The sequence below is a fragment of the Lycorma delicatula genome, chromosome 4 (assembly GCF_047948215.1).
Source record: "Lycorma delicatula isolate Av1 chromosome 4, ASM4794821v1, whole genome shotgun sequence".
Taxonomy (NCBI): Eukaryota; Metazoa; Arthropoda; class Insecta; order Hemiptera; family Fulgoridae; genus Lycorma; species Lycorma delicatula.
The window spans coordinates 190,698,087-190,770,175 of NC_134458.1; the positions used below are offsets into that span (position 1 = coordinate 190,698,087).

Here is a 72,089-nt window from a genome sequence, read left to right on the forward strand (position 1 = left end):
TCAAAATCAAAATTTATTTAGGGGTCTGACGACTGCATACACATTTTTTACCAATTCGATTTCAATGAAAAGGGGGAGGTGCACTACTAGATGTTGCCATAGTCCTAAATTCCAACATTCTACGGCTAATCGTGAAATGTATAGAAATAACAAAGATGGACCACTGAATGTGAAAATAGGAGGAGAAAAGATTATGGAGGTAGAAGAATTTTGTTATTTGGGAAGTAGAATTATTAAAGATGGACGAAGCAGGAGGGATATAAAATGCCGAATAGCAAAAGCTAAACGAGCCTTCAGTAAGAAATATAATTTGTTTACATCAAAAATTAATTTAAATGTCAGGAAAATATTTTTGAAAGTATATGTTTGGAGTGTCGCTTTAACAGGAAGGGAAACTTGGACGATCGGAGTATCTGAGAAGAAAAGATTAGAAGCTTTTGAAATGCGGTGCTATAGGAGAATGTTAAAGTGACAAATGAAGAGGTATTGCGGCAAATAAATGAAGAAAGAAGCATTTGAAAAATATAGTTAAAAGAAGAGACCAGACTTATAGGCCACATATTAAGGCATCCTGGAATAGTCGCTTTAATATTGGAAGGACAGGTAGAAGGAAAAAATTTTGTAGGCAGGCCACATTTAGAATATGTAAAACAAATTGTTAGGGATGTAGGATGTAGAGGGTATACTGAAATGAAACGACTAGCACTAGATAGGGAATCTTGGAGAGCTGCATCAAACCAGTCAGTCAAATGACTGAAGACAAAAAAAAAAAAAAATCATTTTTGATGAAATGCTAATTTTTAGAATAACTGTAGTAAAGTATTATAGAACTAACTGGTGGTAGTAAAAGTATTAATAAAATTGCAAAATTTGTTTACTAGGCATTAGGCAAAAAATATTTTATTAAAATTTAGAAATCTTTTTATGTTTTCATGATATATCATTCAACTGAATTCTTTTACATATATTACTGTTAATATCTGATTTTTAGCTGGTTGATGAGCTTTCCATTTAGCTGCAAGAGAAGTTGGGTCTAACATCTATTCCTTTGTAAGTATTTTAAGAAATACAAAGACATTACTTTTTCAAACTATAGAATACAGTATAATAAAATAAAAAGGTACATTATATCATTAAATAAAGAAAATTGACCTTCAAGAAGACAGGTAGCAGAAATATTTTGATAATAACTGTTCAACAAATTATATCTATTCTAAACAAAATTCAGTTGTTAATTATTTTAAATTCTGTCTTAAAATAATTTCATTGACAGGGTGTGCTGAATGTTAGCAATAAAATTAAGGCATAAATTTGCTTTTATATAGTAACTGTGCATACAGTCGATGGCTAGAAACATTTTTTATACAATACATTCCGTACTGTAAGATTAATTAAATGTTCATACAATATTAAGTATATGTGATACATTTCATTTTCTGTTAAATGGTAATATAATATATATATATATATTATATTTATTTCCAAATATTTTACATTATACTAAGAAATCACTTAATAGCAAGAAATCCATAGTTTACACTTTCAAAAACACAATGCAACAGAAATTTTTATGCCCTTTTTTGAATAAAAAATGTTTGAGCAATACAACAGAATCAATCTGTAAATATGTAGTTAATAATATGTATTTTTATTCTATTCTCATTAAAGTTTGGTTAAGGTGCATCATAAAAATAGTTGATACTCAATCTTTAGTTATTAAACATTAGAAATATTTTACTTTTTATGTATTCATCAGAAAATGTAAATGTATTGTTTACATAATGATAAAATTGGATGTTTTTAAAAGAATTAAACAATTTAAACAATTAAAACTTTGATGTATTGCTCAATTTGCCAGACTACAACATGCGACTGGTTAAAAAATCTAAAATTTAAGAATTTTATCAAAATATTTTTAAAATGGTACCTAATAGAGGTTAAAAGATACTTTAACATTAATCACTTGAAATGAATTATGTAAAAGACTATGGTGAAAATTACTTAACCAAAAAAACAACATACAAGTATGAAGTAAAGAGGTTATTTGTTGTAGGCTAAAGTATGACTACAGAAAGCATCAAGAAATATTCTTATAAAATCACGAAAATAATTACTCACTTGTTTCTTAAAGAGATCCATACAAATCAGTCATAAGAAGAATCTGTCTATTCTGTCATTCAGACAAAAGTAGTAGAAGAATAGGGATTGATAAAAAAAAAATGTAATCGCATATAAAAAAAGAGGTGTTCAAACCTGGACAGGCACAACAAATTATTCAGTAGGCTTAACAGATAAAGCTTTAATAATGCATCACAGTCAACAGATGAAAGTAGATTAAAAAAATTGTGCGAATAACACAGCATTATATTGAGGGTTCAAATACAGAGATAGAAGAACAATTGCTAAAATTTACAGGAACCGAACAGCAACAGTAATAATTGTGATTGAACAGTAATGATCTAAGAACATAAGAAAGAAGCTGTAATAAAAAAGGGAGTTTGGCAAATCCCTATCCCTGTTACTTTGTAATCGTTACATGGAACCAGCACTTAATGATGTAAAAAAAGAATTTAGTTTCAAAGTCACAGTACAAGGTGAAAAGATAAACATATGATTTGCTGATGATATAGTAATTCTAGCCCAGAGTAAAAGGGATTTAGAAGAAACAATGAACGGCGTGGATGTTGTCCTACGCATGAAAATAAACAAGAACAAAACGAAAGTAATGAAATGTAATAGAAATAACAAAGATGGACCACTGAATGTGAAACTAGCAAGAGAAAAGATTATGGAGTTAGAAGAATTTTGTTATTTGGGAAAGTGGAATTACTAATGATGGATGAAACAGGAGCGATATACTATGCCGAATAGCACAGACAAATCAAAAATATAATTTGTTTTCATGAAAAAATTAATTTAAATGTCAGGAAAAGATTTTTGATAGTATATGTTTGGAATGTTGCTTTATATGATGTAAGTGAAACTTGGACTACCAGATTATCTGAGAAGAAAAGATTAGAAGCTTTTGAAATGCGGTGCTATAGGAGAATGTTAAAAATCAGATAGATGGATAAAGTGACAGATGAAGAGGTGTTGTGGCAAATAGATGAAGAAACAAACATTTGGAAAAATATAGCTAAAAGAAGAGACTGACTTATAGGCCACATACTAAGGCATCCTGGAATAGTCGCTTTAATATTGGAAGGTCAGGTAGAAGGAAAAAATTGTGTAGGCAGGCCAGGTTTGGAATATGTAAATCAAATTGTTAGGGATGTAGTATGTTGGGGTTATACCGAAATTAAACGACTAGCACTAAAAACGGAATCTTGGAGAGCTGCATCAAGACAAAAAAAAATATCATGAGTGATTAACTTAAATCAAATTACATATTAACGAATAATATAAGGAAAGCAGTCCTTACGCCCGTGGCTAGACTAGAGCAACACTATCGAAAAGCAAAATAACCTCCAAACCAATGGTTTTCCACAATTGGATAACAATAATAATTTAACATTTGCTAAAATGTTAAAGGATACATCACTTTACAAACATAAAATCATTATGAAATTGACTAATATGGTCGTTTAAACATAAAACAAAATGTTGTTGTTACACTCGCCGCGTGGCTACAGCCATGCGTGAAGAACAGAACCCCACAATAAAAAAAAACTTCTAAAAACTGAATGTAAAGAGAGAAATTAACTTTTATCACAATTAATGAATAAACTACAACAACCAGGTCAAAAATGTTTAAAAATTACTTACCACCAGATTTCTCAGTAGGTTTTGGCTTCGGACCCATGTTGAAGCACACCGGATACGTAGAAAATCACTCTAAGAGAAAGGCTGTGAGGTGTTGACTAAAGAGTAATACAAAAAATTTATATTCAATTATGATATACTACCAAAAATAATTCTTAATATTAGTAAAAAAATCTTAAAAATTATTTACGTACGAAAGTCTGCATTATCTGAACATTATATATATATATATCCGAGTAAATATATTCTCAAAGTTAGACCATGTATATAAATACATATTTACAACAAAATAATTTACTCTCAATATATATTTTCATTTATAGAAATATCTCGATCTAAATTTTTCATTTGAAACATAATTCTTTTGGTATTTATTAAAAAAAAAAGTTTTATAACATTAATCTTTAAGTGGGATATTTATTTAATAAAAAAATGTTATTTTAAAAAGTTACGGCAAACCTTAATGATAAATAAATGTTACTATAAAATTTATTGTCATAAAAAAAAGTTTAATAATTAACATCTCATTAGTTGATTGAAGTTATTATTTCAACGAGCGTGATGTTTAGTTCAATGGCACCACTGTCAAACACCAGTCAAGCGTGAATTTAAAACTAGCGTCAGTTGTAATAAACTAATTTTTTTACTGTTACTCATAATAAAATAGTGAAAATCAATAAATTACGAAATATTAGAAACATTTTAATTATATTATCACTATTACCAAAATTTATTGTTTTACAAAAATAATATACCAGATATATATATATTTTTTTTTATAAAAAATTATATATACTTTTACCTGATTTAAAATTAAATGAATAGGCAATCAAGATATGCAAGTTTAAAAATGTTGAAAAATGAGGCTCCAATTGACCGGCAGATTTTTAATTTTCCAGTACCATTTAAGAGAGATGCAACTCCTTACCAAACATATGATTTCAATAAAATTGTAAAGGAATCATGTTCTTCACATAGTACAATTAGTGGATTGAAGATATCTAAAGTAATATTTATGGGCGATGTTTCAGTTGGTAAAACATCTCTGATAAACAGGTGTGTATTTTTTAATTTTTTTAAATTATTAATTTTATTATCATAAATGTTATTCTTTAATCTTTCTATGATTTCATGATAAGTTTTAAACAAAATTTATCATTTTCTTGATGTATAAACTGAAAATGTCACAACACTTCAATCAAATAAATAGTAGTGTTCAAATTAATCTGAACACAGATCAAGAAATATCATACCTGTATAATTTTTGAATATCTGGTAATTAATATATTCTCTTTTAATCACGTGAATGATTAAGAAATTAAGCGATTTGGCATAGATTCAAAAAGTGTACTACAATTTTTTTTTATTTTCTTCATCATGAAACCTTTAATGATCTGAATTTGTATAGAATAATTCATTTTTGAGAGTGTTTTTGAATTATTGCCCAAAGATTTTTCATGGAGGTGGGGAAGTTTAAGTCTGGGGAGTTGCCTGCCCACGTAAGCGCTAAAGTTTTATTCTTCTAAAAACATTTCCATTTTTTTGGCAGTATAGCAAGGTGTCAAATCTTGTTGTAAACTATGTTACCTAGTGGGAATTAGTGATACAGTTTTGAAACTGTATCACAACCCACTGTGTACTGTAAGTAATGAACGAGGGTCTTCAAATGGAACAAAACACAAGAATGACAGGAGTTTCAATATTTCTCCCTACAGATCGCAGAGCCTGGACAATGTCCCTTACTGCTGTATCATTCTATTATTGGGCAGATTTCATTGGTTATTTAGTGGCGGTTATAAATTTAAAGTATTTATTTATGGATGGATTTGGTAATTTGTGTTCCTATCCGTATGGATTATTATTTTTTTGTCTGACTGGTTTGATGCAGCTCTCCAAGATTCCCTATCTAGTGCTAGTTCTTTCATTTCAGTATACCCTCTACATTCTACATCCCTAACAATTTGTTTTACATATTCCAAACGTGGCCTGCCTACACAATTTTTCCCTTCTACCTGTCCTTCCAATATTAAAGCGACTATTCCAGGATGCCTTAGTATGTGGCCTATAAGTCTGTCTCTTCTTTTAACTATATTTTTCCAAATGCTTCCTTCTTCATCGATTTGCCGCAATACCTCTTCATCTGTCACTTTATCCATCTATCTGATTTTGATCATTCTCCTATAGCACCGCATTTCAAAAGCAAATCTTTTCTTCTCAGATAATCTGATAGTCCAAGTTTCACTTGCATCATATAAAGCAACACTCCAAACATATACTTTCAAAAATGTTTTCTTGACATTTAAATTTTAAAAGTTTCGATGTAAACAAATTATATTTCTTACTGAAGGCTCGTTTAGCTTGTGCTATTCGGCATTTTATATCGCTCCTGCTTCGTCCATCTTTAGTAATTTTACTTCCCAAATAACAAAATTCTTCTACCTCTATAATCTTTTCTCCTCCTATTTTCACATTCAGTGGTCCATCTTTGTTATTTCTGCTACATTTCATTACTTTTGTTTTGTTCTTGTTTATTTTCATGCGATAGTTCTTGCATAGGACTTCATCTATTCCGTTCATTGTTTCTTCTAAATCCTTTTTACTCTCGGCTAGAATTACTATATCATCAGCAAATCGTAGCATTCTTATCTTTTCATCTTGTACTGTTACTCCGAATCTAAATTGTTCTTTAACTAGTTCCATGTAAAGATTAAAAAGTAACGGAGATAGGGAACATCCTTGTTGGACTCCCTTTCTTATTACGGCTTCTTTCTTGTGTTCTTCAATTGTTACTTTGCTGTTTGGTTCCTGTACATGTTAGCAATTGTTCTTCTATCTCTGTATTTGAACCGTAATTTTTTTAAAATGCTGAACATTTTATTCCAGTCTACGTTATCGAATGCCTTCTCTAGGTCTATAAATGCCAAGTATGTTGGTTTGTTTTTCTTTAATCTTCCTTCTACTATTAGTCTGACGCCTAAAATTGCTTACCTTGTCACTATACTTTTCCTGAAACCAAATCGGTCTTCTCCTAACACTTCCTCCAATCTCCTCTCAATTCTTCTGTATAGAATTCTAGTTAAGATTTTTGATGCATGACTAGTTAAACTAATTGTTCTGTATTCTTCACATTTATCTGCCCCTGCTTTCTTTGGTATCATAACTATAACACTTTTTTTCAAGTCTGACTGAAATTCCCCCTTTTCAGAAATATTACACACCAGTTTGTATAATCTACCAATTGCTTCCTCACCTGCACTGCGCAGTAATTCTACAGGTATTCCGGCTATTCCAGGAGCCTTTCTGCCATTCAGATCTTTTAATACTCTCTTAAATTCAGATATCAGTATTGTTTCTCCCATTTTATCCTCTTCAACTTCCTCTATAACATCATTTTCTAATTCATTTGCTTCGTATAACTCTTCAATATATTCCACCCACCCATCGACTTTACCTGTCGTATTATATATTGTGTACCATCTTTGTTTAACAAATTATTAGATTTTAATTTGTGCCCCAAAATTTTCCTCAATTTACCTTTATGCTCCGTCTATTTTATCAATGTTCATTTCTCTTTCCACTTCTGAACACTTTTCTTTAATCCACTCTTCTTTTGCCAGTTTGCACTTCCTGTTTATAGCATTTCTTAATTGCCAATAGTTCCTTTTACTTTCTTCATCAGTAGCATTCTTATATTTTCTTCTACGTTCATCCATCAGCTGCAATATATCGTCTGAAACCCAAGGTTTTCTACCAGTTCTCTTTATTCCGCCTAAGTTTGCTTCTGCTGATTTAAGAATTTCCTTTTTAACATTCTCCCAATCTTCTTCTACATTTTCTACCTTATCTTTTGTACTCAGACCTCTTGCGATGTCCTCCTCAAAAATCTTCTTTACCTCCTCTTCCTCAAGCTTCTCTAAATTCCACCGATTCACATGATACGTTTTCCTCAGGTTTTTAAACCCCAATCTACATTTCATTATCACCAAATTATGGTCGCTATCAATGTCTGCTCCAGGGTAAGTTTTGCAGTCAACGAGTTGATTTCTAAATCTTTGCTTAACCATGATATAATCTATCTGATACCTTGCAGTATCGCGTAGCTTTTCCCAAGTGTTTATTATACTTCGTGCCAAAACTCTATAAGTCGGTCCCCTCTTTCATTCCTTTTGCCCAGCTCGTATTCACCCACTATATTTCCTTCCTTGCCTTTTCCAATGCTTGCATTCCAATCTCCAACTATTATTAAATTTTCATCTCCTTTTACGTGTTTAATTGCTTCATCAATCTAGTGAATATGAGATCATATTACAAGCATACTGGGGTTGTGTAGTGGTGTGAACTCGTCATCACAAATCAGCTGATTTTCAAAGTCGAGAGTTCTAAGGTTCAAATCCTAGTACAGGCAAACAGATTTGAATACTAGATCATGGATACTGGTTTTCTTTGGTGGTTGGGTTTCTGTTTTTTCTGATTGCAACATCTTTCTTAGATAAAAAATATTTACAAAATAAAATACTTGTAATTTTTTTATTTTTTTTTTTAGATTCTGTCACAATGTGTTCGATAGAAATTATAAAGCAACAATTGGGGTTGATTTTGAAGTTGAAAGATTTGACATACTTCATATACCATTTAATATGCAAATGTAAGTTATTATTTATTCATATGGAATTATTTTATAAAAATTTCACAAGTTTATAAACCAGATCGTACTAAAGTAAATTATAATCTCATTATTTTATTTATTATGTATTGTGCAATGAAAAAATTGTTAATTACAATTAGAGAAGATACCAAAATTGCTCTTATTTGTTAACACATGATTATGGGAACTCATTTAGTACATTTACTTCGATGCCTCTTACATTGTCAGTTTTTAAATGTCAGTCTTACATTGTTTTTTCATAAATCAATTAGAATTCCGGAATTATTAAGATAAATCATCTCTTTAAGTATACCCACATAGAGAAATCTAAGAAATATAGATCCAGTTAGAATGAAGATCAAAGATTTTACCGGTTGTCAATCGGTGAAAAATTCACACAGGAATTCTGATAATTTTATTAGAATTATGATGCTTGATGCATCTTGTTGGAATTATCAGATAACATTGATTATTTTAAAGCACGGTTGCAAAATGATTTATTATTTTTACATTCATAACTAAGGTACTGATAGATTAAGGTATTGATAGATTATACAAACTGGTGTGTAATATTTATGAAAAAGGGGAATTTCCGTTAGACTTCAAAAAAAGTGTTATAGTCATGATACCAAAGAAAGCAGGGGCAGATAAATGTGAAGAATACGGAACAATTAGTTTAAGTAGTCATGCATCAAAAATCTTAACTAGAATTCTATACAAAAGAATTGAGAGGAGAGTGGAGGAAGTGTTAGGAGAAGATCAATTTGGTTTCAGGAAAAGTATAGGGACAAGGGAAGCAATTTTAGGCCTCAGATTAATAGTAGAAGGAAGATTAAAGAAAAACAAACTAACATACTTGGCATTTATACCCCTAGAAAAGGCCTAGAAAAGACAAAAAAAAGTAAGAAGTTATATACACTGAAAAGTCTAGTTTAATCTGAACTCGGATCAAAATTACTTATTAGGGCAATTAATTATAATGTAAACTATTAACAAACTAATTAAAACTAAGTTATTTATTTTTTTTTTTGTCTTCAGTCATTTGACTGGTTTGATGCAGCTCTCCAAGATTCCCTATCTAGTGCTAGTCGTTTCATTTCAGTATACCCTCTACATCCTACATCCCCAACAATTTCTTTTACATACTCCAAACGTGGCCGGCCTACACAATTTTTCCCTTCTACCTGTCCTTCCAATATTAAAGCGACTATTCCAGGATGCCTTAGTATGTGGCCTATAAGTCTGTCTCTTCTTTTAACTATATTTTTCCAAATGCTACTTTCTTCATCTATTTGCAGCAATACCTCTTCATTTGTCACTTTATCCACCCATCTGATTTTTAACATTCTCCTATAGCACCCCATTCCAAAAGCTTCTAATCTTTTCTTCTCAGATACTCCGATTGTCCAAGTTTCACTTCCATATAAAACGACACTCCAAACATACACTTTCAAAAATCTTTTCCTGACATTTAAATTCATTTTTGATGTAAACAAATTATATTTCTTACTGAAGGCTCGTTTAGCTTGTGCTATTCGGCATTTTATATCGCTCCTGCTTCGTCCATCTTTAGTAATTTTACTTCCCAAATAACAAAATTCTTCTACCTCCATAATCTTTTCTCCTCCTATTTTCACATTCAGTGGTCCATCTTTGTTATTTCTACTACATTTCATTACTTTTGTTTTGTTCTTGTTTATTTTCATGCGATAGTTTTTGCGTAGGACTTCATCTATGCCGTTCATTGTTTCTTCTAAATCCTTTTTACTCTCGGCTAGAATTACTATATCATCAGCAAATCGTAGCATCTTTATCTTTTCACCTTGTACTGTTACTCCGAATCTAAATTGTTCTTTAACATCATTAACTGCTAGTTCCATGTAAAGATTAAAAAGTAACGGCGATAGGGAACATCCTTGTCGGACTCCCTTTCTTATTAGGGCTTCTTTCTTATGTTCTTCAATTTTTATTGTTGCTGTTTGGTTCCTGTACATGTTATCAATTGTTCTTCTATCTCTGTATTTGAACCCTAATTTTTTTAAAATGCTGAACATTTTATTCCAGTCTACGTTATCGAAAGCCTTTTCTAGGTCTATAAACGCCAAGTATGTTGGTTTGTTTTTCTTTAATCTTCCTTCTACTATTAATCTGAGGCCTAAAATTGCTTCCCTTGTCCCTATACTTTTCCTGAAACCAAATTGGTCTTCTCCTAACACTTCTTCCACTCTCCTCTCAATTCTTCTGTATAAAATTCTAGTTAAGATTTTTGATGCATGACTAGTTAAACTAATTGTTCTGTATTCTTCACATTTATCTGCCCCTGCTTTCTTTGGTATCATAACTATAACACTTTTTTTGAAGTCTGATGGAAATTCCCCATTTTCATAAATATTTCACACCAGTTTGTATAATCTATCAATCGCTTCCTCACCTGCACTGCGCAGTAATTCTACAGGTATTCCGTCTTATTCCAGGAGCCTTTCTGCCATTTAAATCTTTTAATGCTCTCTTAAATTCAGATCTCAGTATTGTTTCTCCCATTTCATCCTCCTCAACTTCCTCTATAATACCATTTTCTAATTCATTTCCTCCGTATAACTCTTCAATATATTCCACCCATCTATCGACTTTACCTTTCGTATTATATATTGGTGTACCATCTTTGTTTAACACATTATTAGATTTTAATTTATGTACCCCAAAATTTTCCTTAACTTTCCTGTATGCTCCGTCTATTTTACCAATGTTCATTTCTCTTTCCACTTGGTTATTATATAATCTAAGTTATTATAGACTAAGACTAAGTTATTATATAATCTTAATTAGATTTGAACCTGGGTTGTGCAGCAACACAGACATTTTTTAATTATTATATGTAGCTAGGTATATTTACAAACCCACCGGGTTGGTCTTGTGATGAACTCGTTTTTTCAATCAACTGATGTCGAAGTCAAAAGTTCTAAGATTCCTGTTAAACGGGGTTATTTTTATAGGATTTGAATACTAGAACGTGTATACCGATGTTCTTTGGTGGTTAGGTTTCAATTAACTACATATTTCCGGAAAGTCGACCTGAGACTGTAGAAGACTTAAATTTCATTTACATTCATACGTATCATCTTCTAAAGTAATATTTTATGGTGGTTCCGGATAATAAACAGAAAAATGATGTATGTACGAGATTAGGTTAGAAATACACTCTATACAATTCCCATGTTAGTTTACATTCGATGATAACACCAACATAACAATTGTAAATTTTAAAAAAATTAGGAAAATCTATTGAATTGTTCAAAAGGTTTTTGATTTTGTAAAACGATAATTTTTTTTTAGATAAATATTACGAAACAAAAGAAGAATATTAAAAAATAAAAACACGACTGCCGACAAAAACCACTCTTTATTAATTGGACGGAGATATATATTATAATGGCGCCACTAGGTTAAAAAATAGATCTAAAATTAGAATATAAGCAAACTAAACCAAACTTGGTTAGATATTTATAATTTTATTGGTACTCATTTCATTAACCTAGGCACATTCAGAAAACTTATGTTTCTGCCTTTTATCAAATTACCTGTCCGCACACCTATTATACTGAAATAAAATACAAAGTTATATCATGTTCTTTTGCACATTTTCGTCTCTTCGTTACAATATATTTTTCCTGTAAAACTCTTAACAACTTGACCGTTAACTTGTCTTACTCATAAGTACAATGTAGTTATTTAACTCGCCACCAGTCGCGTTGGTAATAACTTACCAACGAAGGTGGCACAATTATAATATACAAAATAGTATAATTAAAGAGCGCGCGAGTTACAATTTTGTATATAGTATAATTTTTTTTCAAATTTTTAAATTTATATATATACAGTATATATATATATATATATATATATATATATATATATATATATATATACACTGTAATTATAATTTTAAAAAATAAATAAATAAATAAAACTCACATAATCAGATTAATAAAATTTACTAGCGTAACTCATTAATTCCACTGGAATTCTTCATTCCTCTGGAATCGGTGAAAAAAGATTTTATTGATTGAGTTTTAACAGCATAAAAACACCTATACACTGTCAATATATTTTAATTATCTGCTTAATTAAATGTGTAAAATTTCAAATTTAATTTATTTCACTGCATCTGACTTACAAAAATATCACAATTCTTGATATATCTGAACCATCAGGTTTAACACCTTACTTATTGGTGAAATTTTATAAGAACTGAATAATATAAGTTCGAGATAATATTATCCAGATATGAAAGAGGGGACCGACTTATAGAGTTTTGCACGAAGTATAATTTAGTAATTGCCAACACCCAGTTTAAAAATCATAATAGAAGAATATACACTTGGAAAAAGCCAGGTGATACTGCAAGGAATCAAATAAATTATATCATGGTTAAGTAAAGATTTAGAAATCAACTCGTTAACTGCAAAACATACCCTGGAGCAGACATTGATAGCGACTATAATTTAGTGATAATGAAATATAGATTGGGGTTTAAAAAGATGAAGAAAAGGTGTCAGATGAATCTGTGGAATTTAGAGAAGCTTGAGGAAGAGGAGGTAAAGAAGATTTTTGAGGAGGACATTGCAAGAGGTCTGAGTACAAAAGATAAGGTAGAAAATGTAGAAGAAGATTGGGAGAATGTTAAAAAGGAAATTCTTAAATCAGCAGAAGCAAACTTAGGCGGAATAAAGAGAACTGGTAGAAAACCTTGGGTTTCAGACGATATATTGCAGCTGATGGATGAACGTAGAAGAAAATATAAGAATGCTACTGATGAAGAAAGTAAAAGGAATTATTGGCAATTAAGAAATGCTATAAACAGGAAGTGCAAACTGTCAAAAGAAGAGTGGATTAAAGAAAAGTGTTCAGAAGTGGAAAGAGAAATGAACATTGATAAAATAGACGGAGCATAAAGGTAAATGAGGAAAATTTTAGGGGTACATAAATTATAATCTAATAATTTGTTAAACAAAGATGGTACACAATATATAATACGACAGGTAAAGTCGATGGGTGGGTGGAGAATATATTGAAGAGTTATACGAAGCAAATGAATTAGAAAATGATGTTATAGAGGAAGTTGAAGAGGGTAAAATGGGAGAAACAATACTGAGATCTGAATTTAAGAGAGTATTAAAAGATCTGAATGGCAGAAAGGCTCCTGGAATAGCCGGAATACCTGTAGAATTACTGCGCAGTGCAGGTGAGGAAGCGATTGATAGATTATAATTAAGTAGAATTACTAAAGATGGACGAAGCAGGAGGGATATAAAATGCCAAATAGCACAAGCGAAACGAGCCTTCAGTAAGAAATATAATTTGTTTACATCAAAAATTAATTTAAATGTCAGGAAAAGATTTTTGAAAGTATATGTTTGTAGTGTCGCTCTATATGGAAGTGAAACTTGGATGATCGGAATACCTGAGAAGAAAAGATTAGAAGCTTTTGAAATGTGGTGCTATAGGAGAATGTTAAAAATCAGACGGGTGGATAAAGTGACAAATGATGAGGTGTTGCGGCAAATCGATGAAGAAAGAAGCATTTGGAAAAATATAGCTAAACGAAGAGACTGACTTATAAGGCCACATACTAAGACATCCTGGAATAGTCGCTTTAATATTGGAAGGACAGGTAGAAGGGAAAAATTGTGTAGGCAGGCCACGTTTGGAATATGTAAAAGAAATTGTTAGGGATGTAAGATGTAGGGGGTATACCGAAATGAAACGACTAGCACTAGATAGGGAATCTTGGAGAGTTGCATTAAACCAGTCAAGTGACTGAAGACAAAAAAAAAATTAAATATTAAAATATGCGATTCAGTCAGTTGAAATTAAAAGTAACTAACTATAATAAACCAGATTTAAAATAAATAAAAAAGATTTTAACATTATTTTTCAAGAAAAATCATATGATATTCGAATGCATTGTTATATATTTGTGTATTCCTTTTTTTCAATTATTATTTTAATTTTGGTTTTAGTTAAATTTATAATTAATTTTAATTATTGCATGGTTAATGCTTTTTAATTTTACATGAAATAATAACAGCATTTTTATGATGCTAACTGTGTTAAATTACATTTATTTTTACAAAAAGTCAGAAATACCACTAACTACATTAAAAAATAAACTAAAATTTGTTACAATATTTTTATCTTTTCACCTTGTACTGTTACTCCGAATCTAAATTGTTCTTTAACATCATTAACTGCTAGTTCCATGTAAAGATTAAAAAGTAATGGAGATAGGGAACATCCTTGTCGTTGTTTCTTATTACGGCTTCTTTCTTATGTTCTTCAATTATTACTGTTGCTGTTTGGTTCCTGTAAATGTTACCAATCGTTCTTCTATCTCTGTATTTGAACCCTTATTGTTTTAAAATGCTGAACCTTTTTATTCCAGTCTACGTTATCGAATGCCTTTTCTAGATCTATAAACGCCAAGTATGTTGGTTTGTTTTTCTTTAATCTTCCTCCCACTATTAATCTGAGGCCTAAAATTGCTTCCCTTGTCCCTATACTTTTCCTGAAACCAAATCGCTCTTCTCGTAACACTTCTTCCACTCTCCTCTCTCAATTCTTCTGTATAGAAGCTGTCTAGTTAAGATTTTTGATGCATGATTAGTTAAAGTAATTGTTCTGTATTCTTCACATTTATCTGCCCGTGCTTTCTTTGGTATCATTACTATAACACTTTTTTTGAAGTCTGACGGAACTTCCCCTTTTTCGTAAATATTACACACCAGTTTGTATAATCTATCAATCGCTTCCTCAGATGCACTAAATTACTATATCATTAGCAAATCGTAGCATTTTTATCTTTTCACCTTGCACTGTTACTTTAGATCTAAATTGTTCTTTAACATAATTAACTGCTACTTCCGTGTAAAGATTAAAAAGTAACAGAGATAGGGAACATCCTTGTCGGACTCCCTTTCTTATTTCAGCTTCTTTATGTTCTTCAATTGTTACTGTTGCTGTTTGGTTCCTGTACATGTTAGTAATTGTTCTTCTATCTCTGCATTTGAACCCTAGTTTTTTTAAAATGCTGAACATTTTATTCCAGTCTACGTTATCAAATGCCTTTTCTAGGTCTATAAATGCCACATATATCGGTTTGTCTTTCTTTAATCTTCCTTTTACTATTAATCTGAGTTCTAAAATGGCTTCCCTTGTCCCTATATTTATATAATAATATAGTTTATTAATAAATTAATCGAATTTCACGTAGTAGTGGCGAAGTATATGTAAAAGAAATATCATACATAATATGTACATTAAGTTTATTATTGTTTACTTATATAAACGGAATAACATCTTAAAATATGAATTTTATTACAGATGGGATACAGCCGGTCAGGAAAAATTTCGTTCAATAGCTTCCTCTTATTACAGAGGTGCTCATAGTAAGTATGAATTTCACCAATAGGAAATAATATTGCATGACAACAGATCATGACTTAAAAAGATGCTCTAAAAACCTTTTAAATTATTGGTAAAAGTCTAAGGTTTCACAAATTTCACGATTATTGCTTGTGTTTTAATTTATAACTACCAGTTTTGTTTTGTAATCTTCTTTTAAGTCTTTAATTTTGTTTTTATTAGATTAATCATTTTGAAATGTATCTATTTTGACCATAGTCAATCAATCTGTATTCTTTATTAACTCTGTTTTTTTAATTATAACATTTTTCCTTGTGTACTTGTTTTTATTAGCATGAGACTGTTGAAAGGAGTATTTTGGTAACCCCTTCCTTAATATCTTAACCATATTTTATATTTCAAATCATATATTAGTTTACTGAATGAGATTCCTGTTTGCCAGCACTCTCTTGTTTTTTGTTTAGCCTCCAGAACCATTGTAAAGGTTTGTTATGTATGAAGTGTAGTCTTGTACAGTCTCAGTTCGACCATTCCTGAGAATATGTGTGGTTAATTGAAACCCAACCATGAAAGAATCTAGTATATAATCTAATATTCAAATACGTATAAAAAAAAATTTGGCGTTACTAGGATTTGAACGTTGGAAATCTTGACTTTGAAAACAGCTGATTTGCAATGACGAGTTAACCAACTCGACCAGCTCAACGGTTAATACTAACACTCTGTTTTTAATTCTTAAACCTTCCATTCTTTATTTGTTATTATACCTTTTTCCTAGCTTATTATTCATATTAAACATATTATAATAATAAATACAATTATAAAAATTAAAAAAACGCGAGTACCAAAGAATAAAACAAAAGGTATGGATATAAAGTACTAAACATAAGTTACATGTTGTAGAAATATTAGGCATTTAAGGTTGTTTAATGATAAAATCTAATGATTTCCAAAGAAAGTCAGAGCAGATAAATGTGAAGAACAATACAGAATAATTAGCTTAACTATTCATGCATCAAAATTGGTACAGAAGAATTGAGAGGAGAGTAGAGTAGAAGTGTAGAACACAGATTTTGTTTCAGAAAATGTATAGGGACAAGACAAGCAGTTTTAACGCTCATATTAATACTAGAAGGAATATTAAAGAAAAACAAACCGACATACTTGGCGTTTATAGACCTAGAAAAGGCATTCGATAACGTAGACTGGAATAAAATGTTCAGCATTTAAAAAAAATTAGGATTCAAATACAGAGATAGAAGAACAATTGCTAACATGTACAGGAACCAAACAGCAACAGTAACAATTGAAGAACATAAGAAAGAAGCCGTAATAAGAAAGGGAGAAAATAGGAGGAGAAAAGATTATGGAGGTAGAAGAATTTTGTTATTTGGGAAGTAGAATTACTAGAGATGGACGAAGCAGGAGCGATATAAAATGCTGAATAGCACAAGCGAAACGAGCCTTCAGTAAGAAATATAATTTGTTTACATCAAAAATTAATTTAAATGTCAGGAAAAGATTTTTGAAAGTGTATGTTTGGAGTGTCGCTTTATATGGAAGTGAAACTTGGATGATCGGAGTATCTGAGAAGAAAAGATTAGAAGCTTTTGAAATGCGGTGCTATAGGAGAATGTTAAAAATCAGATGGATGGATAAAGTGATAAAGTGAAGAGGTATTGCGGAAAATAGATGAAGAAAGTAGCATTTGGAAAAATATAGTTAGATAAGTTTATAATATAGTCCTTAGATGTGTGACCCAACCATCAAAGAACACCGGTATTCATGATCTAGTATTTAAATTCGTATAGGATTTGAATGCTGGAACTCTCGACTTCCAAATCTGTTTGATTTGGGAAGATGCGTTCACCAGTAGACCAAACCAGTGGATAATTTTTTTGGCACCTAACGAACCCAAAAAACCGGATGGAAATTTTCTGGATGTTGGTGATTGTATGCACATGTGTGTGTGTGTCTTTGGTTTTGGTCTATAAATCACCTTATATCTCCTAGAACGACAGGACCGATTTTTATCAAACTCAATGAGCTTATATATGGGGCATTGATGATGTTAAGTTTTCAACTTAAAAACCTCTACAGCCTCAAGAGGCTGTAGAGCGAGGTTACCCTCAGTATCTTGACATTTCACTTAATTAATGACATATTTTTTTCTTAGGCACATTTTCCTAAGGCGGTATTATACTGAAATGGAATGACTAGCATTATATAAGGAATGTTGGACAGATGCAGCAAACCAGTCAAATGAGTGAAAGACAAAAACGTTACCACTTGCGCAACAGAGGCCGACAACGAAGAGTTACAGCGTTCAAGTCCTAGTAAAGCCAGTTTAAACTGAAAAAAATTAACATACCTTCAATATCAGTAATATATGAATAATATAAAATAAAGTTTGTTATTAACAAGTAAGGCTACATTATTTTTGAGCACTAATTTTTTAGTGATTTCTGAAGAGGATATTGTTTGGAATTATTCATCAGTCTATCAGACTGTGTTTGCTGTAAATTTGGATGTTAAAACAAACTAGTTAAAGCTAATCAGCATGAATTTCAGACATTTAATACAAGAGTCATGCCTTCTGAAACTCTGTTATTGTGGGTTAATAATAGTAGGAAGAGAAAACAATACAAGATTCAAAACCATTAGGATGTCCTTTTCAGTCTATATGCCTGAAAATGAAACTGTGTGCAAGCTGCAATCGCTTAAATTTCATCAAGATCAGTATTCAGACATGAAATCAAGTAATGATTTCTTCTTTATTTTGTAGAGTCTTGTGAAGCTATAATTTCTAATCATTCATAAGTGTTTTGGTCTTTATTTCTTTAGTTTTGAATGATTCATCAAACGATTGACATGTCTTGTTTTAGTAGGATCCTAAAAGTTAACTTATCTGAAGTTTTAAACTACGTATTAAATCTTTACTAATATGAATTTATATGATGTATGGATTCTAAAATATTACATTGAAATGCTATTAATTTAGATAAATTACAGCCTAACCTATAAATATTTTGTTCACTTCATTATTCATGCAACTGGCAATTCTATAGGATTCATTAGCTGAACAGTTAAAATGTATGGCAATAATTGTACAGTCAGCTTGATGCCATGGGAAATATTCTCAAAGACTGTCGAATTCTGCACGTGTAAAAACTTCATTCGTATAAAATTCAAGTTGTTTATGAGTTGGGAGAAAGAGAATGTTATTTTTTTAGCACTGATGAATAAAAATTTCAATATGCTAAATTATCATTTAATACCTGATGAAACTCATTTCGTTTGAACGGTTTTTTAAACATGCAGAAAGGTCACTACTGGGAAAACAACAATCATTTAGAACACTAAAGTCACTACAATGCAGCAGTGATTGTATGGTGTGCTATGATTTTATGTTGTATGATTGGACCTTTCTTTTTCAAAACATAAGATGGTATTTCTGTAACCATCAACAGTACACGCTACTATGAGATTCTGAAAAAAATTTTGATTACTTTTGTTGGATGAAAGACACACTTTTATTTTAACAAGGTGGAAGTACAGCTCACAACACCTTTAAAAGCAATTTCACATTAAAAATGTCCCCTAGATGCCTTCTTTCTTGGTGTGGTGACAGAGTGGTAGGAGAAGTAAGCGAACGACTGTGAATGGTTACCTTCCACGTAATCCCCAACATTCGTAAGTGGGTCTGTTGAGAACACAAGGAAACAAATTTTTGGTTAACCCAGCTCCTGACAGGCCATGTGTTTAACAAATATTTGTACCAGAAGAAGAGAAGGAACGCACTGAAGTGTTCCAACTGTAAAAATGAAGACACAATAAGTCATATTTTCTTTGAGTGCAAAAGGTGGAGGGAGGAAAAACAGGCCTGTCGTAAGGTAGGTATCCAGGATACTGTTTAAGAGGGAGCTGTTTTTAGTGGGGTCCATGCAATATATGGGGAACCCACTCACCCAGTAGTGTGGGCTGCTGAGTGTCTGGTTGCAGATTTTCCCTCCTCCTATGCAAAAAAAATTATGGTGAATATTTAACAGATATTGTTTTTTTAAAATTAAATTACATCACTTCTTTTACTTCTGTAGTAATCCATTACCAAATTAATTAAATTTTTGTAGTAATAAATAGTAGTTTCTGAAATCGCTCTCATAATATTATTCTAAAACAGTCAGCTAATTACATTCCACCTGAATTAATTTTTATTTTAAGTCTTAAAGTTATAATAAAAATTCTTAAATAATTATTTTAATAATTATAAGTATACATTATTTAACCTTTTATATATATGTGTGTGTGTATATATATATATAAAAGTTAATTTATATACATAAATCCAATGTATTGAAAGCATACAAAAGGCTCATCTGGTAGAGAAATTAAAAAAATTTTTTTTTACTAATTTGGTGTTTATTAAAATCATTCTACAGCATTACCATCTTGAAACATGAACATTTATAAAATATCTGTTAAATATAATGTAATTAATAAATATAACATAATTAAGAAAATAAATAAATAAATAAAACAAAGGAAATATTAATAAACAGTACTGATTTGATAATTGATAAATAAGAGTACAGTTTAAAATTTTTTGAATACTAGATCGTGGATACCGGTGTTCTTTGGTGGTTGGGTTTCAATTAACCAACCATGTTTATTTCTCTTTCCATTTCTGAACACTTTTCTTTAATCCACTCTTCTCTCGCTAGTTTGCACTTCCTGTTTACAGTATTTCTTAATTGTCGGTAGTTCCTTTTACTTTCTTCTTCATTAGCATTCTTATATTTTCTACGTTCATCCATCAGCTGAAATATATCGTCTGAAACCCAAGGGTTTTTTACCAGTTCTCTTTGTTCCGCCTAAGTTCGCTTCTGCTGATTTAAGAATTTCCTTTTTAACATTCTCCCATTCTTCTTCTACATTTTCTACCTTATATTTTTTTTACTCAAACCTCTTGCGATGTCCTCCTCAAAAATCTTCTTTACCTCCTCTTCCTTAAGCTTCTCTAAATTCCACCGATTCATCTGACGCCTTTTCTTCAGGTTTTTAAACCCCAATCTACATTTCATTATCACCAAATTATGGTCGCCATCAATGTCTGCTCCAGGGTAAGTAATAACTCACAATAATTAAATGTTTTATCGATAAGGTTTGGTTTGATTTAAATAGGCCTTTTAATATCAACCCACCAGGTTGGTATAGTGGGGTGAAAGCGTCTTCTCAAATCAGCTGTTTTGGAAGTCGAGAGTTCCAGTGTTCAAGTCCTAGTAAAGCCAGCTATTTTTACACGGACTTGAATACTAGATTGTGGATACCGGTGTTCTTTGGTGGTTGGGTTTCAATTAACCACACATCTCAGGTATGGTCGAACTGAGAATGTACAAGACTACACTTCATTCACACTCATACATATCATCCTCATTCATCCTCTGAAGTATTATCTAAACGGTAGTTACCGGAGGCTAAACAGGAAAAAGAAAGAAAAGGCCTTTTAATATCAACCCACTGGGTTAGTCTAGTGGGGTGAACGCGTCATCCCAAATCAGCTAATTTGGAAATCAAGAGTTCCAGCGTTCAAGTCCTAGTAAAGCCAGTTATTTTTACACGGATTTGAATACTAAATCGTGGATACCGGTGTTCTTTAGTGGTTGGGTTTCAATTAACCACACTTCTCAGGAATGGTCGAACTGAGAATGTACAAAACTACACTTCATTTACACTCATACATATCATCCTCATTCATCCTCTGAAGTATTATCTGAATGGTAGTTACCGGAGACTAAACAGGAAAAAGGAAAAGAAAAGGGCCGACGATTTTTGAGATGATATTGAATTTATTAACCAAAACTGGTGTTTTTTTCAGATCAAAATTTAATTTGTTGTCTTCATGGTTTCCATAGGTAGGAAACGTCAGGAAATATAAACTTGCATCAAGAATTTTTACAAAAAAAAAGGAAAAATTGCATTTTTGTTATTGAATTAGAATTATTATTATTAAAATATTTTTTAAGTAATGCCAAAATGTATTTGATATACTTAACCACCATCGGGAACTGATGATCCTGTCGACAAGCACATTACAACTATGTGTATCAAGGAGCCATTATCATCTCCAGATCTTAATTACATTTCCTTTTATTAAAGTAGCAATATTATCAATTGCATCTAATTTTTTCATTGGTAAAATTTTACTAAAATGTTATCATTGGAAAATGTAAAGATTGGTTTGATGCAGCTCTCCAAGATTCCCTATCTAAGTGCTAGTCGTTTCATTTCAGTATACCCTCTACATCCTACATCCCTAACAATTTGTTTTACATATTCCAAACGTGGCCTGCCTACACAATTATTTCCTTCTACCTGTCCTTTCAATATTAAAGCGACTAATCCAGGATGCCTATAAGTATGTGGCCTATAAATCTGTCTGTTTTTTTAACAATATTTTACCAAATGTTTCTTTCTTCATCTATTTGCTGCAATACCTCTTCATTTGTCACTTTATTCACCCATCTGATTTTTAACATTCTCCTATAGCAACGCATTTCAAAAGCTTCTAATCTTTTCTTCTCAGATACTCAGATTGTCCAAGTTTCACTTCCATATAAAGCGACACTCCAAACATACACTTTCAAATATCTTTTCCTGACATCTAAATTAATTTTTGATGTAAACAAATTATATTTCTTACTGAAGGCTCGTTTCTCTTGTGCTATTCGGCATTTTATATCGTTCCTGCTTTGTCCATCTTTAGTAATTCTACTTCCATAAACTTTTCTCTTCCTATTTTCAGATTCAGAGGTCCATCTTTGTTATTTCTAGTACATTTCATTACATCTGTTTTGTTCTTGTTTATTTTCATGTGATAGTTTTTGTGTAGGACTTCATCCAACGTCATTCATTGTTTCTTCTAATCCTTTTTACTCTCGGCTAGAATTACTATATCATCAGCAAATCATAGCATCTTTATATTTTTCACCTTGTACTATTACTCCGAATCTAAATTGTTCTTTAACATCATTAACTGCTAGTTCCATGTAAAGATAAAAAAGTAATGGAGATAGGGAACATCCTTGTTGGACTCCCTTTCTTATTACGGCTTCTTTCTTATGTACTTCAATTGTTACTGTTTGGTTTCTGTACATGTTAGCAATTGTTCTTCTATCTCTGTATTTGAATCCTAATTTTTTTAAAATGCTGAACATTTTATTCCAGTCTACGTTATCGAATGCCTTTTCTAGGTCTATAACCGCCAAGTATGTTGATTTGTTTTTCTTTAATCTTCCTTCTACTATTAATCTGAGTCCTAAAATTGCTTCCCTTGTCCCTATACTTTTCCTGAACCAAATCTAAACGGTAGTTACCGGAGGCTAAACAGGAACAAAGAGAAGAGAGTCAAATGAGTGAAGACAAAAAAAAATTACATTTGTTAACAATTAAAAAGGAATTGTTTTCAAGTGGTGTTGGTGGTGAAATTTAGGAGTTCTGGCGGTTCTTCATGTATTCATTTATATATAATTCTATAACAACAATGCTATTATTTAATAATAATAATAAACGGTAATGAAATTGCAGGTATTTATATAACATAATATTATTTTATTAAAACTAATAAGAAAACTTGTTATGAATTGATTTTTATTTCAGTAATTGCTGTGGTATTTGATATTAGTTCATTAATAACATTATCTCACTGCAAACAATGGATTCAAGATGCCCTCTTGATGAGCGATTCGAATCCGCATTTATTTTTAATCGGAACAAAGTTGGATCTTGTGGTAAGTATAGTTTGTTGTGATACTTTTAACATAATCTGATATCTAGTTAAAAGCTCTCTGATTCGCATGACCAGTTGCTATAAAAATTCTTTTAACTATGGAAATGTATAGAGCAATTTACATGAAAAAGGGATACTTTTCAAGAAGATGCCTGCAACCGATCTGTAGTTAGTTGCTGCCAATGAAAAGATAACCTACGCTCGCTTCGCTTGGTAGTGAAGCTTAGCGAGCGTTTGGTTAATTATATTTATAATTTACACACTACTTAATCATTCAGTAAAGTACGTAAAGTTCATTAAGTAAGTAAGTAAGTAAGTTCATTTAGTAAGTAAAGTTAATCTTTACTTGCTAAGCGATAGCGTTTCAGTGGTGCCATCTAACGACTAACTAATACTGACTAACTACAATCGTCTTATCAGTTGCAGGCATCTAGTTGAAAGGTACCAGGAAAGGGGTAATTCAACTAAGTTTATCCAATTTTTTAATTAAAAAAAGTAACATAGGTAAAACACCAATGAAAAAAATATCATTGAAAATGTCATGAAAAAGTATCTTACCCTATAATAATTGAATTTTAATAACACAAGTTATTTTGCCCGTCTCAGCGGACAGCCGAATCACCCAGATTTTGACTCAGTTCTTAAGAATCCTAATTTGAGGAAGTATGAGGACCGTCCACGTTGTATTACGCCTGTGGTTGTCCGTACACGATGTCTGCTGCAGCGTATGAATGTTGGCACTCCCTCGTTCTTTCCATAATGTCCATACTCGAATCCCCCGTGGAGAATAAACCATGTAAATTTTACATTTGATCTTACAACGTATGATCAAACGTCACAATTGTTTACCAGCAGGTGTTCCAGTTTCTCCTCACCAAGTCGAACCCAGACGTGGTGGTATACACTGATGGGTCGAAGCATGATGGTAACGTTGGTTGTGCTTTTGTTTTCAATGAACAGACTTATATGTTTGGCCTATCCGGTGTTACTAGTGTGTTTACCGTGGAACTACTCGCTGTGGATAGGGCTCTAAGTATTGTTGGCCCTAAATATAGAAACATTCTTAATTGCAGTGACTCGTACAGTGTTCTCCAAGCGTTGGAAAACCTTTATTCCGGACATCCTGTCGTCGTTGGCATTTATGATAAAATCGCTGAGTTAGAAAAATGAAACAAGGGGATAGGTTTTTGCTGGATCCCTAGCCACGTTGGGATTCTTGGTAATGAGCGGGCAGATTCTGCTGCGAAAGATGCATGTATTCAGCCTCCTTTCACCACCCGAGTTACTACCTTTGATTTTAATTATCGTATAAAACAATCACTGCGAGTAAGGTGGCAAAGTGGCTGGACGGCTGCCGTCGATAGTAAACTTCGACGGATTAAAGACTCAGTGTTGCCGTGGGGCTCCTCTTGCAGGAACTCTCGTCGTGAGGAAGTAGTCCTCTGCTGGTTACAATTGGGGCATACGAGGATCACACACGAATATCTAATCTCAGGAGGAGACCCACCCCTGTACACACGATGCAACTGGGTCATGACTGTGCACCACATTCTCATGGACTGCTTATGTTATGCGGCGTTGCGTCATCAGTTTAATATACCCCGTGATGTCTTGGGCAATGATGGCAGGGTTTTGGAGCGAATGTTTCTCTTTTTGCATAGTACTGGGTTACTGCAAAGGATTTAATATACTTACATATGTTTTTCTGTAAGGAGAGTTTATTTTTTAACCTTTATTTTCGATTTGGTTTTTAGTTCTATGTGTTTAATTTTACTATCCAGGGTGGGAATTTTTGCACAACCCATCAGAGTTAGGTAAGTTTTTATACTTTCTTTATTGTATTATTTTATCTTTAATATTTTATCAACTTTGTCTGTGATATTAGTTTTGGGTTTTATTTTGTCTTCCTTTCTTGTTATAGTAAATTTTTATTATATGATTGATATTACGTTTACACCTTGTATAGTTTATTATTTTGGAGTTATATTACCCTTTTAATAATAACTACCGGGCGATGATAATGCTCAAGCGTTTTTCGCCAACAAACAACCCAAAAAAAATAACACAAGTCAATGAAAAAAGTCTGCATTGAAAAAAAAACAATGATTTGATAAAATTTGTTTTAAATTTCTATTTATTCAAACACAGGTAAATTGAAATATATAAATTAATACATTTTAAAAATTCTAAATCATTGGAATTCTACTTGGCTATTCATCTTTGTGGAAAGAGAAATCAACATTGGTAAAATAGACGGAGTATACAGTAAAGTTAAGGAAAATTTTGGGGTACATAAATTAAAATCTAATAATGTGTTAAACAAAGATGGTACACCAATATATAATACGAAAGGTAAAGTCGATAGATGGGTGGAATATATTGAAGAGTTATACGGAGGAAATGAATTAGAAAATGGTGTTATAGAGGAAGAAGAGGAAGTTGAGGAGGATGAAATGGGAGAACAATACTGAGATCTGAATTTAAGAGAGATTTAAAAGATTTAAATGGCAGAAAGAGGCTTCTGGAATAGACGGAATACCTGTAGAATTACTGCAGGTGAGGAAGCGATTGATAGATTATACAAACTGGTGTGTAATATTTATGAAAAAGGGGAATTTCCATCAGACTTCAAAAAAAGTGTTATAGTCATGATACCAAAGAAAGCAGGGGCAGATAAATGTGAAGAATACAGAACAATTAGTTTAACTAGTTATGCACCAAAAATTCTATACAGAAGAATTGAGAGGAGAGTGGAAGAAATGTTAGGAGAAGACCAATTTGGTTTCAGGAAAAGTATAGGGACAAGGGAACCAATTTTAGGCCTCAGATTAATAGTAAAAGGAAGATTAAAGAAACACAAAACCAACATACTTGGCATTTATAGACCTAGAAAAGGCATTCGATAACGTAGACTGGAATAAAATGTTCACCATTTTAAAAAAATTAGGGTTCAAATACAGAGATAGAACAATTGCTAACATTTACAGGAACCAAACAGCAACAGTAATAATTGAAGAACATAAGAAAGAAGCCGTAGTAAGAAACAACAACAAGGATGTTGCCTATCCCCGTTACTTTTTCATCTTTACATAGAACTAGCAGTTAATCATGTTAAAGAACAATTTAGATTCGGAGTAACAGTACAAGGTGAAAAGATAAAGATGCTACGACTTGCTGATGATATAGTATAATTCTAGCTGAGAGTAAAAAGGATTTAGAAGAAACAATGAACGGCATAGATGAAGTCCTACGCAAGAACTATTGCGTGAAAATAAACAAATACAAAACAAAAATAATGAAATGTAGTAGAAATAACAAAGATGGACCACTGAATGTGAAAATAGGAGGAGAAAAGATTACGGAGGTAGAAGAATTTTGTTATTTGGGAAGTAGAATTACTAAAGATGGACGAAGCAGGAGCGATATAAAATGCCGAATAGCACAAGCTAAACGAGCCTTCAGTAAGAAATATAATTTGTTTACATCAAAAATTAATTTAAATGTCAGGAAAATATTTTTGAAAGTATATGTTTGGAGCGTCGCTTTATATGTAAGTGAAAATTGGACGATCGGAGTATCTGAGAAGAAAAGATTAGAAGCTTTTGAAATGCGGTGCTATAGGAGAATGTTAAAAATCAGATGGGTGGATAAAGTGACAAATGAAGAGGTATTGCGGCAAACAGATGAAGAAGGAAGCATTTGGAAAAGTATAGTTAAAAGTAGACACAGACTTATAGGCCACATACTAAGGCATCCTAGAATAGTCGCTTTAATATCGGAAGGACAGGTAGAAGGAAAAAATTGTGTAGGCAGGCCACGTTTGGAATATGTAAAACAAATTGTTAGGGATGTAGGATGTAGAGCGTATACTGAAATGAAACGACTAGCACTAGATAGGGAATCTTGGAGAGCTGCATCAAACCAGTCAAATGACTGAAGACAAAAAAAAAAGGAATTCTACGAACTAAATTAAAAAAAAAAAATGTTGACAAACTTTTTCACTGGTACGATTTGTTCAGTTTCTCTATACAAAAACCAATGATATATTTTTATTTCACTTCATTTCATTTAAAAATACATTTTTTTTTTTTTAATAAACGGTTATAATTTTTCAGTCAGTAGCAGCTTATAATAAAATAATAGAAATCGCTTCAAAGGAAGCAAGAAGATTAGGAGCAGAGTTATGGGTTGTTTCATCAAATACTGGTGAAAATGTAAAAGAGATGTTTCACAGAATGGCAGCTTTAGCTTTCGATGCTGGTATAACAAGAGAAAAAGAAATTGTACAACAACAGACTATCTCAATTGGAAATATTGGTAAGACTAAATCTTTCTAAATTTCTTTCTTATATATTAATGGAAGTGGGCACCGCATTGCTCCCTCCAAAAATTAGGGTCCTGTTGTGGCGTATTCCTGCTAGCCTATGAAGTGCTAGTACTGAAAGGACTTCAGTGGGCCGTCTGAAGGGGGAATTACGTCGGGAGCACAGGTTTTAAAAGCCTAGTGTCCTGCGGTCAGAGCCAGAAGTGGGTTTGAGAATGCTGGTCCAAACGGATATGTAATGCTATTCACAAAGCCGTCCATAAAACATAACAAAACTTGAAACTTAGACCCGACATTAAATAAACTTTAGAAATACGCCTGATTACAGAATCATACAGCAGCAAGGGACAATGTCCAGGCTGTGCGATTCGAAGGGAAAATATGTGAAACTGCCACCACTTTTGCGTTCCATTCCATTATATATTAGTTTTTCACTGGAGATCTAACCGTCCGGTTTTGATAGTTCAACTATGCGTTATGGTTACGTAGACATTAACCATAACAATTTTTGAAATGGATAAAGATTTCTTAAAGAACAGTTCAATTGATTAAGAAAACTAATTGGAAACTAGGTTAAATATCTCGGTCACTAATTTAAGTTTTTATATATCCTGGCGTAGGAAACGGTGTCCGTAAACAATTTTACACCAAGTCCACAGGGCAACCAAACCACAGAAGTTCCAACAAAAAAGTTACTACTCGGCTGGTTAATTTACTCCAAACGCTTCACCCTCCCCGAACGACGACCACACAACCGAGGTGGAGTCCTTACTCGTAGATTATTTAGCACAGGTAAAGGACGCCCCACTAGAAATAGACCAAATCACTGAGATGGAAGTTACCGCTGCAATCAAAGCCACAAGCCCTGACGATAAGGGTCCGGGTGTTGACGGGATCGGTGCTCGTGGATTAAGGAATTTTCCACCCGCATAAACGCAATATTCACGTCAATTTTGTACGTTGGATATTTTCCGAATCGCTGGAAAACTGCAATTATGGTATACCTACCCAATGTCCTATCTGCCGAGGGCTGGATGGACATGAAAAATTTAAAGATTTCTGTGCCCAAGACGAAGTTTATGCTTTCTGAAGGGTACAGACAAATTATCAAGCAGTCGTAACCCACACATTAAGTATAAATGCTGTGTAATCAGCCGAGTAAGGGTTCATAGGTGTTTTGTTTGATGACAAGTTGGCGGCGGACGCCGTCTCTGTGATGCACAAACTTAGAAGGATTGCTCGGAAGGATTACGGGCTGTCGGGCCGTCAAATGTACTTGGTGTACCGAGGTGTCTTCGAGAGCATGATAGCATACGCGGCGCCAATTTGGGCGCATAGGTTGGATAGAAATAGAGTGCCCAGCGCAGAGCCATGATAGTTTGCACTGGTGTTTTTAAAATTATCTTCTACGAGGGTATCACCGTATTGGGAATGGCTCTCCCAATCGATTTTGTTGCGAAAGTTCGGGCAACCATGTGGAAGTTGCGAAGAGGTCGGGAAGCCGAGTCATTTGGCGGTTTCGAGCCGGGCTAGAACCGGAGCGGAACGGTGATCACAATGCACCGGAACAACATTTCGTAGTTGCCCATTTCCTGTCTGCGAAAGAGGCTATGGAGCCTCGCGATGCAGGCATGGCAGCTTGAATGGCACACCACGACTAAGGGAAGATCCTTGTATAGGTTTATACAGGATCTGGGGGCATGGTATGCCTCGAATTCATTTTTAATGGCAACGGGTATCCACGTGCTCACCAACCACGTGGATTTGAAGCAATATCTGTTTCGGTTTCGCCTAGCGGCTGATAAGTTGTGTGTCTACGGAGAGGTCCAGTCGAACGAGCATATGATGTTCAACTGCCCTGCTCTTGGGGGTCCACAGACCGGGCCACCCTGGAACTTAGAGGTCAGATGGAAAACTGGCCGCTCATAAACGGCGAGAGCCACATTGTCGGACCGTGTGGGAGTTCCTCGATGAGGTTACGAAGTTCAACCGTCATCGCTAGAGTTTTTTTAATTAATCTGGGTTATACCGATTCCTATAGTACCGTGGGGGGAAGTTTTTCCTGAGATAATCGCTGGCCACCAGCCAGATACAAGCTCCAAGCGCTTTAAATGGTGGACAGGCACTAGCTACCATACAGCGACCGAGGCGTGACAGCCTAAATAGCTGTCTTTTATTTTATTAACGTTAATGACTTTTAGTAATTAGTAACAAAGGGTGCGCCTCCCCGATCTGGATTTAGTTTGACAAGTGAGCGGTTGGGACATATAAGCGGGTGGTGAATAGCACCCTGATTAATCTGTTCACGCTGATAGGTAGCTCGCTAGGAGCTTTTAGGTAACGAGGTCGCTAAACTGTTTTAGAGGCACAGTAGCCGTATCTTGGCACTGACATTTGGTCTATGCTCTAGGGCGACCGAATGGGGTGCTGGCGGGAGAAATGCCAGTTAACCAATGCCTACCCAAACCTGGGAAAAGTCTGTTCTTTCCCCAGAATTGAAGGCCGATTTCCTTATTACCAGTGTTGTTAAAGCTATTCGAAAGGATTTTCCTGGAGAGACTTAGGCGACATTTGGGAAAAGGAGTACGGCCTGAGCAATTCGGATTCAGGGATGGCCACTCGACGACCCAACCAATTGGTTAAAATAATCGACAGTCCTAAATAGAAAAGCGGTAACTGCAACCGTTTTTCTAGATGTGGCTAAAGCCTTTGACAAAGTTTGGCATAGCGGCTTGCTGTATAAACTCGCACATACGACGATTTCCTGTCGCTATGTCAGATTGATACGGTTTTATTTACTAGACCGACGATTTGTTGTACTCGTAGGGGCTCTGCGATCTGTAGGGAGAAATATTGAAACTCCCGCCATTGTAGCGTTCCTTTCACCTTTTTTTTTCCTCCTTACATCCGTAGGCCGGACATACACTCAAGTATACACGGCCCAGGGATGTGTCCTTGTGACTCTAAGGGGGCCTCCTCACCCACCGGCTGTACGTCCGGTACCCGGTTCCGGATCTTTTCTTATTGCTGCTCGCTTCTAATCCTCCGCACGTAAGGGAAGGTCCGGCTATGCCATCCCCCCCCCCCACACGCAGAGAACCGGGTCTCGGTCTTTACTCTTTTATGCCTGCCTCAAACCGGCGGCGCCAGCCCCAGCAAGCACCGAAGCGCCCCCCCCCCCCCAAGGAACCGACACCGCCGTCCGGGACTCGGTCTTTTCTTTATCCCATTCAAGGAACCCCAGGAGTTCTCACCCCATCACCGGAACCCGCATACCTAAGCATACGGGCCCTCCGGGGTGGGACTGTCCTCCCTCCCCTATCTTCGCTCCTATAGTCTTTGATGACTCTCCTCTTCCTCTTTAGATTTGAGGACGGTGCTCGCAAAATTGGAAAACCAATCCCAGTTGTTATTGGATTGCATTAGCCAGCTAACCAGGTTGTCAGGTGTCAGGTTATTATACCTTATTTCATGTCTGAGACCCTCCCATCTATAGCAGTTGAATACGGTGTGTTCCACGTCGTCTTCTTGCTGACAGTACAGACACCTTGACGTCTGCCTTTTCCCGAATCTATTAAGGTATTTCCCGAACGACCCATGTCCTGTCATCAACTGAGTGGTGTGGAAATTTAGTCCGCCTTTCTCTCTACCCAACCACTTTTTAAGATTGGGAATAAGTCTCCTTTTGTTCACTCTCCTGTTTGAGGGATGACCATGCGGTTTGCCAGTTGCTAACGACTGTGTCTTCTACCTCGGCTCTTGGCACACCTACCGCCCTCATGCTTCGGCCTTTTATCTGTAATTCAATGGGAGGCGTTTTAGCTAAGACACATAACGCATCGTAAGAAATTGTTCTATATACTGAGACAACTCGTATTAGTGCTACTCTGTTCAAGCTTCTAAGTTTGCGTTTATTGCGTTATACATTCATTGCAGTTCCCCAGACTGGTGCCGCGTATAAGATAGATGTCATCATTGCTGTTGTGATCAACCTTCTGACCACCAGTTTCGGTGCACAGTGGTTATTAAATAGACCTCTTAGAGCCTTAATTGTAGGGGCAACCTTTTGACAAATCATATCTATGTGATAACTGTACTTTAGACTCTTATCTTTGAATACGCCCAAGTATTTGACGTTACTGACTTCACCAATAATTTCCCCCTTTATTTCTGTATTTATTCCTCTGACCCTTCTCCTACCAGAGAGAAAAATGAATTTTGACTTAGCTGGGGCTACTTGGAGTTGGTTGTTATCTAACCATTCGTCTACTCAACTGTATACCAGAAAGTGTCAACATGGCACCACAAATGGAAACACTGCAACTGGTCCAACTCCCATTGGAGCAAATCCAAAAAAGGAGCAACAAAGAATAAGAAAAGGGAGAATCAATCTTAAGATTTCCTTTGATCAAAGTATTTTGCTGAGAGAAAATCAAGGATTTTCATAAAAGAATCCATATTCTCATCTCAAATGAAGGTAAAAGTACTTTATTATGGCAAGCATTTAAACTGATCAATAATGCCATTTCTACGTGGAAATAAAATCACTATCTCCCAAAGAATTTTGAGCAGAATCGTTACCAACCATCTGGAGACCTTTGGATAGAATTTTTTTTTGTTGTAAGATGGTTCTTTCAAGGATAGTTGTTTATAACTTATTATCTATCTCTTTCTTTCTTTTATCCTTTACATGGATCAAAGAAACGTTTTTTCTTGGGCCGTGGATAGTTCTGTGGATTTTTGGTTAGATACCAGATGAGATGGCAAAGATTTTTAGGGCTTACAGTGTTACTATAATCATATTTACACGGTTTGGTGAGAACCAGTATGCCTATGGATTACAGAATTTGTTAAGTTGCCACACTTTAGCTTAAATCTCAGAATGAATTTGTTATTCAGATCCTTTAGATGTTCTGTATTCAACAGTAACATCACTGATTTTGTCCCAGATGAGAGGTCTGGGCTGTAGTGTTTAAAGACAGGATGCAAATTATGAAACAATAGTGATTGTAGACTTATAATTTCAGCTCTGTTCGAGCTGAGTTCAACAACATAAGTGTTGTTTTATATAAACTGTGCAAAGCATATCTGCTTCTATACAGGGGGGGGGGGGGGTGTTTGTTTTCAAATATGTTATCAGATAATCAAAAAGGGCAGTTGAATCTAGCAATTTATCTAAACACCCTTTTTTTCTTTAACATGTGACTTTATAAAATAAAATTGGAATCGCCTAGTTTTTTTGTCAATTATCTAAAAAAGGTAATTTTATTTCATTAAATCTTTAAATTTAACTGGTTCTAAGACTACTGTATTTAGTTGTTTTTTTTTTATACTGATAATCTGGAAGCGTTCCAAATTATGTCCATTTCTTGATTAAGGCTTCTAGGTAGGTGCGTTGTTTGTTTCTTGTAATGACTGTACATGTACAGCTTGTTACATCTATGGAAGTCACACGTAAAAGGAACTATCGGCAATTAAGAAATGCTATAAACAGGAAGTGCAAACTGGTGAAAGAAGAGTGCATTAAAGAAAAGTGTTCAGAAGTGGAAAAAGAAATGAACATTGGTAAAATAGACGGAGCATACAGGAAAGTTAAGGAAAATTTTGGGGTACATAAATTAAAATCTAATAATGTGTTAAACAAAGATGGTACACCAATATATAATACAAAAGGTAAAGTAGATAGATGGGTGGAATATAATGAAGTGCTATACGGAGGAAATGAATTAGAAAATGGTGTTATAGACGAAGAAAAGGAAGTTGAGGAGGATGAAATGTGAGAAACGATACTGAGATCTGAATTTAAGAGAGCATTAAAAGATTTAAATGGCAGAAAGGCTCCTGGAATAGACGGAATATCTGTAGAATTACTACGCAGTGTAGGTGAGGAAGCGATTGATAGATTATACAAACTGGTGTGTAATATTTATGAAAAAGGGGAATTTCCATCAGACTTCAAAAAAAGTGTTATAGTAATGATACAAAAGAAAGCAGGGGCAGATAAATGTGAAGAATACAAAACAATTAGTTTAACTAGTCGTGCATCAAAAATCTCAACTAGAATTCTATACAGAAGAATTGAGAGGAGAGTGGAAGAAGTGTTAGGAGAAGACCAATTTGGTTTCAGGAAAAGTATAGGGACAAGGGAAGCAATTTTAGGCCTCAGATTAATAGTAGAAGGAAGATTAAAGAAAAACAAACTAACATACTTGGCATTTATACCCCTAGAAAAGGCATTCGATAACGTAGACTGGAATAAAATGTTCAGCATTTTAAAAAAAATTAGGATTCAAATACAGAGATAGAAGAACAATTGCTAACATGTACAGGAACCAAACGGCAACAAATGTTCCTTAACTTTCCTATATGCTCCGTCTATTTGAAATGAACCAATGTTCATTTCTCTTTCCACTTCTGAACACTTTTGTTTAATCCACTCTTCTCTCGCTAGTTTGCACTTCCTGTTTATAGTATTTCTTAATTGTCGATAGTTCCTTTTACTTTCTTCTTCATTAGCATTCTTATATTTTCTACGTTCATCCATCAGCTGCAATATATCGTCTGAAACCGAAGGTTTTCTACCGGTTCTCTTTGTTCCGCCTAAGTTCGCTTCTGCTGATTTAAGAATTTCCTTTAAAACATTCTCCCATTCTTCTTCTACATTTTCTACCTTATCTTTTTTACTCAGACCTCTTGCGATGTCCTCCTCAAAAATCTTCTTTGCCTCCTCTTCCTCAAGCTTCTCTAAATTCCACCGATTCATCTGACACCTTTTCTTCAGGTTTTTAAACCCCAATCTACATTTCATTATTACCAAATTATGGTCGCTATCACTGTCTGCTAGAGGATAAGCTTTGGAATCGACTAGTTGATTTCTAAATCATATTTGGTTATTATGTATTTATGAGGAATTTTTCCTTTCTTCACCCGTTGAAATAAATTGAGAGTTAAAATTAAAGTATATCTTGAAATTGTTTTTTTTTTATGAAAAAAATAATCAAAACCTGGGTTAAGAGACACCAAACCCCATTAAATTTTTGAATGACTTCCATTTCTTGTAAAATGTTTTACTTTATTAGCAAAATTATTTCACAGTTTTAGAAAAAAATGTATGATTTTAATATTTTACATAAAGTGAATTGATTATAAAAACTAAATTATAATAAAAAACATACATTTGTTATATTGTTTTTTTTTTGTTTTTTTCAGAAAACACAAATAAAAGTCACCTGAAAATAACAAATGAAAACAACAAATTGAAATGTAATGGATGCATTTAAAAGTTATACATCAATGATTATATATGTGTTTGTATATGGCTTACAGTCAACTGCAAACAACAGAGACATTTTGATAAAACATCTGCTTGTATTAATCTAATCATTATTTCTAGTCAGTTTTGCATAGAAAAAGGTTTTTTTATTATATTAATTGTTGTAAAAATAATTCTAAAAAATCATCAGGTTTGTGCTGTGTCGTGACGCACGGTCGGTAGTTTAACATGAAATGTTACCGACTTAGGATGAAATTCCTTCAAGCTAAAGACCAACCAACTTATCTGAAATGGGAGAGACACCATCGTATTTCATTTGAATAAAACTAAAAGTCTACTACGGAAAATTTTAGTTCCTTCATTTGGCCAACTTTACAGATAAATTGGTCTGTATGTCAACGAGTATGAGATTTGAAATAAAAATTAGACACGTACTAAATTTAATTTTAACATAAAACATACACTAATATTCGACAACAATTTTGTTCATCATCGGTCTGTCATATGAGAATTAAACGACATAAGGCATAATAGCAAAATCATTGTGCCTGAAGAAGATACAATCGATAGTCTGAAATGCTGTTACATTTTCGTCAGGGAATTTAGTCTAAACTATAGGAATGTTGCAAGCTTTCGCCTGCTTTCTCTGTCGAACCAAAGTCGATCAAAAACGCTGCAAATCGTTTTCAAATATCATTTTGATGGCAGATAAATATGAAGAATACAGAACAATTAATTTAACTAGTCATGCATCAAAAATCTTAACTAGAATTCTATACAGAAGAATTGAGAGGAGAGTGGAGGAAGTGTTAGGAGAAGACCAATTTGGTTTTAGGAAAAGTATAGGGACAAGGGAAGCAATTTTAGGTCTCAGATTAATAGTAGAAGGAAGATCATACTTGGCATTTATAGACCTAGAAAAGGCATTCGATAACGTAAACTGGAATAAAATGTTCAGCATTTAAAAAAAATTAGGGTTCAAATACAGAGATAGAAGAACAATTGCTAACATGTACAGGAACCAAACAGCAACAGTAATAATTGAAGAACATAGGAAAGAAGCCGTAATAAGAAAGGGAGTCCGACAAGGATGTTCCCTATATCAGTTACTTTTTAATCTTTGCATAGAAATAGCAGTTAATGATGTTAAAGAATAATTTAGATTCGGAGTAACAGTACAAGGTGAAAAGATAAAGATGCTACGATTTGCTGATGGTATAGTATTCTAGCCATGAATAAAAAGGATTTAGAAGAAACAATGAACTGCACAGATGAAGTCCTACGCAAGAACTATGGCATGAAAATAAAAAAGAACAAAACAAAAGTAATGAAATGTAGTAGAAATAACAAAGATGGACCGCTGAATGTGAAAATAGGAGGAGAAAAGATTATGGAGGTAGACGAATTTTGTTATTTGGGAGGTAGAATTATTAAAGATGAACAAAGCAGGAGCGATATAAAATGCCGAATAGCACAAGCTAAACGAGCCTTCAGTAAGAAATATAATTTGTTTACATCAAAAATTAATTTAAATATCAGGAAAAAATTTGAAAACATTGTTTCTTCTAAATCCTTTTTACTCTCGGCTAAAATTACTATATCATCAGCAAATCGTAGCATCTTTATCTTTTCACCTTGTACTGTTACTCTGAATATAAATTGTTCTTTAACATCATTAAGTGCTTGTTTTATGTAAAGATTAAAAAGTAATGGAGATGGGGAACATCCTTGTCGGACTCCCTTTCTTATTACGGCTTCATTATTATGTTCTTCAATTATTACTGTTCCTGTAAATGTTAGCAATTATTCTTCTATCTCTGTATTTGAACCCTAATTTTTTTAAAATGCTGAACATTTTATTCCAGTCTACGTCATCGAATGCCTTTTCTAGATCTATAAATGCTAAGTAAGTCAAATATTAGTCGAAATAAATATCATCATGTACCATTTTTACGTTAAAATTAAATTTAGTACTTGTCTCGATTTTTATTTCAATATGATATACTAAAAGGGACACACTGTTATACAGACCGACCAATTTATCTGTACAGTTGGCTAAATGAAGGAACTAAAATTTCCCATTGTAGAATTTCAGTTTAGTTCAAATAAAATACGATAGTGGTTCTACCATTTAATTGACTCTACAGATAAGTTGGTCAGTCTGTATTTCAGAGTAACTTCATCCAAGGGTGTTAACGTTTCATGTAAAACCAATTGCCATGCGACCCTTCACAGCTTCACTACGTTTTTTTTAAGGTTATTATTCTAGTATATGAAATGTTCAAATTTGATCTTTTAATTTTGCATAATGTTTAGTTATTTTATATACACACAATCTTTTTATTATTTTATCTGCACTTATGTTAAAAATTTTAATTTAAATGTATTTATATAATTAAAAATAATTATTAATAAAATATATTTAAAAAAAAAAAATATTTACCTTTAATGATAAAGAAAAAATTCACCTTTAAATAAATCAACTGAAACAATATCCTCTTCCGTGATAGATTTAAGAAGATTTATTAATTGTCATAAAAACCCTTTATATATAAAGAAACATGAATTATTTGTCATTAATTTATTTAATATTAATATTATTATATATAAAAGTTGAGAGATTGCTTCAAATTGAGGATTCACCCAGCGAAAACATTCGTTTTTACAAATCTGGAAATATTATACCGATGAAAATTCCTTACAAATTCATTAAAAGAATCTCTCGTTTTTTTTTTCATTTGTATTTGTATACTCATGTATTGAAACATTAGCAACAATTCTTTTTTCCAGTTAGGGTCGCGTATAGGCACTGTGGTACTGCAGCACCCTCTGTTTCCACATGATAATCAATAATGTAGAAAAAAATTGAGATTAGTAATAAGCCCTAATTGAGAGCTTTTCAATGATATATCATAAGTTGTATTTATTTTCATTCGTTCCAGAGTTATATAGTCAAATAAAATTTTAATTAATGAAATATTGGAGCATACAGGAAAGTTAAGGAAAATTTTGGGGGACATAAATTAAAATCTAATAATGTGTTAAACAAAGATGGTACACCAATATATAATACGAAAGGTAAAGTCGATAGATGGGTGGGAATATATTGAAGAGTTATACGGAGGAAATGAATTAGCAAATGGTGTTATAGGGGAAGAAGAGGAAGTTGAGGAGGATGAAATGGAAGAAACAATACTGAGATCTGAATTTAAGAGAGCATTAAAAGATTTAAATGGCAGAAAGGCTCCTGGAATAGACGGAATACCAGTATAATTACTGTGCAGTGCAGGTGAGGAAGCGATTGATAGATTATACAAACTGGTGTGTAATATTTATGAAAAAGGGGAATTTCCATCAGACTTCAAAAAAAGTGTAATAGTCATGATACCAAAGAAAGCAGGGGCAGATAAATGTGAAGAATACAGAACAATTAGTTTAACTAGTTATGCATCAAAAATCTTAACTAGAATTCTATACAGAAGAATTGAGAGTAGAGTGGAAGAAGTGTTAGGAGAAGACCAATTTGGTTTCACGAAAAGTATAAGGACAAGAGAAGCAATTTTAGGCCTCAGATTAATAGTAGAAGGAAGATTAAAGAAAGACAAACCAACATACTTGGCGTTTATAGACCTAGAAAACGCATTCGATAACGTAGACTGGAATAAAATGTTCAGCATTTAAAAAAAATTAGGATTCAAATACAGAGATAGAAGAACAATTGCTAACATGTACAGGAACCAAACGGCAACAGTAATAATTGAAGAATTCTTATGTTCTTCTTCAGTCATTTGACTGGTTTGATGCAGCTCTCCAAGATTCCCTATCTAGTGCTAGTCGTTTCATTTCAGTATACCCTCTACATCCTACATCCCTAACAATTTGTTTTACATATTAAATTTTCTACCCTACCAACCTTTTTTAAGCTTCTAACATTCCACGCTCCGACTCGTAGAATGTTATTTTTTACTTTTCTGGTGACCCCTTCCTTAGTAGTCCCCATCCGGAGATCCGAACGGGCGACTATTTTACCTCCGGAATATTTTCCAAGGAAGGCGCCTCCATTATTGCTTTTGAAAATGCATAGCCACATTTTCTTGGAAAAAAAAAACAGCTGTAGTTTTCCATTGCTTTCAGCTGCGCAGTACTCAGAGGACTGAGTGATGTTGATATGGCCGTTTAAGTCATTGTGACTCACGCCCCTAACAACTACTGAAAGAGCTGCTGCCCTCTTTCAGGAATCATTCCTTAGTCTGGCTCTCAACAGATACCTCTCCGATATGGTTGCACCTTCGGTCCAGCTACTCTGTATCCCTGAGCAGTCAAGCCCCCTCACCAACGGCAAGGTCTCATGATTCAGAGAGGAGGATTATTCCAATACCTACCAATATAAGGTTGGGTTGCGTTTTATATGGGACACCCTAAATTCTTTAGTATTAATAGATAATAAGTTAATAAAATGTTCGCATAAAAACACTATAGTCCAAAGGTGCTTAATTTAAATTTCTTCATACACAGAAATAAGTACATAATTAGTTTTTACTAATTACCACATTCTCTTTATATTATAATTTCGTTATTTCATAGAATGACGTAACTATTTTAATAAGCAACTCGGTTTCACTGAAATTACCTTTATTCTTTCCATTTATTCATAGAATTAGTTCTTTATTTTGTAATAGACTAAAAAATACATCCTGTTTCACTCGAGTCCTCAAATAAAGGACTGCGATTCCATATCAAAATTGTTGATTCATAGGTATATACATTTATGCCCAATGTCAAGAAATTATTGAGTGAATATTTTTTTACATAAAAAAAAGTAAAATAATTTCATATATGTATAGTATGATCCAGGAAAAAGGAAAAATAATTTGGGACGTGAAATAATGAAAAATGTTCTCTCTCTCTCGGTCTCTCCTCAATCTCTCTCTCTCTCTCTCACTGTCTCTGTCACTCTCTCTCTCGGTCTCTCACTCTCTTATTGTCTCCTCTCTCCCTCTCTCTCTGTCTGTCTACTCTCTTTCTCTGTCTGTCTCTCACTCTCTGTCTGCCTCCTCATTCTCTCTCTGTCTGTCTGTCTTCTCTCTCTCTCTCTCTCTGTCTGTCTGTCTCCTCTCTCTCTCTGTCTCTCACTCTCTGTCTGTCTCCTCACTCTCTCTCTCTCTAACTGTCTGTCTCACTCTCTCTCTCTCACTGTCTCTGTCACTCTCTCTCTCTCTCTCTCTCTCTGTCTGTCTGTCTCCTCTCTCTCTCTGTCTGTCTCCTCTCTCTCTCACTCTGTCTGTCTGTCTCACTCTCTCTCTCACACTGTCGCTGTCACTCTCTCTCTGTCTGTCTGTCTCTTCTCTCTCTGTCTCTCTCCTCTCTCTCTGTATTATAGTATATATATATATATAAAATACATCCTGTATCACTCGAGTCATCAAATAAAGGACTGCGATTCCTTATCAAAATTGTTGATTCATAGGTATATGCATTTATGCCCAATGTCAAGAAATTATTGAGTGAATATTTTTTTACATAAAAAAAAAGTAAAATAATTTCATATATATATATATATATATATATATATATATATATATATATATATATATATATATATATATATATATAGTATGATCCAGGAGGAAGGAAAAATAATTTGGGTTTTGAAATAATGAAAAATGTTCATACTAAATTAACGTGTACTGGCTTCTAAATCAGCCGATCTTAGGTTTAATTGTTGAAAAAGGGTTCGATATATTTTCACCAATCATTTTAAACATATTATCTTATTTAATAAATTATAGGTCGTCAATCTATGACTGAGCCGTGGCTCAGCCAGCTGTAGTTTTAATTATTATTATTTTTATTTTTATCTTAGGCTTGTCACCCATTGACAAACAGCATGAATCCAGTTCCCGACAAGAAGTTGTTTCCCTTTGGATGATAGCGAGGAAGTAAAAAAGAGCCGCAGTTTGTCATTTGTTTGGGGTCAGTGGTGTTGATATGTTGTCGAAGAATAACTACGGCTTTCTAACTATCACTAGTCCCCGCCGGCAACCAACCCCTTGTCAAAAACTGGAAACATGCTGCGTGTCACCCAAAGGCTCAATAAGCCCAGTGTCTCAACTGGTGCCCAGCCACCCATTGGTGTGCCACGGTTTCATGGCACAACCACCCAGCAACAAGCCTCGACGATGTAGTATCTGCTCTTTCAGAATAGTAAAGAATTTTACTTTATTTACACGTTTTAACTTATGCTATGAAACAGTATTTATAAAAATTTTATTGTTACTTCTTTAATTATTATTTTTATATACAGCGTACAATTTTTACTTATATCAAAATGAATTAATTGATAATTTCAGTTATGGTTACTGATCTGGTGTAAAGTTTTTAATATTTGGATATCTGGACCCCAAAGAAGGGGATTATACCCCATGTGACTATTCCAGTCGCCACACCTCACCCTCCGTATCCAGCCCCTGATGTGCTTTACTGGAGGACATTTTCTACACCCGTAGACCAAGAAACACGATAAAAAGAGTACAGGAATATAAAAACAAACAGTTTATCGTCGTGGTAGATTTAAATGAACGAGAATTTCGGTTATAGGTGGATATGCAATGCTTCGTACTAGTAATGAAACACTGCGTCTTTTATAGGAACTTTTTAACAGACAGACAGAGAGAGAGCGAGGATACAGACAGACAGAGAGACAGAGAGAGAGAGAGAGAGAGTGAGAGAGCAAGAGAATACAGACAGAGAGAGAGAGAGAGAGAGAGAGAGAGAGAGTGAGAGAGAGCGAGAGAATACAGACAGAGAGACAGCGCGAGAGGAGACAGCGAGAGAGGAGACAGACCGAGAGAGAGAGAGAGAGAGGAGACAGACAGAGAGAGCGAGAGAGAGAGTGAGAAGACAGACAGAGAGAGCGAGAGAGAGAGAGAGAGAGTGAGAAGACAGACAGAGAGAGAGAGAGAGAGAGGAGACAGACAGGGAGATAGAGAGAGAGAGAGAGAGGAGACAGACAGGGAGACAGTGAGAGAGAGAGAGAGAGAGGAGACAGACAGAGAGACAGCGAGAGAGGAGACAGAGACAGTGAGAGAGGAGACAGACGGACAGACAGAGAGAGAGCGAGGAGACAGACAGTGAGACAGCGAGAGAGGAGAGAGACAGAGAGAGAGAGGAGAGAGAGAGGAGAGAGAGGAGACAGACAGAGAGAGAGTAGACAGACAGAGAGAGAGTAGACAGACAGAGAGGAAAAAGGCAGAGAGACAGTGAGAGAGGAGACAGACAGAGAGACAGAGAGACAGAGAGAGAGTGAGGAGACAGAGACAGTGAGAGAGGAGACAGACAGAGAGACACCGAGAGAGGAGACAGACGAGAGACAGTGAGAGAGAGCGTGAGATTGAGGAGACAGACAGAGAGAGAGATTCAGGAAGAAAAAAAATAATTTGGGAACTAATTCTGGAGATTGAAATAAGGAAAAATGTTCATACTAAATGAATGTAGTGAATTCTAGGTCAGCCAGTCTGAATAACTATTATTATAGGACCGTGTATCCAGATTAATGACAAGCTGTTGCTTGCCACTGGACGATTAACAAAAATTAAAAAGCCGTGGCCCAGTTAACCATTGGCGACGACACACTGTGCATATATTTGCACATTTTTTTATGTTTCGCCAATCACCAATTGGCAAGCATTTGTATGTCACCACACAATAATGGAGACATCCTGCTTGTCACCCATTAGCGACCCCTCGTTTCAGCGAGATGAAAGGAGAGGCACAAATGAGCCAAGTGTCTCAACTGGTGCTCAGCCACCCAATAACGTGAAATGGCCATAAATTGCCATTCAAACCACCCACCAGCGAGCCATAGAATTCAGGATGTAGAATGAATTTTATTTTATTCACCATTTCTGGATCGTTGCAATGAAACAGTATTTATAATAATTTTATTGTTATTTTAAATTTATATAGTTTTTACTGGTATCCACATGAAGTAATTGATAATTTCAGTTGTGGTTACTCGAAATTCCCTTTTCCCTCAGTGATTATCCAACCTGATTATTTTATACACTTTAAATATTAATTATTTTTATTTTAATATTTCAAATGTTGGCAGCACTGTCCAGATTGGTAGGTGGTAAGTACATGTATATAAAGAAAACGTTGAATGAACAACAGGAAATATTTAGCAAAGTAATCTTTATGTGGTGCGTTAACAAACAGACAAACTTTAAATATGTATACATATCCAAATAATAGTGATTTGTTATATCGACGGTGTACCTGATGTACGCAAAAGTTAACACCTTCAATCTACTGACAAATACCCCTTTTGAATTTTGAAATTCGAACGATTGTTTTCAGAGATATTACAAGAGCACCCCATTTGTAATCAGTATGGCAATGACTGGTTTAGTTTCTGATGTGGTGCTCAAACACCAGTTCAAACGGGAAGACCATTATTATGAAACAAATATTATTTAAGTGTTATAGTCATGATACAAAAGAAAGCAGGGGCAGATAAATGTGAAGAATACAGAACAATTAGTTTAACTAGTCATGCATCAAAAATCTTAACTAGAATTCTATACAAAAGAATTGAGAGGAGAGTGGAAGAAGTGTTAGGAGAAGACCAATTTGGTTTCAGGAAAAGTATAGGGACAAGGGAAACAATTTTAGGCCTCAGATTAATAGTAGAAGGAAGATTAAAGAAAAACAAACCGACATACTTGGCGTTTATAGGCCTAGAAAAGGCATTCGATAACGTAGACTAAAATAAAATGTTCAGCATTTAAAAAAAATTAGGGTTCAAATACAGAGATAGAAGAACAATTGCTAACATGTACAGGAACCAAACAGCAACAGTAACAATTGAAGAACATAAGAAAGAAGCCGTAATAAGAAAGGGAATCCGACAAGGATGTTCCCTATCTTCATTACTTTTTAATCTTTACAAAGATCATATACTAAAGCATCCTGGAATAGTCGCTTTAATATTGGAAGGACAGGTAGAAGGAAAAAATTGTGTAGGCAGGCCATGTATGGAATATGTAAAACAAATTGTTAGGGATGTAGGATGTAGGGGGTATACTGAAATGAAACGACTAGCACTAGATAGGGAATCTTGGAGAGCTGCATCAAACCACTCAAATGACTGAAGACAAAAAAAAAGAAAATTCTAAAACGTTTTCTCTATTAACTTATGAATTCTTGTCAACTGAAGATAGAGAGAGGTATTTTTTTAATTAATTGGCCTGTGATTCTGGATGGAATCGGTAACTCTAAAAGTTTTATATTTTTATGAATTACTTTTCTGTCTAGATAGCACTATAACTCTGGAAGGAAAAGTACTATAATCGGTCCAATTTGGGGATATACAGCTTACACCAGATCTTGATGTATTTGACACGTTTCTTTCTTTTTCCTGTTTATTCTCCGGGAATTACTGTTCAGGTATTACTTTAAAGGATGATATGTAAATGAAGTGTAGTCATGTGCAGTCTCATTTCGACTGTTCCTTAGATGTGTGACCCAACCATCAAAGAACACCGGTATTCATGATCTAGTATTTAAATTCGTATAGGATTTGAATGCTGGAACTCTCGACTTCCAAATCTGTTTGATTTGGGAAGGTGCGTTCACCAGTAGACCAAACCAGTGGATAATTTTTTTGGCACCTAACGAACCCAAAAAACCGGATGGAAATTTTCTGGATGTTGGTGTTTGTATGCACATGTGTGTGTGTCTTTGGTTTTGGTCTATAAATCACCTTATATCTCCTAGAACGACAGGACCGATTTTTATCAAACTCAATGAGTTTATATATGGGGCATTGATGATGTTAAGTGTTCAACTTAAAAACCTCTACAGCCTCAAGAGGCTGTAGAGCGAGGTTACCCTCAGTATCTTGACATTTCACTTAATTAATGACATATTTTTTTCTTAGGCACATTTTCCTAAGGCGGTATTATACTGAAATGGAATGACTAGCATTATATAAGGAATGTTGGACAGATGCAGCAAACCAGTCAAATGAGTGAAAGACAAAAACGTTACCACTTGCGCAACAGAGGCCGACAACGAAGAGTTACAGCGTTCAAGTCCTAGTAAAGCCAGTTTAAACTGAAAAAAATTAACATACCTTCAATATCAGTAATATATGAATAATATAAAATAAAGTTTGTTATTAACAAGTAAGGCTACATTATTTTTGAGCACTAATGTTTTAGTGATTTCTGAAGAGGATATTGTTTGGAATTATTCATCAGTCTATCAGACTGTGTTTGCTGTAAATTTGGATGTTAAAACAAACTAGTTAAAGCTAATCAGCATGAATTTCAGACATTTAATACAAGAGTCATGCCTTCTGAAACTCTGTTATTGTGGGTTAATAATAGTAGGAAGAGAAAACAATACAAGATTCAAAACCATTAGGATGTCCTTTTCAGTCTATATGCCTGAAAATGAAACTGTGTGCAAGCTGCAATCGCTTAAATTTCATCAAGATCAGTATTCAGACATGAAATCAAGTAATGATTTCTTCTTTATTTTGTAGAGTCTTGTGAAGCTATAATTTCTAATCATTCATAAGTGTTTTGGTCTTTATTTCTTTAGTTTTGAATGATTCATCAAACGATTGACATGTCTTGTTTTAGTAGGATCCTAAAAGTTAACTTATCTGAAGTTTTAAACTACGTATTAAATCTTTACTAATATGAATTTATATGATGTATGGATTCTAAAATATTACATTGAAATGCTATTAATTTAGATAAATTACAGCCTAACCTATAAATATTTTGTTCACTTCATTATTCATGCAACTGGCAATTCTATAGGATTCATTAGCTGAACAGTTAAAATGTATGGCAATAATTGTACAGTCAGCTTGATGCCATGGGAAATATTCTCAAAGACTGTCGAATTCTGCACGTGTAAAAACTTCATTCGTATAAAATTCAAGTTGTTTATGAGTTGGGAGAAAGAGAATGTTATTTTTTTAGCACTGATGAATAAAAATTTCAATATGCTAAATTATCATTTAATACCTGATGAAACTCATTTCGTTTGAACGGTTTTTTAAACATGCAGAAAGGTCACTACTGGGAAAACAACAATCATTTAGAACACTAAAGTCACTACAATGCAGCAGTGATTGTATGGTGTGCTATGATTTTATGTTGTATGATTGGACCTTTCTTTTTCAAAACATAAGATGGTATTTCTGTAACCATCAACAGTACACGCTACTATGAGATTCTGAAAAAAATTTTGATTACTTTTGTTGGATGAAAGACACACTTTTATTTTAACAAGGTGGAAGTACAGCTCACAACACCTTTAAAAGCAATTTCACATTAAAAATGTCCCCTAGATGCCTTCTTTCTTGGTGTGGTGACAGAGTGGTAGGAGAAGTAAGCGAACGACTGTGAATGGTTACCTTCCACGTAATCCCCAACATTCGTAAGTGGGTCTGTTGAGAACACAAGGAAACAAATTTTTGGTTAACCCAGCTCCTGACAGGCCATGTGTTTAACAAATATTTGTACCAGAAGAAGAGAAGGAACGCACTGAAGTGTTCCAACTGTAAAAATGAAGACACAATAAGTCATATTTTCTTTGAGTGCAAAAGGTGGAGGGAGGAAAAACAGGCCTGTCGTAAGGTAGGTATCCAGGATACTGTTTAAGAGGGAGCTGTTTTTAGTGGGGTCCATGCAATATATGGGGAACCCACTCACCCAGTAGTGTGGGCTGCTGAGTGTCTGGTTGCAGATTTTCCCTCCTCCTATGCAAAAAAAATTATGGTGAATATTTAACAGATATTGTTTTTTTAAAATTAAATTACATCACTTCTTTTACTTCTGTAGTAATCCATTACCAAATTAATTAAATTTTTGTAGTAATAAATAGTAGTTTCTGAAATCGCTCTCATAATATTATTCTAAAACAGTCAGCTAATTACATTCCACCTGAATTAATTTTTATTTTAAGTCTTAAAGTTATAATAAAAATTCTTAAATAATTATTTTAATAATTATAAGTATACATTATTTAACCTTTTATATATATGTGTGTGTGTATATATATATATATATATATATATATATATATATATATATATATAAAAGTTAATTTATATACATAAATCCAATGTATTGAAAGCATACAAAAGGCTCATCTGGTAGAGAAATTAAAAAAATTTTTTTTTACTAATTTGGTGTTTATTAAAATCATTCTACAGCATTACCATCTTGAAACATGAACATTTATAAAATATCTGTTAAATATAATGTAATTAATAAATATAACATAATTAAGAAAATAAATAAATAAATAAAACAAAGGAAATATTAATAAACAGTACTGATTTGATAATTGATAAATAAGAGTACAGTTTAAAATTTTTTGAATACTAGATCGTGGATACCGGTGTTCTTTGGTGGTTGGGTTTCAATTAACCAACCATGTTTATTTCTCTTTCCATTTCTGAACACTTTTCTTTAATCCACTCTTCTCTCGCTAGTTTGCACTTCCTGTTTACAGTATTTCTTAATTGTCGGTAGTTCCTTTTACTTTCTTCTTCATTAGCATTCTTATATTTTCTACGTTCATCCATCAGCTGAAATATATCGTCTGAAACCCAAGGGTTTTTTACCAGTTCTCTTTGTTCCGCCTAAGTTCGCTTCTGCTGATTTAAGAATTTCCTTTTTAACATTCTCCCATTCTTCTTCTACATTTTCTACCTTTTTTTTTTTTACTCAAACCTCTTGCGATGTCCTCCTCAAAAATCTTCTTTACCTCCTCTTCCTTTAGCTTCTCTAAATTCCACCAATTCATCTGACGCCTTTTCTTCAGGTTTTTAAACCCCAATCTACATTTCATTATCACCAAATTATGGTCGCCATCAATGTCTGCTCCAGGGTAAGTAATAACTCACAATAATTAAATGTTTTTATCGATAAGGTTTGGTTTGATTTAAATAGGCCTTTTAATATCAACCCACCGGGTTGGTATAGTGGGGTGAAAGCGTCTTCTCAAATCAGCTGTTTTGGAAGTCGAGAGTTCCAGTGTTCAAGTCCTAGTAAAGCCAGCTATTTTTACACGGACTTGAATACTAGATTGTGGATACCGGTGTTCTTTGGTGGTTGGGTTTCAATTAACCACACATCTCAGGTATGGTCGAACTGAGAATGTACAAGACTACACTTCATTCACACTCATACATATCATCCTCATTCATCCTCTGAAGTATTATCTAAACGGTAGTTACCGGAGGCTAAACAGGAAAAAGAAAGAAAAGGCCTTTTAATATCAACCCACCGAGGTTAGTCTAGTGGGGTGAACGCGTCATCCCAAATCAGCTGATTTGGAAGTCGAGAGTCCAACGTTCAAGTCCTAGTAAAAGTCAGTTACTTTTACACGGATTTGAATACTAGATAGTGGATACCAGTGTTTTTTGGTGGTTGGGTTTCAATTAACCACACATCTCAGGTATGGTCGAACTGAGAATGTAGAAGGACTACACTTCAGTTACACTCATACATATCATCCTCTGAAGTATTATCTAAACGGTAGTTACCGGAGGCTAAACAGGAAAAAGGAAAAGAAAAGGGCCGACGATTTTTGAGATGATATTGAATTTATTAAGCAAAACTGGTGTTTTTTTTCAGATCAAAATTTAATTTGTTGTCTTCATGGTTTCCATAGGTAGGAAACGCCAGGAAATATAAACTTGCATCAAGAATTTTTACAAAAAAAAAAGGAAAAATTGCATTTTTGTTATTGAATTAGAATTATTATTAATAAAATATTTTTTAAGTAATGCCAAAATGTATGTGATGTACTTTACCATCATCAGGAACTGGTGATCCTGTCGACAAGCACATTACAACTATGTGTATCAAGCAGCCATTATCATCTCCAGTTCTTAATTACATTTCCTTATATTAAAGTAGCAATATTATCAATTGCATCCAATTTTTTCATTGGTAAAATTTTAATAAAATGTTATCATTGGAAAATGAAAAGACTGGTTTGATGCAGCTCTCAAAGATTCCCTATCTAGTGCTAGTCGTTTCATTTCAGTATACCCTCTACATCCTATATCCCTAACAATTTGTTTTACATATTCCAAACGTGGCCTGCCTACACAATTATTTCCTTCTACCTGTCCTTCCAATATTAAACCGACTATTCCAGGATGCCTATAAGTATGTGGCCTATAAATCTGTTTGTTCTTTTAACTATACTTTTCCAAATGTTTCTTTCTTCATCTATTTGCCGCAATACCTCTTCATTTGTCAGTATATCCACCCTTCTGATTTTTAACATTCTCCTATAGCACCACATTTCAAAAGATTCTAATCTTTTCTTCTAACATACTCCGATCGTCCAAGTTTCACTTCCATATAAAGCGACACTCCAAACATATACTTTCAAAAATCTTTTCCTGACATTTAAATTAATTTTTGATGTAAACAAATTATATTTCTTACTGAAGGCTCGTTTAGCTTGTGCTATTCGGCATTTTATATTGTTCCTGCTTCGTCCATCTTTAGTAATTCTACTTCCATAAACTTTTCTCTTCCTATTTTCAGATTCAGAGGTCCATCTTTGTTATTTCTAATACATTTCATTACTTTTGTTTTGTTCTTGTTTATTTTCATGTGATAGTTTTTGTGTAGGACTTCATCCAACGTCATTCATTGTTTCGTCTAATCCTTTTTACTCTCGGCTAGAATTACTATATCATCAGCAAATCATAGCATCTTTATCTTTTCACCTTGTACTGTTACTCCGAATCTAAATTGTTCTTTAACATCATTAACGGCTAGTTCCATGTACAGATTAAAAAGTAACGGAGATAGGGGACATCCTTGTCGGACTCCCTTTCTTATTACGGCTTCTTTCTTATGTTCTTCAATTATTACTGTTGCTGTTTGGTTCCTGTACATGTTAGCAATTGTTCTTCTATCTCTGTATTTGAACCCTAATTTTTTTTAAATGCTGAACATATTATTCCAGTCTACGTTATCGAATGCCTTTTCTAGGTCTATAAACGCCAAGTATGTCGTTTTGTTTTTCTTTAATCTTCCTTCTACTATTAATCTGAGGCCTAAAATTGCTTCCCTTGTCCCTGTACTTTTCCTGAAACCAAATCTATCTAAACGGTAGTTACTGGAGGCTAAACAGGAAAAAGGAGAGAGGGTCAAACGAGTGAAGACAAAAAGAAATTGTTTTCTAGTGGTGTTAGTGGTGAAATTTAAGAGTTCTGGCGGTTCTTCATGTATTCATTTATATATAATTCTATAACAACAATGCTATTATTTAATAATAATAATAATAATAATAATAATAATAATAATAATAATAATAATAATAAACGGTAATGAAATTGCAGGTATTTATATAACATAATATTATTTTATTAAAACTAATAAGAAAACTTGTTGTTATGAATTGATTTTTATTTCAGTAATTGCTGTGGTATTTGATATTAGTTCATTAATAACATTATCTCACTGCAAACAATGGATTCAAGATGCGCTCTTGATGTGCGATTCGAATCCGCATTTATTTTTAATCAGAACAAAGTTGGATCTTGTGGTAAGTATAGTTTGTTGAGATACTTTTAACATAATCTGATAACTAGTTAAAAGCTTTCTGATTCGCATGACATGTTGCTATAAAAATTCTTTTAACTATGGAAAGGTATAGAGCAATTTACATGAAAAAGGGATACTTTTCAAGAAGATGCATGCAACCGATCTGTAGTTAGTTGCTGCCAATGAAAAGATAACCTACGCTCGCTTCGCTTGGTAGTGAAGCTTAGCGAACGTTTGGTTAATTATATTTATAATTTACACACTACTTAATCATTCAGAATTTGAGGAAGTATGAGGACCGCCCACGTTGTACTACGCCTGTGGGTCTCCGTACACGATGTCTGCTGCAGCGTATGAATGTTGGCCTCCCTCGTTCTTTCCATAATGTCCATGCTCGAAGCCCCCGTGGAGAATAAACCATGTAAATTTTAAGTTTGATCTTACAACGTATGATCAAACGCCACAATTGTTTACCAGCAGGTGTTCCAGTTTCTCCTCACCAAGTCGAACCCAGACGTAGTGGTATACACTGATGGGTCGAAGCATGATGGTAATGTTGGTTGTGCTTTTGTTTTCAATGAACAGACTTATATGTTTGGCCTACCCGGTGTTACGAGTGTGTTCACCCTGGAATTACTCACTACTACTACTTATAGGTTTTTGCTGGATCCCTAGCCACGTTGGGATTATTGGTAATGAGAGGGCAGATTCTGCTGCGAAAGATGCATGTATTCAGCCTCCTTTCACCACCCGAGTTACTACCGAGTTTGATTTTATTAATCGTATAAAACAATCACTGCGAGTAAGGTGGCAAAGTGGCTGGACGGCTGCCGTCGATAGTAAACTTCGACGGATTAAAGACTCAGTGTTGCCGTGGTGCCGTGGGGCTCCTCTTGCAAGGGACTCTCGTTGCAAGGAAGTGGTCCTCTGCCGGTTACGGTTGGGGCATACGAGGATAACACACGAACATCTAATCTCAGGAGGAGACCCACCCCTGTACACACGATGCAACTGCTTCATGACTGTGCACCACATTCTCATGGACTGCTTATGTTATGCGGCGTTGCGTCATCAGTTTAATATACCCCGTGATGTCTTGGGCAATGATGGCAGGGTTTTGGAGCGAATGTTTCTCTTTTTGCATAGTACTGGGTTACTGCAAAGGATTTAATATACTTACATATGTTTTTCTGTAATGGGAGTTTATTTTTTAACCTTTATTTTCGATTTGGTTTTTAGTTCTATGTGTTTAATTTTACTATCCGGGGTGGGAATTTTTGCACAACCCATCAGAGTTAGGTAAGTTTTTATACTTTCTTTATTGTATTATTTTATCTTTAATATTTTATCAACTTTGTCTGTGATATTAGTTTTGGGTTTTATTTTGTCTTCCTCGCTTGTTATAGTAAATTTTTATTATATGATTAATATTACGTTTACACCTTGTATAGTTTATTATTTTGGAGTTATATTACCCTTTTAATAATAACTACCAGGCGATGATAACGCCCAAGCGTTTTTCGCCCACAAACAACCCAAAAAAAAAAAAATAAATAACATAAGTCAATGAAAAAAGTCTGTATTGAAAAAAAACATTGATTTGATAAAATTTGTTTTAAATTTCTGTTTATTCAAACACAGGTAAATTGAAATATATAAATTAATACATTTTTAAAATTCTAAATCATTGGAATTCTACTTGGCTATTCATCTTTGTGGAATCTTTGTGAAAGAGAAATGAACATTGGTAAAATAGATGGAGTATACAGGAAAGTTAAGGAAAATTTTGGGGTACATAAATTAAAATCTAATAATGTGTTAAACAAAGATGGTACAGCAATATATAATATGAAAGGTAAAGTCGATAGATGGGTGGAATATATTGAAGAGTTATACGGAGGAAATGAATTAGAAAATGGTGTTATAGAGGAAGAAGAGGAAGTTGAGGAGGATGAAATGGGAGAAACAATACTGAGATCTGAATTTAAGAGAGATTTAAAACATTTAAATTGCAGAAAGAGGCTTCTGGAATAGACGGAATACCTGTAGAATTACTGCACAGTGCAGGTGAGGAAGCGATTGATAGATTATACAAACTGGTGTGTAATATATATGAAAAAGGGGAATTTCCGTCAAACTTCAAAAAAAGTGTTATAGTAATGATACCAAAGAAAGCAGGGGCAGATAAATGTGAAGAATACAGAACAATTAGATTAAGTAGCATCAAAAATCTTAACTTGAATTCTATACAGAAGAATTGAGAGGAGAGTGGAGGAAGTGTTAGGAGAAGACCAATTTGGTTTCAGGAAAAGTATAGGGACAAGGGAAGCAATTTTAGGCCTCAGATTAATAGTAGAAGGAAGATTAAAGAAAAACAAAACCGACATTCTTGGCATTTATACACATAGAAAAGGTAATCGATTACGTAGACTGGAATAAAATGTTCAGCATTTAAAAAAAATTTAGGGTTCAAATACAGAGATAGAAGAACAATTGCTAACATTTACAGGAACCAAACAGCAACAGTAATAATTGAAGAACATCAGAAAGAAGCCATAATAAGAAACAACGACAACGATGTTCCCTGTCTTTATGTTCCCCGTTACTTTATAATCTTTACATAAAACTAGCAGGTAATGATGTTAAAGAACAATTTAGATTCGGAGTAACAGTACAAGGTGAAAAGATAAAGATGCTACGATTTGCTGATGATATAGTAATTCTAGCCGAGATTAAAAAGGATTTAGAAGAAACAATGAATGGCATAGATGAAGTCCTACGCAAGAACTATCGCATGAAAATAAACAAATACAAAACAAAAGTAATGAAATGTAGTAGAAATAACAAAGATGGACCACTGAATGTGAAAATAGGAGGAGAAAAGATTATGGAGGTAGAAGAATTTTGTTATTTGGGAAGTAGAATTACTAAAGATGGACGAAGCAGGAGCAATATAAAATGCCGAATAGCACAAGCTAAACGAGCCTTCAGTAAGAAATATAATTTGTTTACATCAAAACTTAATTTAAATGTCAAGAAAACATTTTTGAAAGTATATGTTTGGAGTGTTGCTTTATATGGAAGTGAAACTTGGACGATCGGAGTATCTGAGAAGAAAAGTTTAGAAGCTTTTGAAATGCGGTGCTATAGGAGAATGTTAAAAATCAGATAGATGGATAAAGTGACAGATGAAGAGGTATTGCGGCAAATAGATGAAGAAGGAAGCATTTGGAAAAATATAGTTAAAAGAAGAGACAACTTATAGGCCACATACTAAGGCATCCTAGAATAGTCGCTTTAATATTGGAAGGACAGGTAGAAGGAAAAAATTGTGTAGGCAGCCCACGTTTGGAATATGTAAAACAAATTGTTGGGGATGTAGGATGTTAGAGGGTATACTGAAATGAAACGACTAGCACTAGATAAGGAATCTTGGAGAGCTGCATCAAACCAGTCAAATGACTGAAGACAAAAAAAAAGGAATTCTACGAACTAAATTTAAAAAAAAAAATGTTGACAAACTTTTTCACTGGTACGATTTGTTCAGTTTCTCTATACAAAAACCAATGATATATTTTTATTTCACTTCATTTCATTTAAAAATACATTTATTTTTTTTTAATAAACGGTTATAATTTTTCAGTCAGTAGCAGCTTATAATAAAATAATAGAAATCGCTTCAAAGGAAGCAAGAAGATTAGGAGCAGAGTTATGGGTTGTTTCATCAAATACTGGTGAAAATGTAAAAGAGATGTTTCACAGAATGGCAGCTTTAGCTTTCGATGCTGGTATAACAAGAGAAAAAGAAATTGTACAACAACAGACTATCTCAATTGGAAATATTGGTAAGACTAAATCTTTCTAAATTTCTTTCTTATATATTAATGGAAGTGGGCACCGCATTGCTCCCTCCAAAAATTAGGGTCCTGTTGTGGCGTATTCCTGCTAGCCTATGAAGTGCTAGTACTGAAAGGACTTCAGTGGGCCGTCTGAAGGGGGAATTACGTCGGGAGCACAGGTTTTAAAAGCCTAGTGTCCTGCGGTCAGAGCCAGAAATGGGTTTGAGAATGCTGGTCCAAACGGATATGTAATGCTATTCACAAAGCCGTCCATAAAACATAACAAAACTTGAAACTTAGACCCGACATTAAATAAACTTTAGAAATACGCCTGATTACAGAATCATACAGCAGCTAGGGACAATGTCCAGGCTGTGCGATTCGAAGGGAAAATATGTGAAACTGCCACCACTTTTGCGTTCCATTCCATTATATATTAGTTTTTCACTGGAGATCTAACCGTCCGGTTTTTATAGTTCAACTATGCGTTATGGTTACGTAGACATTAACCATAACAATTTTGAAAATGGATAAAGATTTCTTAAAGAACAGTTCAATTGATTAAGAAAACTAATTGGAAACTAGGTTAAATATCTCGGTCACTAATTTAAGTTTTTATATATCCTGGCGTAGGAAACGGTGTCCGTAAACAATTTTACACCAAGTCCACAGGGCAACCAAACCACAGAAGTTCCAACAAAGAAGTTACTACTCGACTGGTTAATTTACTCCAAACGCCTCTCCCTCCCCGAACGACGACCACACAACCGAGGTGGAGTCCTTACTCGTAGATTATTTAGCACAGGTAAAGGACGCCCCACTAGAAATAGACCAAATCACTGAGATGGAAGTTACCGCTGCAATCAAAGCCACAAGCCCTGACGATAAGGGTCCGGGTGTTGACGGGATCGGTGCTCGTGGATTAAGGAATTTTCCACCCGCATAAACGCAATATTCACGTCAATTTTGTACGTTGGATATTTTCCGAATCGCTGGAAAACTGCAATTATGGTATACCGACCCAATGTCCTATCTGCCGAGGGCTGGATGGGCATGAAAAATTTAAAGATTTCTGTGCCCAAGACGAAGTTTATGCTTTCTGAAGGGTACAGACAAATTATCAAGCAGTCGTAACCCACACATTAAGTATAAATGCTGTGTAATCAGCCGAGTAAGGGTTCATAGGTGTTTTGTTTGATGACAAGTTGGCGGCGGACGCCGTCTCTGTGATGCACAAACTTAGAAGGATTGCTCGGAAGGATTACGGGCTGTCGGGCCGTCAAATGTACTTGGTGTACCGAGGTGTCTTCGAGAGCATGATAGCATACGCGGCGCCAATTTGGGCGCATAGGTTGGATAGAAATAGAGTGCCCAGCGCAGAGCCATGATAGTTTGCACTGGTGTTTTTAAAATTATCTTCTACGAGGGTATCACCGTATTGGGAATGGCTCTCCCAATCGATTTTGTTGCGAAAGTTCGGGCAACCATGTGGAAGTTGCGAAGAGGTCGGGAAGCCGAGGCATTTGGCGGTTTCGAGCCGGGCTAGAACCGGAGCGGAACGGTGATCACAATGCACCGGAACAACATTTCGTAGTTGCCCATTTCCTGTCTACGAAAGAGGCTATGGAGCCTCGCGATGCAGGCATGGCAGCCTGAATGGCACACCACGACTAAGGGAAGATCCTTGTATAGGTTTATACAGGATCTGGGGGGATGGTATGCCTCGAATTCATTTTTAATGGCAACGGGTATCCACGTGCTCACCAACCACGTGGATTTGAAGCAATATCTGTTTCGGTTTCGCCTAGCGGCTGATAAGTTGTGTGTCTACGGAGAGGTCCAGTCGAACGAGCATATGATGTTCAACTGCCCTGCTCTTGGGGGTCCACAGACCGGGCCACCCTGGAACTTAGAGGTCAGATGGAAAACTGGCCGCTCATAAACGGCGAGAGCCACATTGTCGGACCGTGTGGGAGTTCCTCGATGAGGTTACGAAGTTCAACCGTCATCGCTAGAGTTTTTTTAATTAATCTGGGTTATACCGATTCCTATAGTACCGTGGGGGGAAGTTTTTCCTGAGATAATCGCTGGCCACCAGCCAGATACAAGCTCCAAGCGCTTTAAATGGTGGACAGGCACTAGCTACCATACAGCGACCGAGGCGTGACAGCCTAAATAGCTGTCTTTTATTTTATTAACGTTAATGACTTTTAGTAATTAGTAACAAAGGGTGCGCCTCCCCGATCTGGATTTAGTTTGACAAGTGAGCGGTTGGGACATATAAGCGGGTGGTGAATAGCACCCTGATTAATCTGTTCACGCTGATAGGTAGCTCGCTAGGAGCTTTTAGGTAACGAGGTCGCTAAACTGTTTTAGAGGCACAGTAGCCGTATCTTGGCACTGACATTTGGTCTATGCTCTAGGGCGACCGAATGGGGTGCTGGCGGGAGAAATGCCAGTTAACCAATGCCTACCCAAACCTGGGAAAAGTCTGTTCTTTCCCCAGAATTGAAGGCCGATTTCCTTATTACCAGTGTTGTTAAAGCTATTCGAAAGGATTTTCCTGGAGAGACTTAGGCGACATTTGGGAAAAGGAGTACGGCCTGAGCAATTCGGATTCAGGGATGGCCACTCGACGACCCAACCAATTGGTTAAAATAATCGACAGTCCTAAATAGAAAAGCGGTAACTGCAACCGTTTTTCTAGATGTGGCTAAAGCCTTTGACAAAGTTTGGCATAGCGGCTTGCTGTATAAACTCGCACATACGACGATTTCCTGTCGCTATGTCAGATTGATACGGTTTTATTTACTAGACCGACGATTTGTTGTACTCGTAGGGGGAACAATCTCCTCCACCAGAGACGTAGCCGCTGGAGTATCCCAAGGAGCAGTGCTTTCGCCGTTCTTGTACACGGCCTACGTCAACGATATGCCGTTGTCGGAAGTCAAAACAGCTCTATCCGAAGACGAAACGGCATATTGTTATGAACCCACACGTGTAGATTACGCGATCGAGAGACTCCAACGGCAATTGGATCTAGTAGAGTCGTGGCTCGAAATGTAGAGAATCAAGGTGAAAAATCGGTGGCAGTGATGTTCACATACAAGACACGTGCTCCAGCCAGGCAGCTGGAAATATCAGGAGAGAAAATCACCTTAGGGAAAACAGTTAAGTACCTGGTAGTAGTCTTGGACAAACGGCTTACCTTAGGAGAACATGCTAAATATGTGACCCAAAGGGTTAAAGGCCGTCAGGGCCTCACTATACCCAGTACTGAACAGTGCTAGCTCATATCCACTGGCGACCAAATTGCTCATTTTTCGGCTATACGTCCTGCCGATTATAACATACGCTTACCTGGCATGGGGAGCTTAGTTGAATTAAGGCTTCAAAAGAAATTAGAAGTCGTTCAAAACATAGCGTTACGGATTATATTTGGAGCACCGTGGTTCGTCAGAAATGTCACTATTCGCTACGATGCGGGACTACACACCGTATCCGAGGTGGGAGTGGCACAGGCAGGCAGATGGCCGTGTCCGAACACGGCCATCTTCGGGACATCTGCCGAGAGGACCGTACTCTTCCAGGGTATAAGAAAACGGCCTCATGCCGTATTAAACGAACCACCGTGAAGAGGCGGTACGAGAGTCAAAAAATGACAAACCAGGCTTAGGAGCCTCTAAATCGCGTAACCTATAAATGGAAACCCCGCGAAAATGACCGTTTTTGAAAATTAAAATTTTGATAAAACTATAAAAAGCTTGACAACACCCCACACCGTCCCACGAAGCGACCACAATTTCATTTAGTCAGCATATGCGACTCCCTCCGGAGAACGGGGCGCATTTCTCCTTCCAAATAACTAGGGCTCCGGTAGGCGCATTCCTGCTAGCCCATAGGTGCTGGTACCGAAAGGACTTCAGCGGATGGACTGAAGGGGAATCACGCCGGGATTACTAGGCTCAAAAGCTTAGTCTCTCACGGTCGCAACCAGTAAATAAATTTTACTATGGTCTATACGTATAGGAACGCAAATTAATTATCAAATTCGTCCATAAATAAAATTTAAAATTAATAACCGCAACTAAATAACCGATGAAATCCGCCCGATAACAGAAAGATACAGCAACAAGGGACATTGTCCAGGCTCTGCGATCTGTAGGGAGAAATATTGAAACTCCCGCCATTGTAGCGTTCCTTTCAACTTTTTTTTTTCCTCCTTACATCCGTAGGCCGGACATCCACTCAAGTATACACGGCTCAGGGATGTGTCCTTGTGACTCTAAGGGGGCCTCCTCACCCACCGGCTGTACGCCCGGTACCCGGTTCCGGATCTTTTCTTATTGCTGCTCGCTTCTAATCCTCCGCACGTAAGGGAAGGTCCGGCTATGCCATCCCCCCCCCACACGCAGAGAACCGGGTCTCGGTATTTACTCTTTTATGCCTGCCTCAAACCGGCGGCGCCAGCCCCAGCAAGCACCGAAGCGCCCCCCCCCCCCCACCAGGAACCGACACCGCCGTCCGGGACTCGGTCTTTTCTTTATCCCATTCAAGGAACCCCAGGAGTTCTCACCCCATCACCGGAACCCGCATACCTAAGCATACGGGTCCTCCGGGGTGGGACTGTCCTCCTTCCCCTATCTTCGCTCCTATAGTCTTTGATGACTCTCCTCTTCCTCTTTAGATTTGAGGACGGTGCTCGCAAAATTGGAAAACCAATCCCAGTTGTTATTGGATTGCATTAGCCAGCTAACCAGGTTGTCAGGTGTCAGGTTATTATACCTTATTTCATGTCTGAGACCCTCCCATCTATAGCAGTTTAATACGGTGTGTTCCGCGTCGTCTTCTTGCTGACAGTACGGACACCTTGACGTCTGCCTTTTCCCGAATCTATTAAGGTATTTCCCGAACGACCCATGTCCTGTCATCAACTGAGTGGTGTGGAAATTTAGTCCGCCTTTCTCCCTACCCAACCACTTTTTAAGATTGGGAATAAGTCTCCTTGTTCACTCTCCTGTTTGAGGGGATGACCATGCGGTTTGCCCAGTTGCTAACGACTGTGTCTTCTACCTCGGCTCTTGGCACACCTACCGCCCTCATGCTTCGGCCTTTTATCTGTAATTCAATGGGAGGCGTTTTAGCTAAGACACATAACGCATCGTAAGAAATTGTTCTATATACTGAGACAACTCGTATTAGTGCTACTCTGTGCAAGCTTCTAAGTTTGCGTTTATTGCGTTATACATTCATTGCAGTTCCCCAGACTGGTGCCGCGTATAAGATAGATGTCATCATTGCTGTTGTGATCAACCTTCTGACCACCAGTTTCGGTGCACAGTGGTTATTAAATAGACCTCTTAGAGCCTTAATTGTAGGGGCAACCTTTTGACAAATCATATCTATGTGATAACTGTACTTTAGACTCTTATCTTTGAATACGCCCAAGTATTTGACGTTACTGACTTCACCAATAATTTCCCCCTTTATTTCTGTATTTATTCCTCTGACCCTTCTCCTACCAGAGAGAAAAATGAATTTTGACTTAGCTGGGGCTACTTGGAGTTGGTTGTTATCTAACCATTCGTCTACTCAACTGGATACCAGAAAGTGTCAACATGGCACCACAAATGGAAACACTGCAACTGGTCCAACTCCCATTGGAGCAAATCCAAAAAAGGAGCAACAAAGAATAAGAAAAGGGAGAATCAATCTTAAGATTTCCTTTGATCAAAGTATTTTGCTGAGAGAAAATCAAGGATTTTCCTAAAAGAATCCATATTCTCATCTCAAATGAAGGTAAAAGTACTTTATTATGGCAAGCATTTAAACTGATCAATAATGCCATTTCTACGTGGAAATAAAATCACTATCTCCCAAAGAATTTTGAGCAGAATTGTTACCAACCATCTGGAGACCTTTGGATAGAATTTTTTTTTTGTAAGATGGTTCTTTCAAGGATAATTGTTTATAACTTATTATCTATCTCTTTCTTTCTTTTATCCTTCACATGGATCAAAGGAACGTTTTTTCTTGGGCCGTGGATAGTTCTGTGGATTTTTGGTTAGATACCAGATGAGATGGCAAAGATTTTTAGGGCTTACAGTGTTACTATAATCATATTTACACGGTTTGGTGAGAACCAGTATGCCTATGGATTACAGAATTTGTTAAGTTGCCACACTTTAGCTTAAATCTCAGAATGAATTTGTTATTCAGATCCTTTAGATGTTCTGTATTCAACAGTAACATCACTGATTTTGTCCCAGATGAGAGGTCTGGGCTGTAGTGTTTAAAGACAGGATGCAAATTATGAAACAATAGTGATTGTAGACTTATAATTTCAGCTCTGTTCGAGCTGAGTTCAACAACATAAGTGTTGTTTTATATAAACTGTGCAAAGCATATCTGCTTCTATACGTGGGGGGGGGGGGAGGGGGGTGTTTGTTTTCAAATATGTTATCAGATAATCAGAAAGGGCAGTTGAATCTAGCAATTTATCTAAACACCCTTTTTTTCTTTAACATGTGACTTTATAAAATAAAATTGGAATCGCCTAGTTTTTTTGTCAATTATCTAAAAAAGGTAATTTTATTTCATTAAATCTTTAAATTTAACTGGTTCTAAGAGTACTGTACTTAGTTGTTATTTTTTTATACTGATAATCTGGAAGCGTTCCAAATTATGTCCATTTCTTGATTAAGGCCTCTAGGTAGATGCGTTGTTTGTTTCTTGTAATGACTGTACATGTACAGCTTGTTACATCTATAGAAGTCACAAGTAAAAGGAACTATCGGCAATTAAGAAATGCTATAAACAGGAAGTGCAAACTGGTGAAAGAAGAGTGCATTAAAGAAAAGTGTTCAGAAGTGGAAAAAGAAATGAACATTGGTAAAATAGACGGAGCATACAGGAAAGTTAAGGAAAATTTTGGGGTACATAAATTAAAGTCTAATAATGTGTTAAACAAAGATGGTACACCAATATATAATACAAAAGGTAAAGTAGATAGATGGGTGGAATATAATGAAGTGCTATACGGAGGAAATGAATTAGAAAATGGTGTTATAGACGAAGAAAAGGAAGTTGAGGAGGATGAAATGTAAGAAACGATACTGAGATCTGAATTTAAGAGAGCATTAAAAGATTTAAATGGCAGAAAGGCTCCTGGAATAGACGGAATATCTGTAGAATTACTACGCAGTGCAGGTTCGGAAGCGATTGATAGATTATACAAACTGGTGTGTAATATTTATGAAAAAGGGGAATTCAGACTTCAAAAAAAGTGTTATAGTAATGATACAAAAGAAAGCAGGGGCAGATAAATGTGAAGAATACAAAACAATTAGTTTAACTAGTCGTGCATCAAAAATCTCAACTAGAATTCTATACAGAAGAATTGAGAGGAGAGTGGAAGAAGTGTTAGGAGAAGACCAATTTGGTTTCAGGAAAAGTATAGGGACAAGGGAAGCAATTTTAGGCCTCAGATTAATAGTAGAAGGAAGATTAAAGAAAAACAAACTAACATACTTGGCATTTATACCCCTAGAAAAGGCATTCGATAACGTAGACTGGAATAAAATGTTCAGCATTTTAAAAAAAATTAGGATTCAAATACAGAGATAGAAGAACAATTGCTAACATGTACAGGAACCAAACGGCAACAAATGTTCCTTAACTTTCCTATATGCTCCGTCTATTTGAAATGAACCAATGTTCATTTCTCTTTCCACTTCTGAACACTTTTGTTTAATCCACTCTTCTCTCGCTAGTTTGCACTTCCTGTTTATAGTATTTCTTAATTGTCGATAGTTCCTTTTACTTTCTTCTTCATTAGCATTCTTATATTTTCTACGTTCATCCATCAGCTGCAATATATCGTCTGAAACCGAAGGTTTTCTACCGGTTCTCTTTGTTCCGCCTAAGTTCGCTTCTGCTGATTTAAGAATTTCCTTTAAAACATTCTCCCATTCTTCTTCTACATTTTCTACCTTATCTTTTTTACTCAGACCTCTTGCGATGTCCTCCTCAAAAATCTTCTTTGCCTCCTCTTCCTCAAGCTTCTCTAAATTCCACCGATTCATCTGACACCTTTTCTTCAGGTTTTTAAACCCCAATCTACATTTCATTATCACCAAATTATGGTCGCTATCATTGTCTGCTAGAGGATAAGCTTTGGAGTCGACTAGTTGATTTCTAAATCATATTTGGTTATTATGAATTGATGAGGAATTTTTCCTTTCTTCACCCGTTGAAATAAATTGAGAGTTAAAATTAAAGTATATTTTGAAATTGTTTTTTTTTTATGAAAAAAATAATCAAAACCTGGGTTAAGAGACACCAAACCCCATTAAATTTTTGAATGACTTCCATTTCTTGTAAACTTTTTACTTTATTAGCAAAATTATTTCACAGTTTTAGAAAAAAATGTATGATTTTAATATTTTACATAAAGTGAATTGATTATAAAAACTAAATTATAATAAAAAACATACATTTGTTATATTGTTTTTTTTTTTGTTTTTTTCAGAAAACACAAATAAAAGTCACCTGAAAATAACAAATGAAAACAACAAATTGAAATGTAATGGATGCATTTAAAAGTTATACATCAATGATTATATATGTGTTTGTATATGGCTTACAGTCAACTGCAAACAACAGAGACATTTTGATAAAACATCTGCTTGTATTAATCTAATCATTATTTCTAGTCAGTTTTGCATAGAAAAAGGTTTTTTTATTATATTAATTGTTGTAAAAATAATTCTAAAAAATCATCAGGTTTGTGCTGTGTCGTGACGCACGGTCGGTAGTTTAACATGAAACGTTACCGACTTAGGATGAAATTCCTTCAAGCTAAAGACCAACCAACTTATCTGAAATGAGAGAGACACCATCGTATTTCATTTGAATAAAACTAAAAGTCTACTACGGAAAATTTTAGTTCCTTCATTTGGCCAACTTTACAGATAAATTGGTCTGTATGTCAACGAGTATGAGATTTGAAATAAAAATTAGACACGTACTAAATTTAATTTTAACATAAAACATACACTAATATTCGACAACAATTTTGTTCATCATCGGTCTGTCATATGAGAATTAAACGACATAAGGCATAATAGCAAAATCATTGTGCCTGAAGAAGATACAATCGATAGTCTGAAATGCTGTTACATTTTCGTCAGGGAATTTAGTCTAAAGTATAGGAATGTTACAAGCTTTCGCCTGCTTTCTCTGTCGAACCAAAGTCGATCAAAAACGCTGCAAATCGTTTTCAAATACCATTTTGATGGCAGATAAATATGAAGAATACAGAACAATTAATTTAACTAGTCATGCATCAAAAATCTTAACTAGAATTCTATACAGAAGAATTGAGAGGAGAGTGGAGGAAGTGTTAGGAGAAGACCAATTTGGTTTTAGGAAAAGTATAGGGACAAGGGAAGCAATTTTAGGCCTCAGATTAATAGTAGAAGGAAGATCATACTTGGCATTTATAGACCTAGAAAAGGCATTCAATAACGTAAACTGGAATAAAATGTTCAGCATTTAAAAAAAATTAGGGTTCAAATACAGAGATAGAAGAACAATTGCTAACATGTACAGGAACCAAACAGCAACAGTAATAATTGAAGAACATAGGAAAGAAGCCATAATAAGAAAGGGAGTCCGACAAGGATGTTCCCTATCTCAGTTACTTTTTAATCTTTACATAGAAATAGCAGTTAATGATGTTAAAGAATAATTTAGATTCGGAGTAACAGTACAAGGTGAAAAGATAAAGATGCTACGATTTGCTGATGATATAGTAATTCTAGCCATGAATAAAAAGGATTTAGAAGAAACAATGAACTGCACAGATGAAGTCCTACGCAAGAACTATCGCGTGAAAATAAACAAAAACAAAACAAAAGTAATGAAATGTAGTAGAAATAACAAAGATGGACCACTGAATGTGAAAATAGGTGGAGAAAAGATTTTGGAGGTAGAATAATTTTGTTATTTGGGAAGTAGAATTACTAAAGATGGACGAAGCAGGAGCGATATAAAATGCCGAATAGTACAAGCTAAACGAGCCTCAGTAAGAAATATAATTTGTTTACATCAAAAATTAATTTAAATGACAGGAAAAGATTTTTGAAAGTATATGTGTGGAATGTCGCTTTTATATGGAAGTGAAACTTGGACAATCGGAGTATCTGAGAAGAAAAGATTAGAAGCTTTTGAAATGTGGTGTTATAGGAGAATGTTAAAAATCAGATGAGATGGGTGGATAAAGTGACAAATGAAGAGGTATTGCGGCAAATAGATGAAGAAAGAAACATTTGGAAAAATATAGTTAAAAGAAGTGAAACCACACATTAAGGCATCCTGGAATAGTTGCTTTAATATTGGAGGAACAGGTAGAAGGAAAAATTGTGCAGGCAGGCAACATTGGGAATATGTAAAACAAATTGTTAGGGATGTAGGATGTAGAGGGTATACTGAAATGAAACGACTAGCACTGGATAGGGAATCTTAGAGAGCTGCATCTAACCAGTCGAATGACTTTAGACAAAAAAAAAAAAAAAAATTTGATTGTCCTCAATGCATCAATGTGACTGATATACATCAGCCTGAGGATCATCTTTCTTCGACAAATGTATGGGTAGCGGTAGAGGGGCTCATGTTGTTCACTGAGTTCGCCGTATCAGCTTTTTGTGACATTACTAAAACAGTCTCGCTTACTTAGCATCGAACATCAGGATACCTATGCATGGTTCATAACCTTTACTTTTCAACGAAATGTGTAATTTATATTTTCGGCTGGCTTTTGTACGAACTGAGGCTGACATATTGAATTTTTAACTTTTTTACACGTTTACTTTAATTTTTTACACATAAATATTGTCTGAAATATACTCAGCTTCAGCCCGCACAAAAGCCAGCCGGAAATATAAATTACACATATTGTTAGAAAGGGGAGGTTAATGGGCATGCACAGAAACCCCGATGTCCGGTGATGAGCAAGCGAGACTTTTTGGGAGAGTCACAAAGCTGGCACAGTGCACTTAGTGAATGCTGTCGATGGTTCGAGCACCTCTACCACTGCTTATTATGCCTTATGTCTCTTATTTCTACGAAGTTGAACAAAATTGTTGTAGAATTTTCTAGTCATTTCATTTCGGTATTCCCTCTACATCGTACATCCCTAACAATTTGTTTTACATATTCCAAACGTGGCCTGCCTACACAATTTTTTCCTTCTACGTGTCCTTCCAATATTAAAGCGACTATTCCAGGATGTCTTAGTATGTGGGCTATAAGTCTGTCTCTTCTTTTAACTATATTTTTCCAAGTGCTTGTTTCTTCATCTATTTGCCGCAATACCTCTTCATTTGTCACTTTATCCACCCATCTGATTTTTAACATTCCCCTATAGCACTACATTTCAAAAGCTTCTAATCTTCTTCTCAGATACTCCGATCGTCCAAGTTTCACTTCCATATAAAGCGACACCCCAAACATACACTTTCAAAAATTTTTTCCTGATATTTAAATTAATTTTTGATGTTGACAATTTATATTTCTGACTGAAGGCTCGTTTAGCTTGTGCTATTCGGCATTTTATATCGCTCCTGCTTCGTCCATCTTGAGTAATTCTACCTCCCAAATAACAAAATTCTTCTACCTCCATAATCTTTTCTCCTCCTATTTTAAAATTCAGTGGTCCATCTTTGTTATTTCTACTACATTTCATTACTTTTGTTTTGTTCTTGTTTATTTTCATGCGATAGTTCTCGCGTAGACTTCATCTATGCCGTTCATTGTTTCTTCTAAATCCTTTTTACTCTCGGCTAGAATTACTATATCATCAGCAAATCGTAGCATCTTTATCTTTTCACCTTGTACTATTACTCCGAATCTAAATTGTTCTTTAACATCATTAACCGCTAGTTCCATGTGAATATTAAAAAGTAATGGAGATAGGGAACATCCTTGTCGGACTCCCTTTCTTATTACGGCTTCTTTCTTATGTTCTTCAATTGTTATTGTTTCTGTTTGGTTCCTGTACATGTTAGCAATTGTTCTTCTATCTCTGTATTTGAACCCTAATTTTTTTAAAATGCTGAACATTTTATTCCAGTCTACGTCATCGAATGCCTTTTCTAGATCTGTAAATGCTAAGTAAGTCAAATATTAGTCGAAATAAATATCATCATGTACCATTTTTACGTTAAAATTAAATATAGTACTTGTATCGATTTTTATTTCAATATGATATACTAAAAGGGACACAGTTATACAGACCGACCAATTAAACTGTACAGTTGGCTAAATGAAGGAACTAAAATTTCCTATTGTAGACTTTCAGTTTAGTTCAAATAAAATACGATAGTGGTTCTACCATTTAATTGGCTCTACAGATAAGTTGGTCAGTCTGTATTTCAGAGTAACTTCATCCAAGGTGTTAACGTTTCATGTTAAACCAATTGCCATGCGACCCTTCACAGCTTCACTACGTTTTTTTTAAGGTTATTATTCTAGTATATGAAATGTTCAAATTTGATCTTTTAATTTTGCATAATGTTTAGTAATTTTATATGCACACAATCTTTTTATTATTTTATCTGCACTTATGTTAAAAATTTTAATTTAAATGTATTTATATAATTAAAAATAATTATTAATAAAATATATTTTTTCAAAAAAATATTTAACTTTAATGATAAAGAAAAAATTCACCTTTAAATAAATCAACTGAAACAATATCCTCTTCCGTGATAGATTTAAGAAGATTTATTAATTGTCATAAAAACCCTTTATATATAAAGAAACATGAATTATTTGTCATTAATTTATTTAATATTAATATTATTATATATAAAAGTTGAGAGATTGCTTCAAATTGAGGATTCACCCAGCGAAAACTTTAGTTTTTACAAATCTGGAAATATTATACCGATGAAAATTCCTTACAAATTCATTAAAAGAATCTCTCGTTTATTTTTTCATTTGTATTTGTATACTCATGTATTGAAACATTAGCAACAATTCTTTTTTCCAGTTAGGGTCGCGTATAGGCACTGTGGTACTGCAGCACCCTCTGTTTCCACATGATAATCAATAATGTAGAAAAAAATTGAGATTAGTAATAAGCCCTAATTGAGAGCTTTTCAATGATATATCATAAGTTGTATTTATTTTCATTCGTTCCAGAGTTATATAGTCAAATAAAATTTTAATTAATGAAATATTGGAGCATACAGGAAAGTTAAGGAAAATTTTGGGGGACATAAATTAAAATCTAATAATGTGTTAAACAAAGATGGTACACCAATATATAATACGAAAGGTAAAGTCGATAGATGGGTGGGAATATATTGAAGAGTTATACGGAGGAAATGAATTAGCAAATGGTGTTATAGGGGAAGAAGAGGAAGTTGAGGAGGATGAAATGGAAGAAACAATACTGAGATCTGAATTTAAGAGAGCATTAAAAGATTTAAATGGCAGAAAGGCTCCTGGAATAGACGGAATACCAGTATAATTACTGTGCAGTGCAGGTGAGGAAGCGATTGATAGATTATACAAACTGGTGTGTAATATTTATGAAAAAGGGGAATTTCCATCAGACTTCAAAAAAAGTGTTATAGTCATGATACCAAAGAAAGCAGGGGCAGATAAATGTGAAGAATACAGAACAATTAGTTTAACTAGTTATGCATCAAAAATCTTAACTAGAATTCTATACAGAAGAATTGAGAGTAGAGTGGAAGAAGTGTTAGGAGAACACCAATTTGGTTTCACGAAAAGTATAAGGACAAGAGAAGCAATTTTAGGCCTCAGATTAATAGTAGAAGGAAGAATAACGAAAGACAAACCAACATACTTGGCGTTTATAGACCTAGAAAATGCATTCGATAACGTAGACTGGAATAAAATGTTCAGCATTTAAAAAAAATTAGGATTCAAATACAGAGATAGAAGAACAATTGCTAACATGTACAGGAACCAAACGGCAACAGTAATAATTGAAGAATTCTTATGTTCTTCTTCAGTCATTTGACTGGTTTGATGCAGCTCTCCAAGATTCCCTATCTAGTGCTAGTTGTTTCATTTCAGTATACCCTCTACATCCTACATCCCTAACAATTTGTTTTACATATTAAATTTTCTACCCTACCAACCTTTTTTAAGCTTCTAACATTCCACGCTCCGACTTGTAGAATGTTATTTTTTACTTTTCTGGTGACCCCTTCCTTAGTAGTCCCCATCCGGAGATCCGAACGGGCGACTATTTCACCTCCGGAATATTTTCCAAGGAAGGCGCCTCCATTATTGCTTTTGAAAATGCATAGCCACATTTTCTTGGAAAAAAAAAACAGCTGTAGTTTTCCATTGCTTTCAGCTGCGCAGTACTCAGAGGACTGAGTGATGTTGATATGGCCGTTTAAGTCATTGTGACTCACGCCCCTAACAACTACTGAAAGAGCTGCTGCCCTCTTTCAGGAATCATTCCTTAGTCTGGCTCTCAACAGATACCTCTCCGATATGGTTGCACCTTCGGTCCAGCTACTCTGTATCCCTGAGCAGTCAAGCCCCCTCACCAACGGCAAGGGCTCATGATTCAGAGAGGAGGATTATTCCAATACCTACCAATATAAGGTTGGGTTGCGTTTTATATGGGACACCCTAAATTCTTTAGTATTAATAGATAATAAGTTAATAAAATGTTCGCATAAAAACACTATAGTCCAAAGGTGCTTAATTTAAATTTCTTCATACACAGAAATAAGTACATAATTAGTTTTTACTAATTACCACATTCTCTTTATATTATAATTTCGTTATTTCATAGAATGACGTAACTATTTTAATAAGCAACTCGGTTTCACTGAAATTACCTTTATTCTTTCCATTTATTCATAGAATTAGTTCTTTATTTTGTAATAGACTAAAAAATACATCCTGTATCACTCGAGTCCTCAAATAAAGGACTGCGATTCCATATCAAAATTGTTGATTCATAGGTATATACATTTATGCCCAATGTCAAGAAATTATTGAGTGAATATTTTTTTACATAAAAAAAAGTAAAATAATTTCATATATGTATAGTATGATCCAGGAAAAAGGAAAAATAATTTGGGACGTGAAATAATGAAAAATGTTCTCTCTCTCTCGGTCTCTCCTCTCTCTCTCACTCTGTCTCTGTCACTCTCTCTCTCGGTCTCTCACTCTCTTATTGTCTCCTCTCTCTCTGTCTGTCTACTCTCTTTCTCTGTCTGTCTCTCACTCTCTGTCGGCCTCCTCGCTCTCTCTCTGTCTGTCTGTCTGTCTCCTCAATCTCTCTCTGTCTGTCTGTCTCCTCTCTCTCTCTCTCTCTCTGTCTGTCTGTCTCCTCTCTCTCTCTCTCTCTATCTGTCTGTCTCCTCTCTTTCTCTCTCTGTCTCTTACTCTCTGTCTGTCTCCTCTCCCTCTCTCTCTGTCTGTCTGTCTCACTCATTCTCTCTCACTGTCTCTGTCACTCTCTCTCTGTCTCTCACTCTCTCGCTGTCTCTCACTCTCTTATTGTCTCCTCTCTCTCTCTCTGTCTGTCTCCTCTCTCTATCTGTCTCTCACTCGCTCTGTCTCCTCTCTCTCTCTCTCTCTGTCTGTCTGTCTCCTCTCTCTCTCTCTCTGTCTGTCTGTCTCACTCTCTCTCTCGCACTGTCTCTGTCACTCTCTCTCTCTCTGTCTGTCTGTCTCCTCTCGCGCTCTCTCTCTCTCACACTGTCGCTGTCACTCTCTCTCTGTCTGTCTCCTCTCTCTCTGTCTGTCTCTTCTCTCTCTGTCTGAGTATGTATAGTAATATATATATATATAAAATACATCCTGTATCACTCGAGTCGTCAAATAAAGGACTGCGATTCCTTATCAAAAATGGTTGATTCATAGGTATATGCATTTATGCCCAATGTCAAGAAATTATTGAGTGAATATTTTTTTACATAAAAAAAAAAGTAAAATAATTTCATATATATATATATATATATGGTATGATACAGGAGGAAGGAAAAATAATTTGGGTTTTGAAATAATGAAAAATGTTCTTACTAAATTAACGTGTACTGGCTTCTAAATCAGCCGATCTTAGGTTTAATTGTTGAAAAAGGGTTCGATATATTTTCACCAATCATTTTAAACATATTATCTTATTTAATAAATTATAGGTCGTCAATCTATGACTGAGCCGTGGCTCAACCAGCTGTAGTTTTAATTATTATTATTATTATTTTTATTTTTATCTTAGGCTTGTCACCCATTGACAAACAGCATGAAACCAGTTCCCGACAAGAAGTTGTTTCCCTTTGGATTATAGCGAGGAAGTAAGAAAAAGCCGCAGTTTGTCGTTTGTTTGGGGTCAGTGGTCTTGTGTGGTGTTGATATGTTGTCGAAGAATAACTACGGCTTTCTAACTATCACTAGTCGCCCGCCGGCAACCAACCCCTTGTCAAAAACTGGAAACATGCTGCATGTCACCCAAAGACTCAATAAGCCCAGTGTCTCAACCGGTGCCCAGCCACCCATTGGTGTGCCATGGTTTCATGGCACAACCACCCAGTGACAAGCCTCGACGATGTAGTATCTGCTCTTTCAGAATAGTAAAGTAAAAATGAATTTTATTTTAGTTACACGTTTTGAATTGTTGCTATGAAACAGTATTTATAAAAATTTTATTGTTACTTCTTTAATTATTATTTTTATATACGGCGTACAATTTTTACTTATATCAAAATGACTTAATCGATAATTTCAGTTATGGTTACTGATCTGGTGTAAAGTTTTTAATATTTGGATATCTTGACCCCAAAGAAGGGGAATATACCCCATGTGACTATTCCGGACACCACGCCCCTGATGTGCTTTACTGGAGGGCATTTTCTACACCCGTAGAATAAAAAGAGTACAGGAATATAAAAACAAACAGTTTATCGTTGTGGTAGATTTAAATTAACGAGAATTTCGGTTATAGGTGGATATGAAATGCTTCGTAATAGTAATGAAACACTGCGTCTTTTATAGGAATTTTTTAACTTGGTTTGATTTCAATAGCAGGGATGTTTCGCGTATAGGCACTGTAATACTGCAACACTCTGAATTTAAACTTGATATTATCTATGACATTTAATATAACGAGTTCTTCTTTAATTCTTTCTTTATACTTGTACAATATATAATCATTAAGTTTATTATCAATAGACATCCACTCACTAGTTTATGAAAAAGATACAAAAGTTGGAACTGTGCACCTCACAGTTCTAGCAGCGTAGTATTCATGCGGTTCTTGTATGCATGCGCATATAGGAAGGCGCAAGCGAGACAGGGAGATTGTGTGTGTGTGTGTGAGTGTGTGTGTGTGAGAGAGAGAGAGAGAGAGTTTAAAACTGAAGGAGTATGAAGGAAAGA

General features: G+C 34.8%; 2 protein-coding genes across 3 annotated transcripts in view; one reads left to right on the forward strand and one right to left on the reverse strand.

Annotated features, from left to right (window-relative positions):
* Window positions 1-3,866, reverse strand: part of RpL23A (ribosomal protein L23A) — a 65,468-nt gene extending 61,602 nt beyond the window's left edge. Inside the window, exon 1 of one of the 2 annotated variants that reach the window (XM_075364896.1) lies at window positions 3,766-3,866. In XM_075364896.1, the coding sequence (XP_075221011.1) occupies window positions 3,766-3,802 (37 nt within the window). In that variant the 5' untranslated portion in view covers window positions 3,803-3,866. The remainder of the gene's footprint in view (window positions 1-3,765) is intronic. The other variant, XM_075364895.1, reaches the window with a different exon arrangement.
* Window positions 3,867-4,612: 746 nt separating this feature from the next.
* Window positions 4,613-36,055, forward strand: LOC142322779 (ras-related protein Rab-34-like). The gene is made up of 6 exons (XM_075361854.1): window positions 4,613-4,818; window positions 8,306-8,407; window positions 15,788-15,852; window positions 23,486-23,616; window positions 27,731-27,932; window positions 35,149-36,055. The coding sequence occupies exons 1-6, from the start codon at window positions 4,613-4,615 to the stop codon at window positions 35,217-35,219; spliced, it is 777 nt and encodes a 258-aa protein (XP_075217969.1). The 3' UTR covers window positions 35,220-36,055.
* The last annotated feature ends 36,034 nt before the right edge of the window (window positions 36,056-72,089 follow it).

Excerpts from the sequence above, each read along its gene's own strand:
- LOC142322779 (XM_075361854.1), top strand. The coding sequence starts at position 4,613 with ATGTTGAAAAATGAGGCTCCAATTGACCGGCAGATTTTTAATTTTCCA. Across the intron at positions 4,819-8,305 it reads AAAACATCTCTGATAAACAG|ATTCTGTCACAATGTGTTCG; the intron begins GTGTGTATTTTT and ends TTTTTTTTTTAG. Across the intron at positions 27,933-35,148 it reads TATCTCAATTGGAAATATTG|AAAACACAAATAAAAGTCAC; the intron begins GTAAGACTAAAT and ends TGTTTTTTTCAG.